The following is a 72,089-nucleotide window of genomic DNA, read 5'->3' on the forward strand; positions in this document are numbered from 1 at the left end:
AATGTGAAATCTATTTCATTTGTCCAAAAAATAAAATGGAAAAAAACCCTATATAATTTAATATGTAACGCTGTAATTGGATAAAACATTTACTTCATATCGTATAAAATGGGTTGCCTACGTTCAATGACTTGCGTCAAAAACGTAAATCCGCCTGAGTTACATTCAAATTTTGTACAAATTGAAGTCATTTTATTAGAACAATTATCGTTACAGCGAATGAATGAAAATTAAATTATAAGCAATGAAATTAATAGCTACCCATTTTATACGGTATAAAGTGGGTTGGAACAGTTTACGCTTTTTTATAAACACTTCGACGTATAAAATGGGTATCTATTAAATTCATTCCTTAAATATATGAAAATTGAAAATTTCTGGGGAAATGTACGCTTCAACAAACCCGTTCATTTAAATCACACTAACAGACGACGATAATGCATATTCTTTCTTTTGTATAAATAAAAAAAAAGATAACCATATCAATTCAAATACTATACATAAAGTGATTCAATGGTCAATAATACTTTAATTTTGTTAAAATATCGGACTACCTCCCAGGTAATATGCCTCATCTGTCTGCATGAAAAAACAGACAGGTCTCCACTCAAAAGGATCTAAAACTGATTTATAATCAGTATTCTCATATTTAGACATTATTTCCTTTACTTACAACAGCATATATGTTTTGATTTCTGTTTTAATAATCGATACTTTAAGTTGCTCTTATTTTGTGATAAACAATCGTAATAAACTTTTCAATTCGATAAAAAATGAATTACATGTACCTTATTTATTTTTTGAATGCAAGCTATTTTTTGTGAAGTTCTTTTTTTTTTTAAATATATATATTTATGACTATTTTGTTTTTTGGAGAACAGATACATGTACATTCGATTTATGATCAAACACCGTAATCTTGGTCAAATAAAGATTCTTTCAAACACTTTTTAAATAATTATATAAAAAGGAACTTCAAACTGTTCATCAAATTATTACAGACAATCTTGCTGAAAAGAGACAAAACATCATCATGCAAATGCTATATTTTTTTTTTATTATTAATATTGAAAGAACATCACTCACAAAGATTTTGAACTGTGCTACTTTAAATCGTAAATCAAAATCATAAGAACGTTTGATCCACTTTTTTCTTTCGTATTTGTTGATGATTGTCACGTGATCCATTTCACCATTTTGTCGAATCAAACAATAACAGAAATGAAAATGAATGTGTGCAGACAGCAGGTCTTTAATCTTTACAGACTTAAATTAATGCTTTGGTTTAGATCACAGGTCCCGATTTTAATTAACTTTTCACTTTTTAGTGAAGTTAATTAACATAATGACAGCGCTGGCTTGCTTCGAGTACTCGAGTACTCGGCTGATGAAGCGATCCGTACTGCAATGACACTGATGTGTGTGAACTCTTTTCGCATTTACAAGATATTCTGCTCATGCACAAAAAAGGAACTCTGTAATCAGCGTTTTTAAGAAGTAAGATTTTGCATTACCATATATACATCAATGACGGAAAAAACTAAACTCGTATAATGATTATAAAATAATTTATCTTTTTTGAAGCCTTTCAAGGAAACAAGTACTTTGTATTCATGGAAATTATAAAGTCCGCATTTTTATTTTTATTTTATTTTAATAAATCATTATGTGTCTATCATATCATTCACTTCACAAATACATCAAAGTCAGTACTGTTACCTTATAAATGACAATCTTGGTCTGTTTCAATTTGTTTTAAGACAGAGAGAAGTTCGTAACGATGACATTCGCCGACAGGTTTTACCTGCACTAGATGTCAATGCGTGTCAGTAAATATCTAAATAAAGTGTCTCAGATTTCATTAATTAAATCAATAACACAATTTAAAATCAAAATTACATCCCATAGCTGATTTGTGTTTCGATTTTTGATGTGTATTGGTTCATTATATACAACTAACATCAGTCAATGCAACCACAGACTTTTACCTTATTGATCTGAAGAAAAAAGTGACCAAAGAGCTGAAGTTCAAAGTCATCAAACAAGTATACATTGTATAGTTGTGTTATTTATGGAAAAAGAAGGAACAAAAGATTGAAGGATCATACAAATACATGATGTAACATTTATAGATGGTGGCTAAATATGGATATATAAATCTCAAAATAATTTTTGGTGCACAATAAATCTTAATTTTTTGAGTGTACACAGCTTTAACTCACGTCGTTCAACCCAAGTACAATTCTCTGTTATCCTTGGACTTTCAGTAAGGCGTGGCATTCGTCAAGACGTAAACATGTATTAAGAATTACGTAGAAAAATTAGCTTTTAAAAATTTACACAGCCTTTCATTCACTGTTGAGATATACATGTTGTTTTTTTTTTCAAAATAAAAATTCAAAAAAATTGAATATCAATAAATTCGGCGAACGTCAATGAGTGTATCAAAGATGACAATTAAAAATAATTTTTATACCAGCGTCTTGTACCGTAAAGAGGTGGGGCTTAAGTCATCTCATCGTTGTCAAAGTTTAAAGTTGCTTATGTTATTAATTTCTTAACCAAAGAGAATTTGAGAGACGTTAATATTATCATGTTGCTTCGAGAATGCCACGCTTCACTGAAAGTCCAAGGATGACAGAGAATTGTACTAAGAAAAAGTAGTTTCCAGACAGAGAGAAAAACAGATAGGGAATCACACCATATGACCATATTTTGACTTTGCAAGAGGTTGTTGTATCATTAAAGTTTAAAAATTGAACAGTTACGGTGAACAAGTTTGGAATTAGCTTTGCCAAACAAAAGATCGAAGAAAGAAAACAGAAGATGCGATTTTAATTTCTGAACGCGCTTATCTGTTACGTATGATAAGAAAAAATTAAATGTTCTTATGATTGGCAACAGACCTCAATATCTACATTGATGAAAGTCAGAGATAACCTCTCAGCACCGGAAGTCATTATAAGTTTTCTTGCAACTGGAGAAACTTTTTTCCCGGAGCACATTACGTTTGATTGAATAAAAATCCTGGCTGAAATTGTTACACTTGATGACAGGAATGTGAAAACAAGGCATTATTACACTGGGCGGACAGAATAACAGCCAGATTCCTATTAGCAGACATAAATGTTTAGCTTTAACAATGAAAATCACAAGTAATATTTTCTGATGCATCCCAACCTGTGATATATCAGATATACTATCACTTCGATTAGGCATCTTGTTTTACAATTAAATTTTTTCAACAAAGGTTTAAGTGCTTGAAGAACATTTTTAAAGGACAAAATAGGCTAAAACCCGTTTTTGGGCCCTGATTTTTAGTGTCTTTTAGAATGATGCAACAGTTTATTAATAAAATCCTGTTGTCATCACTGCCACAAAATGAGTATTGGTTCTATGTTTTGGAATACACAGAGGTCACAAAGAGGTCAGAAAATAGATCAATTTTCTCATTTTTTCATTTTTATGCAAATTTTCATCGATTTTACACCACATTTTCTTTCGGAGAACATGGAGCACAAGCGTGCAAGCATCATTTTAAGTTCTTAACTACTACAAACTATTATCAGTGTTCCATGTAGTTTTAAATCCAATTAAAGTGCTTGTTTTATAGCAAGCATCATTTTTACATCAAATAAGGTTCTGATTTTTACATCAAATAAGGGGTCAGATTCGGCCGTTACCCAACCATGCCCTTTGTTAATAGAACAAAGTACTAGTATTTAATCAATATAAAATAAAAATATTCAAGCACCATATTGTGCAAGTATTTGTTTCAAAATAGTGCGTTTTGAAAATTATTTTTTGCAAACTTACAAATATAGGCTACCAGTACATGCTTTTGCATTTTTTTAAAAAATCAAAAATCGTGATTCGTATTTAGGACAATTCTCAGGTAAGCTTGAACTTTCAGTAAGGCGTGGCATTCTCGACATTACATAAATAGCATTTACACAGCTTTCATACGCTGTTGAAATGCTAGTTTACATGGGATAGAAATTCGGGCAAATGCCAGTTAGTGTATCGAATAACCAATAACATTGTCTCGTCCGGCAAAGAGGTGGGGCTTAAGTCGTCTCATCGTTGTCAACAACAATGTCAAGTTCCTGATGTTTCTTAGCCAGTAAGAATCTATTCGCCATTTGACAGACGCCGAGAATGCCGCGCCTAACTGAAAGTTCAAGTTTACCAGAGAATTGATCTCAATAAAAATTGTGAAAAAAAAACGACCAGGGACAGCTCTTGTTAACAATAAATGTGCATTTTAATTGTGGAAGACCTAGAGCATTTGTTCAAAAGTTATGATCGAGATAAATGTTTGGTAACTGTTTGCAAAAAAAGGCAATGTCAAAATGTGAAATATGTTGGTACCAAAAATTCTTTTGTCACAAGAATTACACATGCGAAATTAGAAAGACTTAGCTTCAACTCATCAAGTTATGAACAAAGCTAACGTTTTTGCACATAAAAAAAATTTAATGAAAAGTTCAACACACAATCAGCTAGACAGACGAACGGACAGGACAAAAAAAATTGAACCCTTGCATCTTTGATTCAGGGGACATAAAAGGTAAAGATAATGAACAGTGACCGATCTAAAGAAAATTACGAACGATACGAATCTGTAGAAAGGGCATCGATCACTTGTGATTCCTTGGAAATTCGAGAGGTAGGATCAGGTACCAAGGAGCAGTAAGCATCCGCTGTTGACCAATCAAGACCACCGAGAGACCTACAGTGTATATATTGATGAGGTATATAGAAAAAAAATAGTTTAAAAATTTACAAAGGACCTTTTAAAATCTTCAGCCCAAAGATAGGTTACATTTGTGAGTTTGTAACGGCCATAAACTTTTTGAAATGTTGACTTTATTAATTGAGGTTGTCGAAATCCCTGTGACAAAATCAGAGAACTTATGTGTTCACTAAGTATATAGAAAAAAATTCTGCCAAAGATAGGTTACGGTTTTAAAAATTGTTTGTACTCATGATAAGAACATGCTCTTGAGTATCGAATAAGTTTGAAGACGTAAACGGCACAAAAATAGTTTACTTCTATTTATAACAAAGAATATGTCACAATATTTCCATCACCTCGTGTTTTGATTGCCCTACATTTGGGAAACTTCTTTAAATCAAGATTTTTATACTGTCAACAAGTGTATCCCTTGGGCAACAGTCCAGTGCAGTTTCTTGTTTTACAATTATAATTCAATAAATCTCCCGGTCATTGGCCGATCCAGTTCTAATGATGTCTACGATTAACTCACTACCGTCAATGTATGATATCGGTCTCACTGTACGATACATTCTTTCTGACGTTTATGCGTTTTCCGAACTTTTCGCATTCATCCAGAATGATTCTATTTTTAACAACAGCCTTCTGTTTGGATATATATATTTTTGAATAACGCCTAATGTCTTAATTGGGCGAAATATTTATATGTCTCATCCTTGACGACTTTAGAAGGAAGACATACAAACCGAGATCGAATATAGTGAGATGTTGTACAGTTAATGTCTCCGCGTTTTCAATCAAACATTTTCCGTTTAATTGTTTTATTCTCGTAATTCTTTGTACTGTATCTTCAAGGTGTCTGTATGAAAAATAATTCAATACCCTATTGAAATTATTTCCACGGAACACCGAACAGTTAAAGATTATTTATAAATTCAAACAGATTCTCATATTTATTCAGCATTACCCGTTTATACATAAAAAACATTAAAATGTTTAACACTACATTCTATATGATGTTTTATATATTTGCTTTTTAAAATAAAATGTGAAAACATAAAAACCGCCTTTTGAAAAATTCAGGATTCCAATCTCCTTCAGAGTTTACGTCATTTGAAGTTTTCTGGGTGAGTGCATGCAGCTAAGAATGACACCATTAATTCCACTTTCTGTCCTAAGCCGGGGGAACCGACATGATTTGTTTAAAGATTTCAACCCGAATAGCAGATCTTTGATCGTTTTATCTCATAGACAAAAATAATCCGTATATTGATCTTTTAATTACATTGACGGATCGGCGACTTCCGTTCGGGTATTTACGTCGAACACGATCCTGCCGAGCTGTGTAGATATGTTGTTGTGAATTTGCGGGGTACCTAATTACACCGTGTGAAATTCCCAAGAAGTGAATACTATAAACTCACGAGCTGTTAAAATATATTACTTGAAGTAATGAAGACGAATTGTTTTCACCGAATATCAAGGTCGAGGACAATTCAAATACAAAGCACTTTGCATGTATACAGAATAGAGAATTTTTTGTTCAAGGCTTCCAAAACTATATGTATCACAATTGATTTTAAAAAAAAAAGTATTTTATACTAAATAAAAACTACTCAATTTTTTGTATTATACACCATAATAAGACTTTCGGTTCATATAATTGTGAAACTGTTCAGAAAGTGCAAAATTCTACTCCATAATGATAAATGAAACTTAACCACAAATTCTTTTAAATGAAAATTTAATCTAACAATTACGCATGAAAAATGCTATAACTGGATAATAAGTGATATTGCTTTGATAAAGTAAAATGCAAGCATTCAGATATAGGTCACGTGATATCTGAGAAAAAAAAATTGTTTTGAAGAAATCACTGAATATATGATAATTATTGTTATCCTTTATCTCTTCTCTTAACATGTGTAGTGCCATTTTAAAATCATTTTATGTTTCGAATTATTAATGGTTAATTATTTTACTTTTTCCAGGTTTGACAGTGACATTTATGACTTGCTCTCTGTGTTTCCTTTATTTATAGAATATCTAGTTTTGTCATATTCTAAATTCTGCCATTGATTCTTTTGAAGTTTAATTTAATGCAGTGCTATTTTTGCCCCACGTAAACAGATTCTAATTTCGTCCATTTGACAAGCGGTCCTAATGCACACGTGCTTACGACTCCATTTGTATCTGTCTGCACTGGTACCCCGACATCTGTACTGGTTCCCTGTCAATCATACCGAGTTACACTCCGTGAGTCAGGATTTACTCAGCAATATAGTGCAACGAAAGTGTGACATCAACTAAATCCTTGCTTTGTAATCATTATTTAATAATTAGTTACTGAAAATATCTAATAATTAATTACTGAAATGACTGAATCCCTTGCAATATGTTTTTTTTTCATAAATTTATTATATACTTTGCAATAAATGTACAGGGATTACATAGCAATTTTATAGTGTTATCTTCCTGTCACGGCTAGGATAGATCTAACAGGATTGCTAAACCGAAATGGACTTACATCAGAACCCCTCTAGATTACACATTTAAAAACGGTACTTTTGATACTTTTTTTCTTCGCTTTTTCTTAATTTTAAATTATTTACCAAGTGTTCTTTAATCTCGGCTAGTGCTTTTTTTTTTTTGTTGTTGTTGTTGTTGTTTTTTATACATGTATTTGCTTATGTAGTTGTTTACTTCATTTTATAATTAAGTATATAATAAACATTATAAAACAAACCATAAAAATTTATGGTAATTCTACGAAATGTTCCTTTGAAGAAACGAAAATTAGCCTTTGATTAATTCCGTATTTCAAAACGGAAGTTTAGTTTTTATTATAAAGCGGAACTTGCAAGTAATATTATCAAAAAACTAAAGTTGAAAAACAGGATGTCTTTTTGTCAAAATTATCCTTTATAAACCACTTTCTCATAAATCAGCATTTCGCGCCTTATTTCCCCCACAAATCCTGGTTCCACTTCTTTATTTCTATCCATTCCACTCCTTTTCCACAATGTAGAAGACACAATGACATATCTATGGGAAATAAGGTGTCATCAAATCTTGCCTTTTAAGGAGATCATGTTCCTGCGACAATACACACACATTTCCATGCTCGCCACACGCCATTGCTCGAGTAAACATGTTAAACACTACATTAAGATTGAAAATCTCGTTTTTTATAATTGAAGTGTTGACTTCATTTACCCCAGTTGGCCTCTTAGTGTGTGTTTTGTAATTTGATCGCAATAAAATATGTAAAAATTCATACTTAATAAAAGAATCCACTCATGTACCTCACTGGCTTGAATGAAAGTAATTTTGTGCTTAGGGGGTATACATTAAATGGATATTGTTGACGGTAGAAAAGTAAATCGACTCCAACACACCCGGCAAGGGCCAAATTCTAGGTAGGGGGAAATAAAAATCTTTACAATATATGTGTTAAGTGGTTGTTTACATTCCTGAAATACGAAACTTGCAGTGTATTTTAAATGGCCAGCTTTACATGAGTATTGTCTCTTATAATGAGCGTGGAGCGACCTCTTGGGGATTTTACACGCAATGCACGCAGTCACCATCCTTAACAAAGGCATTCCATTCTCAGTCGACATCAGAAGCTATTACAAGTGATACGTTTGTGGGGTATATATGTAGTGTCTTGTTTCAGAGGAGGTAATCTTACGGTGCGACAAAAATTTACAATATTTTTTCCCGTGTTTATTAAACTGCACACACATTTTTGAAAGTTTCAATATGACGGTATAAAATGTCCCTTTGTTGCAGCTGAAAATTAAAATATTTCAAAAATGAATTTGATTTTTTTGTATATCAATGTCCAGTGCAACAAGTCGTCGTTATTCTAAATGCAAATTATTCACGTGTTCGAAATACATGAGCACATGCACACATGTATAGAAATAAACTTTATAACCTCAATTAAATTAACGGAGGAGAGAAAGCTGAAATAAGATTAAAGGAATTATTTTCAATAGAAACAAGGGGTTATGAAATTCAAAGAAAGAAATAGATAAGATACTAGTAATCAAACTGAAAAATGTATTTTGAGACCTAAAAAGAACAATAGTTTTATAAAAAATTGAAAGCTTTACAGATTTTTTCAAATGAAATTTTATAAATATATGTCCGTCCGATATTAACTATCGTACATTATCGGCATTGAATCGGACATATGACGTCGCAATGACGTCATGGTGCAATAACGCCACGGTGCAATGGCGATGACGTGCATGTGCGACGACGATGGTGCAAAAACTCGATGTATCGATAACGAGCATCGCTTCTTCGTCATCGTACCAATCCCGCTGCATCTTCATGACACCATCGCCTTTGTGTTATCGATCTGTTACGTTACCGCACCATCATTAGCGCGTCATTGCATCATCATCATCATAATCGCCATCGTACCAACGTTGCACCATATCGACCTGTACCTCGATGGAGCATTGTTGCACTGTAGTGATCTACAGCCCTGTCCGCAAAAGAAAGAATTTACACACTTCATTCTTTGGTTGCTTTGAAATAGATAAGGAATTGTATTAAGCTAGGGATGACTTGCAAAACTATAACCAAACATGTGCACCCTTGCCATTCATTTTTAGGGGGTTGTCAAACTAAATCACAAACAATAGTGGGTCACCAGATGTTACAAAGACAAAACAACACTCCAACGGACAGATGGTAGTAAGGATTCCGCGCACTCAATCACACGTCACGGAACAGGATAACGCGGCCATTGGGGGTATAATTCATTGTTTGCATTGAAGGTTAAATGGCTCTCCATAGAACAAGGTCAAAGATCGATATATTGTGCGGTTTGTTTCATTTTGCCTAATCATTAGATGACTTTTGTGATACGATTGGATTAATTGATAGTTTTTAAAGTATATACTACAAGGTCTTACAACAGAAAACTTGAACCAAATTGACCTATCTTTATTACTTGTATATGATGCTTTGAATTTTCATAAAAAGAACACTCTTCTAATTGTGACCGCAATATTTTTCATATATTCTTTTATAGTGATAATGCATTTATATAAAGAATTCCATTTCACCATACATATATACGAGTAGTAATTCCTCTGAAATATAGAAAATGTCTTAATTCAATGTAAGAAATTACTACATATTCCTTGTACTATATGCCTGACAGGCACTTCTTTGTATAAGAAAAGATGTAGGAAAATGGATTTTGAAGTGTTTTTTACCGCCTAGAAGTACAATACTAGCATTTTGGAAGTAAGATTATAAAAATTCACTGATAAACTGAACAAGTACTTATATTAAAAGAGAAAAACGCAACGTCTGTAAAATGACGAGGTATTTGGACTTTGTGTTGTGACGGGCACCTTAATGTTTTGTCCTCATTTGAGAATGGACTATCGTCAATTGACGTCATCACCCTCCGATTGAGTTCCTCATTCTGAAATTTAAATCTACCGACATCTTACAAATCATTCAATCAAATGGTTACCATTTCGGTTGAAATTTTAGGTCAAAGATAGATGAATGCACGATTTTGAAATCTCTCAAATTCTTAATGTACCAGCTGCAAAGTCAAACCTTTAAATTTAATATATTCCATAACTTTGTATTGTTTGGAACAGTACCAAAATAGATTTAAAGTAATGGTTCAGAAGCCGAATTCTTGGCTATTGAAATTAGGGACTTTCAACTTTATAATGCATCAGAAATACATACATTTCTAGGGTTAAGTTGATCCAGGACTAGTCTTGAACTTGGAGTTCAATGCCGAGTCTTTAGAATCAGACTAGGACAGTTACATGTAAACATCACATACTGCCGGGACATTTGAGTTGGAAAAGAGTGTTAGCAATCACTACTTGCAAAGATTTTGCACATTAGTGGATTCAACTGTTTTTTTTTTTTTACAAGGCAGGCCAATGATTTTGTCGCCCGCATCGTGCAGTGGTAAGAACGTTTGCTCTAGAGTTGCGGAGTAAGGAGTCAATCCACAGCGGGACGCGGAGACCGGTCCTTCGGATAAGAACGTATAGACCGTGGTCCCATGTCGCAATAGGTGTTGGCATGAGAAAGATCCCTCACAGAGTGCCTAATATAGGACAAAATTTGCAGCTCTGTTCGTGACACTGGACACTGCACAAAGCTCTAGATCTTTGGTTTTGCTTAGAACTGATCAGATCATAGCAAGTTGTCAAAAAAGGACTTTAAATAGAACTTCCAAGTCTTGTACTAAAATACTGTGTTTAGACGAGCGTTTTTTGTTTTTTTTTGTATCCATTGAGGAAACAAAAAATTCCTTATATCACAAAAAAGGTTCAGCAGTTCTAGAGAAGAAACTGAAATAAAAAGTTCAATTGTTCACGCACGACGCACGGCGACAGACAAAATAAGAAGAGAGCAATCGGTCAATTAAACTTGTGACCTTATTCACCTTAAATACATTTTTTTATTAATCACACTTCACGTGAAAAATAATGAAATAAATATAAACATTACTTACATCTTTTTTGTCAAATTTTGATTTTTTTCTACAAACGAATTTTTTAGTATTATTTTTTTTTTTTTGAAAACATTACAAGTTGATTCCGTTCAGCTTCATCAGTGGAAGTTGGTTTTGGTCTTGTCGGCGTTTGGCAGTCTAGACTGTTTACAGTCCGGAGAGCTGACCGGTGAGGGCGTTAACTTATCGATTACCCATCATATTCAATCAGTAACCACAGATCTCTAAAAACGGTAGCACCGTCAAGGAAACTCCAGTCGGATTCGGAATTATAACACATTTATTGATTTAATATCGAGAGAATTCCATTCTAAGATCCTTACTTCCTCAACTATGAAAAGACCAAAGTTATTTCGATCATCGTGGTTTCGTGTTGAGAAAAAAATTGTAATGTGCATCTTTTTAGGGATTTATTTACAAAAGAAATATGAATGAAAATCTGAATTTTTTGGTTTCGTGATTAAAAAAAACTCCATCGTATTTAAATTGCTAATTAAGAAATCGATACGATTTTTATGTATATATATAAGTTTATAAAGTGCATACGTTAGGTATAAATCACTACGACCTCTCAGGTGAATCAGACCTGTATTGTGAGCGATCATACATGGGAATTAATTTCTACGATAAGATTGCACTAAAGGTAAGCAATTTTAAAAACTTTTCGTGATTAATATAAAATATTTAATAGAAATGTTTCAGTCTGATTGATTCTTTCTGCAATAATTTTTAACAGAAAAAAAACTTTCAATGCAATATTTTTATTATGTAGTACAGTGTAAAAAAAAATCATAATTCTTATATCCATTTAACCGAATTTTAACATAAATAGGACATTTAAAATGGGTCTAATTTTTCTTATTACGTAATGGATCTGTAAATTGTCTTCGGAGTAATCTATATTCATATAATCATATTACACATTACATGCACTGCACATGGTCTGAAACCCAAAAGTCGAGATAATTTAGTAAGCAGATAACTTCTTTACACCACAAAAACCAGGTAAAGGTGTTGGGGGTTTTGTTTTTATGCTGATATAACTAACCAGGATTATGAACTAAAACAAATGTACAAGCTTTTTTAATTCGCTTTTCTTAGAATCAACACTGGTGACCCCTCAGTTGCACGTCTTCTCTGTTTATAGAGTTAATAATTCCCTAGATTACCAGTTTATCATAATTTGATCCATAAGAAGTCCCTATTCTGTCTTTAGTTATAACTTCTGTGGCAGAAAGAATTATTTCAGACAAGGGAATGGGGAATTTTCAGACAGAATAAATCTTTTTCTGTCTATATCCTATAAAGTCATTTCTTACTGTCCAAATGTTCAGTTACTTTCGGAAATATTTTTTTCCTTTGTTGCAGTCTGTAGAATTAAACCCTTATGGGAGTCTTGAACACTATTCCTCGATGTGTCTATAGCACTATTCCTCTATGTGTCTATGGCACTATTCATCTATGTGTCTACAGCACTATTCCTCTTTGTATCTATAAATGTAGCACTATTCCTCTAACTGTTTATAGCACCATTCATTTATGTCTATAGCACCATTCCTCTATGTGTCTAAAGCACCATTCCTCTATGTGTCTATAGCACCATTCCTCTATGTGTCTCTAGCACTATTCCTCTAAGAGTCTATAGCACTATTCCTCCAAGAGTCTATAGCACTATTCCTCTAAGAGTCTATAGCACTATTCCTCTAAGAGTCTACAGCACTATTCCTCTAAGAGTCTATAGCACTATTCCTCTAAGTGTCTACAGCACTATTCCTCTAAGAGACTACAGCACTTTTCCTCTATGAGACTACAGCACTATTCCTCATTGAGTCTATAGCACTATTCCTCTATGAGACTACAGCACTATTCCTCATTGAGTCTATAGCACTATTCCTTTATGAGACTACAGCACTATTCCTCTTAGAGTCTTTAGCAATATTCCTCTAAGAGTCTATAGCACTATTCCTCTATGAGACTACAGCACTTTTCCTCTAAGAGTCTATAACACTATTCCTTTATGAGACTACAGCACTATTCCTCATTGAGTCTATAGCCTAGGAATAGACTACAGCACTATTAGAGGAATAGTGCTTTAGCACTATTCCTTTATGAGAACAGCACTATTCCTATAAGAGTCTATAGCACTATTCCTTTGTGTCTATAGCACAATATTACTCCATGAGACTATAGCACTATACCTCTATGAGACTATAGCACTATTCCTCTATGAGACTATAGCACTATTCCTCTATGAGACTATAGCACTATTCCTCTATGAGACTATAGCACTATTCCTCTATGAGACTATAGCACTATTCCTCTATGTGTCCCTGTGTGTCTGATGAGTAGACAACAGTACATGTATAAACTTCATAGAGTATATCAATCTTTCATTATTATGATTTGTACAAGAAAATTGTCTAACTGTTAAAACAAGCAAATCTGCAATTTCTTTCTAAATAAATAGTTTGGTTGATCTATTGTTTTAGTTTCTAATTAAACAGACTCTAAGCTGCAGTGAAAGTGATCATCTGAGAAGTGTGGATTTCATATTACCTTTGAATGATGATACGCCCCCACCCCCCCCCCCCCAGTACCCTGACTATTTTTTCTGTCGCTTCATTGTGGTCCCACGATCAATTCTTTTAAATGTAAAAGATGTGAAAAAACGTAAAAGTACTATCATGTGCATGTAAACAAACTCACGAGTTGCGATACAAATTATGGCCACGATAAAAAAATAAAAATAATACATCAAAAATACGTAAAAATTCAAACACCTGTCAGGCCCATTGATCAAACACTTAATACGACAGAAGTCCCGCAAATAAAGTCACTTGTTATGTAAAACTACAAGGCTTCACAAGTTTTAAAGCACCTGCTAAAAAATTAACTAACAAATTATTTCATAAATTTTAAATAGGTGAAGCATTGATCTAAAGATTCGGTCGCTTTTGATTTCGATTGTAGAAAGGTTATCCATTATTCATGCAAAGAAATAGCAAACTAGCTATGTTATGACTTTAAAACTTCAAGGAATATTTTGAGGTGAGAAACGTTCCCTAAATCATTATTCATAGTGCGTTATATGATATTTTTTCTGAGGCCTCCTATTGACAGATGCTGTACAGTTCTGTAAAATACAGCATGTTCCTAAATTATGTGCACTTGTATCCATTTGCAATTAATACGATCAAAGACAATGGTTTAAATAGAGTTGTTGCCCTTGGCTTGTTCCATTTCCACCTGTTTAAAGAAAACGCAACAGGTTACCTAAATGAGTAATGCAAGTGTCAACGCTTTAAAGCCAAAAGACAAAAAACTAGCATCTTAATTTAGTCAAAACAGTCTATTTCTGCATCTTGGTTTGATCTGATAACACGGTATTGCCGTGTACTAAACGGCCATTTGATTGATTTAAAGAGAGTTCGCTCGAAACACGTGTAAAGTCGTCGCACTAAGTTACAGGTAAAATCTTATTTATTGCACACATTTAATGCATGTATTAATGTGAAAATAAATCTAATAGCTGCAGACTTTAATCCCTTTTTACGAAATTTTGATGGCATCACGGATTTAAACCAGTTAACATACACATTTCCGTAAGTTTTATTGCCTTCCATTCAAATGTAGGGGATAAACTTTAAAAGAATGAAATGACCTAGAGCATTTTTTTTCAAGGATGAGAGAAAGCAAGCAAAATCTCATTGATACAGGAATATCAGAGAGATCCATTAGTCTAATTCCATCTTTAACGAAGAATTATGCGTAGATTATCTAATTCGACCTTGTGGTTCAAGCAATATCACCGAATTTACTCCCTTCATGTAAAAGTCTATATATTTAATTAACGCGAGTGTCTGAAAACAACAGAAAACTCTGCATGATAAGGCATAACTATGGCCATTCACTTTTGACAAATAAATATTTTGACAGGAGTTCAAAAGAGCCTAATTGCTGGTAATGAAAATCTTACAGAGAAACTGAGAGCTCTGTGCCAAATAGTACAGACTTCTAAACAGGGTTAATTATTTCAAAACAATAAAATGATGCTGAAAGTGCAGAGAAACGGTAAACGTAATTAATGTGGATCTAATTGCTACCTGCTGCAGAGAAATGGCGGGCTTTCTTGGTTTTAATTTTTAGGGGAAAAAATATGTAAGAATTTAGTAAATTTTCAAAAAAAAAAAAGGCAATAAAATATCGCCGCTTCTGATTTTTCGGCTGTTGTTGAGGGAAAATACGGACAGGTGTATGCATTGAAATTAACTTAGAATAAACAATATTTTTACAGATAGTTCAGCTGAAAAATTCAACAAACAAAATGATCGAATATGTATTTCATTGACAGATTGTGCCATCATTTTTATTTTAAAGTACTGAATGGGTGGAACCAAAAATTATTGTAACAAGGTCAAACATTTGTTTGTATATTTATGAAATTAAAAACATAGGGCAACATGACATTTGCTTTTAAAATATCACAAGGGCCATGCAATTTTGGGCAGTGTCTCACTAACATTGAAAATTACATATATCCACAAAAATATGAATCTGTGCAAAAAAAAATGTTAAAAAGAAAAAACACATTTTTTTTTAGATTATTGCAAGTCTTCTAGGGACTTGGGTAATTTTTTTTTTCTTATGCAGTAAAAAGAACGACATCGATACTAGTATTTTGCCCTGTATAGTTACTCACTAAGACTTTATGCGAAACATCGGTCTTCGACAAATTAATAGAATAAATTAATTTAAAAAAACAAAACAACAACAACAACAACAATGAAAAAAGCTCCTTTAAAAAGCATTGAAATTTAGAATTTATTATATTGAGTTTAAGAATGAATAAAATTTATGAAAGGTTTATTACCTAAACCTTTCTTTTCAAGCGTTAAATTATAGCAGTTAAATCTTTTTTATGGAGCGGGGTACGCGCGCACTACATTGAGGAGAGAGAGAGAGAGAGAGAGAGAGAGTCTGGTTTCTATAAATCAGTTCTACTATCTGTCTGGTGCCCAGTGAACACACCCCAGTAAATACGACCTACCTTGGTGTGTTCAGCTAAGATTGATGTAATGGCGGCTAGGTAAACGTTAAACAGATCTACAGCAAAGCATCGGCATAACGAAGATGTATCCAGACAATTTATTACGTTAGAGGAAATCGACTACACTTATCTGTTATTGCTAAAATCAGATCTGTAACGGCTCGTCTTCATTGTTTCCGATATGCGACAAGACAAGGCAATGTTGGAGTTTTGTTCTTTATGTCTTTCTTTAGAGAAAGGGGGGCGTCACGGAGCGAAAGAGCAACACGTCAATGTTAAGCGGGTTTTGAACATCGTTAGGAAATGTTTCAAGGTGTGTGATCGACCACAGAGAACATTATTTTCATCGCCAAGATGTGTGTAGATTTCTCATCTCTTTCCATTGTCAAAACAAATCACCTCTTCTCGTAAAACAGGGGGGTAAAAACTCCTAGCTGTACTCTTGAGTAATGAATTGCTTGAACACCGTCATCCAAATGAAGCCCCTTTTTTGTCAAATAGGTATAAGTACTGAAACAAATAAAAATGTCGTATTAAATTAATAATGTTATCCATCAAAACCGGAAATGATGTCATATCGATGAAAAATGCGTGACGTGACGTCAACACCACATGACTTATAGCCTGGTTCCCAGTTCCTGTTTTCTTTCGTGTACTCTGCGTTAAGGATGAGCCAGGGGACCAGACTGTACATGACTTATAACTTGTCTTTACAGAGAAGCGATTTCATATCAAATTTGTGTTTGTATAGAATGAAAAACATCATAAACCATGGATTTTCTCTCTTTGTCTCTCAAAATTCATTCACACACATTACGGGTTAAAAAAAAACAGTACTTAAAGCTTACAGCCCCTCCAATCCACCCAAAGTAAAAGAGGTTCTGAACGGACAGCGTTTCATTTTATCCTTCAGTATTCTAAAATTATGAACTCTTAATTCAGAAACATTGCTTCAGTTGAAGAGAATGCTTTTAAAATAGCGCTGTCTTGGTGGATGCAACATCAGGAAAACAGATTGAGCAATATAACTGATCTATGATGATAACTAATAGATATTTTTAGAATTTATAATGTAATAAGCAAAACAATGGGTATAAAATTTTGATAGTGTATAATTATACTGCGTTCATAAAGGATAAAAATTTCATCAAACTCTTCTGACACAATTTCTATGAATTCTTTCACTGAAATTCAAGTCTTCACGTGACCACAAAAACACCATTTCCAGAATCCCCAACCCGAGGTCAATGTTTTCTTGAAACAATATTGGCAGCATGTTTGCACCATCTGAAACACATAAAATATAACCAAGAACATTCCTTCCGAATCCTATGCACGTGGAAATAGCCATGTTTCTTTATTTTCTTTTAACAAAATAAACAGATCCATCTTTCGAATACATAGGTTAATGTCAGTTGTGTTGAAATTTGCAATTCAACCACGCTGACGATTTTTGGCCCGCGGTTTAAAATTTTTAAATTGTTTGATCTTAATGTTGCAGTATTTTGATAGTAAATGCACCAATCGACCTTATTCGAACACCGCTAGACGGGGTCAGTAGGTCACAAAAGGTCACGTTTGTGTATTTTTTCTATTCAACATTCATATACATACATTACATCAATGAAGCATTCTCACTTTCGATACATGGTCTCGATTCAGTAAGACGTTTAATCCTCGGTGCCCAGTATTTGAAATATCAAGAACTAATTTTTTTTTATAAAGTTGTCAAACCTTAGGTAAACGTAAGATATTATTGAATGTAACAGGTGTGTGCTTTACGCAAGGTATTAAATCATGCTATTTTCCGCCATAAAAAATGTATAAAGTGTGTAATGCATACAATGAATGGCTTTTAAGAGCGATCTATCATATTTTATATTACAAATTTGATGCATTGTTCACATTCATTCATCACATGGACGGGGGGAACACATCTGAAGAATATTTCTTCCTCTATAAGATTGAGGTATTGTTTCTAGTGTGTATTGGGGTTGTTTTGGTTAGTTATAATGTTCCAGTGCCTGCTTACCCACTTTCTGCTCTTAGTATGGCGTGATATGAGAGTTTTTAAACAACATTTAAAGGATTATGGTAAAGAAGTTCAAAAAGTGTGAGATAGCGCAAAACGAATCCGGAATAATCGCAGTGATTAAGTTTTGAAGGAATTCTGCAAATTAATGCAAATTTTTGGCGAAAAAAAGAATAAAAATATAGCGATGCATCAGGAAAAAATTACATCCATCATAATACGTTGTACAAAGGCTATTTAAGCATGAAAAGTGTGCATGTTCTGAATGCATTGTAGTGCATATCTGTCTGGAATACATATTCTTTGGATGACAAGATTATCGCTAATCCGTGGATTACCTGGGAGGGTGAACTTTGAGTCGGTATTGATGGCACTATCTTATTCGCAGACAATAGCTGTTGAACGCGAGACGAAGTAGCTGGCATCTGTCCACGACGAAGGAACTACATCACGAGAGATTAACACTTTAATATATATATCTTATATGTTGATTCTTTTAAAAACTATTATCCCTTGAGTGAAATGTTTAATTCTTAAGATGTCGTAGTGAATCTTGACACATTTTATTGGAGGGGCTCATTAATGAAAAACAAATTGTCGTGGATGATATATCTCAATTTCAGCCCTGTATACACTTCGATTATAACTGTGGATTGCAATACCAGTGATTTAGTAGAAAAGGCTTTTGAGATTTTGTAATGAAAGTATTTAAAACTGTGAGCGGGGCTACGGATTTAGCTGATGCATTGACTGTAAGGTAGGTAAAAAGCAAAATGATTAACCAAGACGTGTTTGCTTATCGCGCCGTACAGCGGAGGCCCTTCATTGTTCGAAGACAGAATCGGCCGAGTTTTTTATGTTTAGTCTGTCGAAATCTCTCTTAGGAGTGCGAATGTACAATTGTCTTGGAATTCAACAAATTGCAGAATGTTTCAAAAGAGACTTCACCAGCGCAAGGAATTGCAATGCAATACGTATTTAGTTAATTGGAGGGTGATTTGCAATTTCAAGTTTTTTTTTTATTTGATATAGAATAATATAAGTATTGTATACATTTGCAGACAATGTAGTAAAACTGAATCTTTGGAGTTTAAAGATTTTTTACATTTTATTGATTGAAATGAAATATTACGTAAATAAAAATCAGGTAAATCACATGTCACGGCCGCGGGTATCAATAAATGTAGCTCAAGCTCACTTTTATAGTTTGTTTTGGATTTATGTATTTTTCTGGATTTTTTTTTAAATGTAAGCTGATTTTTTTTTTTCAAATTTCTGATTATTCTAGATCTGCTCTATTCTGATACATAATCACCTGTACGTGTATATATACCCGCTGTACGTATTAAGTGCCCCGGCATATTTATGAATGAGTTACTTGAGCAAATGGTTTTAAATCGTGTAGGTGAATTTTAACTTTATCAAGCAGATTTTTTTATTTACATTACCGAGATGAATGGTATAAAAAGAGAATCTTTTACGAAATAACAGATTAAATATGCGCATCTTATGTTGTAAAATAAAGATTAAAACGTAAATATTTTCCCCTTTTTTCAGGTTTTTATTATTTTTATATTTAAGTAGTTTCAGCTTAAAAGTTAATTCTTTCACGAAGCGCTGCAGATTTTTGTTGAATTAATCATATATTTAAAGTTAGTTCCTAGTTGTCACAAACACTTTGAAACTTTTTCCCAACAAATTAATCTCGGCACCGCCATATGACCAAAACAACTCTCAATTAAAAATGTTTACGACATGTGGTAACTTTTACGACAACCAGAGATGGTTCGAGTGTTATAATATGCGCAATTTGTCTAATTTTCGCGAAGTGCCCATTGCACTAAGAATATGTGAATACCAGGCATATTTGGTCAAGAGAAGGAGACAAGCATTTGGCGTGATTTGTTAATTAGCTACAGATTGTTAGTTTTGTTGATCTGTAGACGGCGTGGCTATTCCACGTAAGAGTAGCTACTCCATGTGAGAGTAACATGTTTCAGTTAATTGGAAAATATGAAAAACTCGATCTGAATGTATGTTTTCTATAACATTTTCTATAAATTCTTTTGCAAAGCATTCAAACTTGCAAAATCAGTATATAACGCCCTCGGCTTAACTTGTTTTAAACAAAAACATATATATATATTTTAAATTATTTTTTATTTAAACAGAGGTATTGTTTTTTTCCCCAAATTATTACGGTATGAATAATGCCTAAATTTTCTATAAAAATACGATATAATTGAGACTTAACAGAGATGTTCACGAAGTTGACTAAGCGTAGACGATAAGACATTTATATAAACAATCTTTGATTTGAGGTCAGGACCCATATTATATGGGGACTAGTACGAGCACTCCAAAATGCTTTGAAGAGCGTAAAATGTGTGATAGAATTCCGGCACCGCCCACACCCGCTAAATAGACTCTCTTCACTATCTCCCAGGTCAGATATAGATTTTATTTGACAAATGATAGTTTAGTAGTGTTAAGGGTTGAACTTTTATAAGGTGATAATTTTAAATGCGTCATATTGTCAATATTTTAGGCATCGTTTCACCTGCTATGTCAATGTTGGAGATGCTTGTATCCAGGGAAACGATAGATGGCGCTAAAGAAGCAGGGGCCAAGAACCATAACTTAGTGTTTCCGGTAAGTGATTATTTTTCTTTTGTCTGTTGATTTCTAATTTTCTTCGTGTTTTACTCATCAATCTAGGTAAAGGTAGAATAAATAATTTTCTTTGATGACTAATAAAGTAAGTATTAGATTTTAATGAGATGGGGGACACACTGATGGGAAGTGTCCACCGTACAAGTAATCGTGATAGCGGACCCAGGTACCACTTATCAACTAAATCTCCTTAAGGCGTGATTCTATTCTTTTGTATATAAAAAACAGGATTCTTAATTTCACTCCTTAAATGTAATCGCCACGGTTACTGGACGTAAAATCGACGGACATTGTCCAGTGAATTACACGCTTCTTTACGCGGATTATCTACTCGTTAAATACAACTTTTCCGAAAACGTATAAATACACACTAAAACTTTTTTCCATTCATAAGAAATAGACAACTCCTCGGGTTCGCCTCGGTTAAAACCATTGGCTTCCAAAAGGTATGACATTGTCAAATTAACTACCGTCTGTCGCAATTAATGAAACGTTATACTTTATATAGTTAATTTTGATATATTTTATCAATTTGTACAATGGTTCGTGTTTGTTTCAGATTCCTGTAATTTAATATTAAGGTAATTAATCATGTCTTTAATTACGTCTCTTGAGGTTAACGAAGTAAACTTTTTGAACGCGATTTAAAAACATCAGACAACAATTTGCATGTCATAAGAAATAAAATTTTAGCATGAAAAATAAATCAAAAATAACTATCTCAAAGATCTGTGAAAATATTATTAAAGTAATTTTATTTGATACCGTTATCAAAGACAAATCGAAGCTACGTGGTCCCAATACGATAAACACGATTCCAAGCGGTCCAAATTGTTTACATATTTTGTCCACAATCTTTAAAACACTGAACTTATATCCAGAAATAATGTTTAAACACAGGGGACCCAAAACGAATGAAATTTAAGTTATCGGGGAGGTTCTATCGCCTTGCGACGAAAGCAGGCACGTGGAAGTCAGCCAGGCACTGCCTGTCAGTCATTTCAAGACCTCCCTATTAAAATCATCCGAAACGATAATCTTATCAATATTTCTGCCCCCTTTTATACGTGTAACGCTAGGCTATGTTTGAATTTTGCTTATAACGATTTTATTCTTGTTGACCCGTAGCGTGAAACTCGATCTAGCGTTTTGGTTGTGGGAAAATATAAGAGAGAGAATAAAAAAGAGAGAAATAGAAGGGGGGTTACAAACAATAGTATAAGCACGCGCCATTATTGACATGTGTGTCTTAATCAGAGACGTGTTTTAGGATCAGAAGACGTGGCCAGGCTATTGTACTGAAGACAAGCATCTTTATTTAATATCTTTATGAGCCGTTACATACGCCCAGTAGCACTCTGATTAAAAATTTCCGTTCTGTATTAAAGGGAAGTGATTGTCGCAATAGTCATGACAGGTCTCTATGATTTCAGGAGATGACAGAGCAAGGGATTCTCAGATTTTGAATTTTGGATTATACTTTGGTGATGTGAAAAGAATATTTTACTGGACCTATGATTAATATTTTCTCGAGGAAGTATTTTGATCTTGGAAAGTTACAAAAGATGAAGGACTGTTTAATTAATAACTTATTATATAATAGGTGACAAAAAAGTGTTCCTTTCACAAATGAAAAAGAAAACTGGCTTCTCTCATCATTAGCAGAATATGGCCAAACTGACACTGCAAATTTTATCAGTGATGCAGATACTGTTATTTCTACCTCCGGTGCCTGGAGAGCGATTTTTCCAATTTCGAGATCATTCGGATCAAAATAAATACAACCGTGAACAACATAGGACATTAATTCACAATAGGAAAGAGGCGGAGGTAAGATTTTATTACATATTTATTGTCAAATTATTTTTTTCTGTCTATGATAAAAATTATACCTTTTACCTATTTTACTCAATATATTGATGTAATATAAGTGTTAACCTGGTGATATTTGAAATTTAAAATCAAAATACATATTCCAAAGTGATAGTTGAACTTGTAGACAGTATTTGTGACAGGTTTATAGCTTAAAAAAGAGTGAATATTTGATTTCACAAGAATAAAGTCAACATTCTTGGGCGAACATATATACCTTATTCGTGGTAAGGGTTAGCAGCTACTTCATTTGAAGTGTGAAAAAACTGTAAAATATTCAATTTACAAAAGATTTTCGAGCCAGACATTCTTTTGAATTTAGACACCACAGAGTGAGAAATAACCCAATACCCTACTGTGGAGGTCGATCCGTCTAAATCATTACATAACAATACGTAGCTAGAGTGACAGGACCATTGCGTGCAAAACTTATTCTGATGCGGGTAGTATGCAATAGGAGATGGTTACAGACAGTGCATAACGTGATGCGGTCTACAGCGTAAAATGCCAACACAAAATATCAACTGCTGGACGCTACATACTAGCCTGTATCACCTTAAGAAAAAAACCACCCTCAGTTTGAAAATTTGGGATTTAAATAAATGTTTTGACATTTTTAAATATACAAAGGAAACTATAGCAGTGTAAGGTTGCAATACACGTAACAGAAATGGAGAAATTCATAACTGAAGACAATTTTAATTTACTTATACATGTAAAGATGCCATCGATTTAGTAAAAAAAAAATAGAGTTATCTCTCTTTGCTGATGACCCTTCCACCTTAAAGTTTTTAATTCCGTGTAACTCAAAGAATTTCAAAATTTTTAATGATGTAATCAAAATGCAACTTTCTAGATGAGATTTCCACTGATATATTTAATCCTTTCATGTCGCACCTGCCGGAGACAATGTACGTTTTATTTATAAATATTCTAATTTAAGGAACGTTTGTAGATAAATATTTGTTAAAATAAACTGGGCATTGTCCATAACATATAAAGATAGTCAAGATTTGATTCGTGTCCTGAAACAGCACGGAATTTATTGATATCGTCCGAGATCCAGTCTGAACCTATAAACAAAGAGGTGTAGGTAAAGGGCGTTTTTATGAGAAGGCAGGTTCATGACCGCCGGAAACCCAAACATTCTAATGAGCGACTACCACCTCGCCTAATGGAAGGGTTTCTCTTGTTTCCGTTTGTATCACTCGGTGGACGGGATGGAAGACGTCACGCCGGGAACTTTCATCGCCTGCTAAAAAGATGAGACGCACACACACAAAAAAGAAAGAGATGTGTATAGTCTTAAAAAACTTCTAAACGTATGACTCAAGCTTGCAACAATTACCCCTTCTAATCCCACGTTTCTCCCAGCGTGAATAAGGGAGGCAGGTACAATGTGTCCATTAAAAGCCCCATTGACGGTGACCGGGGTATTAATTTAAAACAGATAAATGTGAATGGGGGATGTTTTAGCCTCCCCGATTATCACCTATCCCAGTAAACATCATTACGTTACTATCTAGGTGAATAGGGGTCACGACCTTTAGTTTGTAGTCCCCAGGTCAATACCTTGTCCTAGAATACAACTGATCCCGAATTTATTTATGTTTTATTACAATTAAATGACTTGTAATTTATATACTTGTACATTTTTGGTAATATACAGTCAATTAAAAAAATATATTCAATGTGTTTCATACCATTTTCGGCAATTGCACTGTACAATTGATAACAATTGAGTCAAACTTCAGAATTTCTGCCTTTCAGATATTGTAAATTTATGTTAATCTGATCTGCGTGCTATTAGTGCGACTGTTATACAAATCTTTTATTATCTGCATAATAACTGTGCTTAGAAACTCAGTTTTATGTCATATTATTTTTGCAGATTCAGCTTGAAAAATATGGTTACTTAAAATGTCGAGTTTTAAGAAGGCGTCGGTCAGCGTTAATGGACGTGGTTATGGAGGGAATGCACCCTCTGTCGGATAAAGAGGTGGAGGAAGATCTTCCATTGTGTAGTGCTTCTCAAGTCAATACGGCCATCAGAGACTACCAAATCAAATACAAACTTCCGGTCACAGGAATTTTAGATGACGTCACAAGAAAATTCATGAGTACGTCACGCTGTGGTAACGCTGATAAAGATTCTCCGGAAGAGCATGCGTTTCCGGATGTTTTAGAAGAAAGTGACGATAACTTGTATGATTCCAATTCTCAAACTTCATTAACAGAGCCCGTCAACAGGCGGCGCTGGCGTCGACACGCTGCCCAGACGAGGCTAATGAATGTTCTTACTAGTGATTCCGTTCGAAATAAAAATATGTTACGACGGACGAAATATATTAAAGAATATGCTGAAAAATACAAAAATGATCTGTTGATACCATATACTGTAGAAGAACGACAAAAACGTTCAATTATAGCAACTATTAGAAATAATTCTTTAAACGGTGAACCCGTTTGGGATGGACAGAAATTCACGAAGAACTATATTCGGTGGCGGATGTTGAGGGATGGGTTCAGTACCCGGATTCCGGTGGAAGAGCAGAGAGCGAGCCTCCGTCTGGCATTTAGAATGTGGAGCGAAGTGATACCGATTATATTCGAGGAAGATGTTACAGGGGATATTAACAGTGTCGACATTGAGATTGCTTTTGGAAGAGGTAATTTATCAGTCAGTTTAACTCCTCTATACCTGTACACCCTCTCTCTCTCTATAAATATTAATCCATTGGATAATCTCCAAATACTTAACTGTTATGCTTTATTTGAACTCTGCATACTGAATTGTAACAATTATTAATTATGTTGTTTGGTGGTGGTCTACTTAAAGAACGCGGAAATTAAATGGGCCGCAGAGAATGTAAATGTAAACACACGGATAGCATCTGTCATACACGTTATGGGGACTAGATTTATACCATACCGTATAATATCTAGGTATGGAGCGAATAGATAAAACCCCATTAATTTAATTTTTTGTGTCGAAACGTACTTTAAGAAGAATGCGGTTAACAAAAATAAAATTGTTGAAATTTGGAATATTTCTTAAATCTGGGTCTTATTTTGTTGTCATCTGACATCACATGGTTGTTTTCATTTAACATTTTATAAAATTAAGATTGGTGATTAATTTATTTTTCTCAGTTTAATAATTGATAAAAACGCATGTATAATTTATATTAACATTTAATAGGACTTTCACCGAAGTTTCTCCGAAAAAATCCGACGTCTTATAAAAAAAAACCCTGAAAAGTAAAAGTCAAGGATAAGAGTTGTTGTATATTGGCGCTACCTGTCAATTCTTGGGTTTATTAGGTTCAAACTGGATCGTGATTTGTATCACAATTGAAATAATGCACTTTTGTGCAAACAAGAACAACGAATGTTTTGTTTCTGAAATGCATATGTTTGATTATCAAGAACCTGCATAGGCAGGATTCACAATCGTTTTGTTTCAAATAAATTATTTAAACTTCAGTAACAGACTTTAAACATTTCCGATCTTTTTGATTCCCAGACCGTCTCGCAGAATTATTCAATATTATTTAATTAGTTCGTAAACTCTGGAAGATTTTTGCAATATTGGATGCGTGAGGCTTATACATTAACTCAAACGTAAGTAAAGTGATAAAGCAATTTTCTAGAGTGCATAACATAAATTCGAATTAACAAGCATATTTGTTTGATACAAATCGATGCACTAGGGACCTTAATACCAACTTCCAGATTCTCCTGCCAATTAAGTGTCTCTGTGATCGAGATCGAGATGAGAACTCTTTGATGTGGAAACCACGTTCCGCCCTTAGCTCTACCACAAGATGGCGATACCCGCCCCATTGGAGCTATAATGTTATAATTGCGGTTTTGAGCGTAACATTTATCGTTTTACAGACAACATATAAAATTAGGCCAATGTTACGTTCTATACTATAAAAATCGTTTCAAAATAAAGATGTACAAATTTCTTGTAGTGTTTTCATGAGAAAATCTTCCAGGGTCTCAGAAGCGCCAAAATACACACATTCACAATTGTCAGATTTTTCATTCGCCTATTTGTATATCACATGGGAAAGTCAGTCTACTACCCGTGTAAACGTCAAATAAGAGCGCCCCAATAGTAATCATTACATAATATGTCGTTTGTAATATGTCGTCATTGACAGAAATCCGTTTGTCAGGTATAGAATATAAAAAAGATTTTTAAGGCATCCATCTATGTGTTTAAGAGATAATGGCCCTATTATATTTTTATTATCGAACGACTTAGATATCGGTCATAGTGCATGACAGATAAACGCCCTTTTACTTAGTATACGAAGGCAACAGACTACGCCTCTATTTTCATTAATTGCATGTGATGTAAATGTAACAAAAACATACATTAACTTAGATGTCGGGAGTAGAGAGACCATTCAGCTGCCGCTTTCATGTTTACACCTTTCTGATGCGGACAGTAATTGTACACAGATTGTTATTTTACCACTAGCAGACGTTTATTTTTAATTGCTCTACATGTACATTGTATAGTATTTGAATGGAAGCACTGTCAATTATTAGTTCAAACTTTCTTCAAAGGACGACAAGAATTATTCTTTTTTCCGGCATGTTATTTTCTGATGCACCCTCTAGAAATGTTTCGATCAGTGTTGTGGCGAATCTCCGTGTTTGGAATCAATTGATTTTATTTAATTAAATACAAGGTTTAAATTATTTTATATTCATAAAAATATAAAAATGATATCAAGGCTTTGGTTAAAACGGATTAGTCTGGATACTTAAATTCAATTATAAAAAATGAAAATGTCAGTTATATTTTTCACTGGCTTTGATTCTTTTGAAAGTGTCTTCAATCGTCTTCAGGACAAAGATCACTGCTGTGTTGTCTCTTAGACGCTTTATTGATAAATGTCTTTTGGTACGATCCGGAACGTTGCCATAATCCAGAACTTTTGTCGCAAATTCCCTTTTGCAAAAATAAATGTCATATCGTTTGATTTTATTTTTAGTGTCCTAATTGTCGGTTGTTTATGATCGTATTTCGTTTAATGATTCGTTGTGATAAGCTAGAATTGTTCTTAGGTCGATTTTTTCTTGGAGGTCCGGATACTGTGCAAATAGTTAATTGAATATAAAAATACTAAAAAAAGTGTTAAATTTATAAGACAAATTTTTTTTTTAATGGAGATTTTGTTTGTTCGCAGCGCTATTTTTCCGCCATGTACAGTATATTATGAGGGTCACTGCAGCTGCAGAACTGACCATATGGTCAAAGACGAAACTATCTACATGTACGTGTAACTATATAAAACCATAGCGCTACAGTTCTGCAGCTGAGAGTCAATACCTATCGTACAATGTCCTAACTAGGTCAGTGGGTTAGTATTCCTGTGGCAGAATACGTCAGACTAAAATTATTATTAGTATTGAATTCCATACAATCATATCAGCATATTTAACGAACGAATGCTTCAGTGTATCAAGGCCCTTCCACTCAGTTGCACCGTCTAAGCATTTAAATTTTGCTCCAATTTTTTTCTGCCCCAGAGACTGAACAATATTTATCTTGTGCCGTAGCATATTGTATCTTTTTATTTAGAGCACACCTTTTTTCAAAAAGTCTGGGTAAAATCTGTATTTAAGGCGAAGATATATTTAATTTTGCTTCTTCGAAAGTTTGATATTGAAAGGATAAAATCGGACGTGGACAGATTAAAGGTGTAGACGTCAACCAACTATACCTAAAACTTAAACTTGAAAACTTTTTCCTTATTGAGAACTCAAAATCAAAGACATGTAATTGATAAAATACTAAATAAATCAAATGAGAATATCAAAACAAAAGCAATTAAAAAAAACGATCATAAAGATTTTAACAAGAAATTTTATATTAAGAAAACGTAAATGAATAATAATTGACGATCTGATTTAATTTTTTTAAAACTTACAAATGTAATAAAAAGCCCCCCCCCCCCAAAAAAAAAAACAACAAACAAACAAAAATAAATAAATAAAAAAGATTAATTTCATGCTTATACATTTCACTTGCTCAGGTCCACATCAAAATTGCGGCCGGAAGTTTGACGGACATGGCGGTGAGATCGCCCATTCCTGGAGCGGAAGGAATGTCCATTTTGATGACGAGGAAGATTACAAGTCCATTGACACGATCTCTAAGGACGGGATCTACCTACTGCGCGTGGCGGTGCACGAGATCGGGCACGTGCTGGGACTGGCCCATACCGACAAAGGGTATTCCATTATGTACGCCATTTACCACCAAAACGTGGTGCCGTCAGCAGGATTCGAACTCGGATGGGAGGACCGGAAGTCTGTGCAGAAGATCTATGGTGAGTTAATTTTAAGTCCAATTAGAAGTTCCGGGTACAGTCCTTCCGGATACAGAATACAATAACTTTGTTCTGATGCCTTTTTTGTCAGAACTATAATATATTTACATGTATTTAAGACGATTATTTGAAGAATACAGTCTTACACTTAAGATAAATCTAAATTGTATTTATAGACTATATACCAGACAACCTTTGCAAAAGGCTAATTCTGCCCGTGCTGGATCATTCAATACCGGCTAAATTTCTAGACAGTCAAATAGAAAAATATACATACCTATACAAGAAACAAGTGGTTCTAATCGATAGACTGTATAAAATATGGACAAAGATAATTTAAAAAAAATATCTGAATTTAATTTGAGCTATACAACTGTTTCTAAATCATGTTATGTAATCTCATATAGACGTTGTTTTGATGTGTGTTGTGAACCTAGATCGCTACTCAAAGGGGAGTTATTGGGGAACAAAATAACCAAATTTCTTTAACAAAGTGTTAAACCCAGAAACAGGTGATATCTTCTTTTCTTTAAGAACCCTTTACTTCTAGTTCACTTAGAAGCTTAGCTTTTATCTATTGCTAAGCTTAATGTCGAAGAATTCCATTGACTAGTACCAAGATGCTATCGTTAAGCTGTAGTTCAGCATATCAATGAATGGAATTTACCCCTTTGGCAGATTGTGGTATCTTTCAAGTATATAGGCATGTCACAAGAATGCAGTTGTGATACCTCAATTGAAAACAATAGTTCACTAAAACTGTAACAAGGAACCAAAAAATAGGGGGAAAATAGCGCCACATGTGAGAGCAGATTCAACTTACCGAATTCATCCGCATCGACTTTTAATTCCTCGAATAACTTAAACCAAACTTAGCGGTATAAAAAGACACAGAATAATTAATTTTTTTCTAAATATTATGACAGACGTTTTGGAATGTTTAGATTTGATGAGGCATGTGCTTTTTACAGGTGTTTGTAAGGGACGATTTAATACAATCTTCGACTGGGTACGAAAGAAGCCAGATAGCACTTTTATCTACAATACGTACATCTTCCGAAAGAATCACTACTGGATGTACGAAAATCACGCCAATAGAACCAGATATGGCGACCCCTTATATGTGGCCCAAGAATGGAAAGGAGTTCCGAATTTTGTGGATGGTTATGCGCATGTCTGGTACTACTCCGGAAAACTCATCACCGATTCAGCGTATTTTTTTAAAGGTGTGCATTTCAAAAAGTCTTTACTTAACTATATATTAGCAGTAATCAACATTTTTCAATATTTATGTTCTTTGTAAACTGGGATTGTCTTATTTGAATACTATACGAACTACACTTAAGATATTCTTAACTTACATACTTTAAATTTCAGGCGAACATTATTACAAATACGATAGTGAGAACGACCAGGTATATGACGGATGGCCCCGACTAATTACGGAAGACTTCGGACCGAGGCCAGGAGAAACAGAGGGTATTCCCCCAAATATTGACACTGTGTACTTTGACATGCGAGACAGAAATCTTTACTTCTTCAAAGGCGACATGGTACGTTTGATGATTATAGTCAGTCTGAAAGCTGTGTTCGAACTGTTTTCTTTCTTTCTTGAAGGTTATATTTAACTGTTTATTGATTTATTTTTCTAAATAATTTTTTTGTTTAGGTTTATGTATATGACCCAAAAGGTGAAGATCAAACAAAAGGCTGCTGCGTGCGCAAGCGGAAAATATGGGAGGAATTTCCGCCTGCAGATAAAGAAGATCCGCTGCCCAGCGACTTGGACGCTGTTTACTTCTCATATAACGATAAAAAAGTTTATTTCCTAAAGGATGAGGTTGTTTGGGAAAATATTTTATTCAACCCGAGGCAAAAACAAATAAGAAACTCTGTGAAAAAAATTGGACCTTGGTACCAGAAATGGTATGACGTCTGTGACGTAAGGAAAATGGATGCCCCACCCGACGGAACTGAGAAAACGTAGGACTTAGCTCAAATCTACTCATCGTATGAGTGATTATTTATTTTTACCTACTTTTGCTTAGGAAAGACAAGTCTTGCTTTCTCCCCGTGCGATGAAAACTGAATCTTGCAATTGGATCGTGCTCCGTGTCAGCGCTGAAGTTACTATGCAATGATTTTTGTTCCACTTTATTGTAGGCAGTAATTAAACTTCCCGCAGTCTGATTGGCTAGTAGAGAATATTCCTCTCACTTTGATTGGTTGACGAGGTATATTCTTCGACATGTAACCCGATTATTGATTGGGTATATAGTCCTTAGCCTAACAAGTCCGAGCTCTGATTGGTTGGTAAGGGTATATCCATCAATTCAATATCTTCCCATTAACCATAACCTATAAAAAAGAAAATATTTGCAGGTTTATTTGTCAGCTTGTTTTTTTTAATTAGTATTTTGAAATTTCCTTTCCCCAGTTATATGTATTTCTCGCAAAAAAAAAAGTTGGGCGGGCATTAATTGTGAGATGCATTGGGCTAAATAATGATGAGAAACAACTGAAGCTTGTTTTTGCTCCTGTGGAATGAACTTAAATGCAAAAGACAAGTTTTTGTGAAAAGGACGTGTTCTGTGGTGAAGGAAGAGACGAGATTTTATTGTTCTTGCGCTCTGTTTAGTATCCATGATACTATTGTGATATATTTATTAAAAAGACTACTATTTATGTACAACACATTCCCAAGTTGTTTTAAAACCTCTTCTGTTGTAAATTACATGTAAAAAAAACTCGTTTAAGCAATCATCAGCTGTATATTGTTTAAGAAATCATAGCTTTTGAACTGTGTTTGTAATTATGTGTACTACGTCATCAGTTTTTAGCCCTGGCATCACAGGTCTAAGGACTAATGTACATCAATATAGCTTGCAAAGAGATTTAATGTCTTTACATACATTTTAGATGTATATTTGGAATTGCAATTTTATGCAATCTAAATGAAATCAAAGTTATTTTCAATCAATATTTATTATTTAAGAATATGACATAGGTGTTCCAAATAGGAATCTAACAGGAAGGGCATATGGGGGGTTTGTGATGAAGTTCACAATCATGTTTGATTAATATAGGAATGCAAAATCTTTATTTTTTTTTTATAACAACAGAATATACAACTTTGAGAAGAATAGATTTTAATGAAATTTTTAGAAAATCAAACAAATTTTATTGAAATTTTGTTTTTTAATCAGAAAGTGAACATACGAAGATTTGTAGCAAAACAAAACTCCGTTCTGTGGCTCTGCAATATACATTTCATGCTATATGGCGTCGTTAAAAATCATTACATATCAAATGACGTCATACACATAAATATATGACATCTGCATATGTTGCTTTGTACTATTTATAAAATTGTTTCTTGTAACCTTGACCCAGTTGTTAATTATTGTCCTCGTTGTCTCTTTTTGTTGCAAGATGACCTAATTGTTGTAACCTGTTACTTAACGCCGCCAGATGACGATGACGTCATCTTGGATATTTATGCATAATGTTATGTTTTGAGATTTTAATTTTGGTATATCTTATATTTCACGTGTTTTTAATTTATTATTTTTTGCCATCTTGATATGACTGTTTCCCAGGAGTATGTGCAAAATGTCGATTTACTGGGTTCTTTTGGAAGATATTCATCTTTTGATGGAATTCAGTAAACAGAATGAATGAGAGAAAATGAAAGATGAAAGAGTGTTGGTATTAATTTTGTTAAACACAGATCCTTTTTAAATCAGCTTGATGGATCATTGGTGATATAAAATTTAATACAACAATCTCTACTTGTCTTTTAATGAATTGAAAGTGAAAGTTGAAAGATGGAAATGAATTGAACCTATATAGTGAAAGAAAATACGGTTCTATGTTGTACTAGTAGTTAATTCTACAACTGAGGCGTCAATTCATATAAATGGTATCACAGAAATGTCTTGATTGTTCTGAAAAACAAGACAGCTTACTTAAAATGTAACAAGACAATTATGCGTTTCTCAAGTTTCTAAAATGCAAGTCAAACTCCAATGTCAAGGGATGAAGAAGTTGTTACTCGAAGAAAGGACTTATCTCAGTGAATGAACATGTCAAATATTAAAGCCGGAGCAGTAACCATTAGAGGGTAATTATCAAGGTTAAAGTCTTTTAAATGTGGGTAAAACTGCAAGGTCAAAGAGTCTAATTAAAGGTATCAAGGGGAAGGCCTTCACATAAAAAATACACATGTGAAATATTAAAGCCCTAATACCATGTGTTCGAAAGTTATGGTCAAGATAAAAGTTTTTCAAAACTAGGTCAAACTCTAAGGTCAAGGTCTAAATTGTTAGTATATAAAAGAAGACTATATCACATGGAATACAACTGTGAATAAGATGTGTTTGTGAAACATTTGACCTAATGGTGTGGGACGTAGACTGAAGTGGTACACATTTGTAAGATGTTTTAAGGGTAGCAAAAGTGAAAATACTGCATGAAGACCTTTTGTTTTAAAAAAAGCATTGTGTAATGATTAATTGCATATACACGGTGCAATAGTTATGGCCAATGTTAAAGTTTTTCAAATGTAGGTTGAAGGTCACAGTTGAGGTCACATGATCAAAAAATTTTGTACCAGTGGAAAGGTCTTGTCATAATGAACTCTCATGTCAAATATTAAAACCTTATACCCTTTATGGCAGCGTAGTCACAAATAAAAGTTCCAGAAATTCTTTGACAAGCAAAAAAAAAAAAAAAAAAAAATTAAAAGTGGGGGGGGGAAAATCCCGAAAAAAATTGACCAACAAAAAAAAAAAAAAAAAAAAAAAATTCCCCACTCGAAAATCCTACAGACTTTTTTTTCAAAGGCAAATTATTTCCAATTTCAATACACAATTTTATTATACAACTATGTTTTACTATTATTTCATATATTGTTTTATAAAAAGTTATGTTTAAGGTTAAAACTTTTTAAAGTGACAAAAGCAATACCCTAGTACTAATTGTTTTAAAGTTATGTTGAAGGTTAAAAATTTAAGTGGATCAAAAATATTATGGCCATGGAAAGACATTTTCACAAATAAATACACATGTGAAGTACGAAAGCCTTAGCACCAAGTGATAAATATTATGACATAGGTTTGAGCTTGGTAAATTCTTGCAAAATCCAAGAGTAAAAATTGCAAGGTCAATGTCAAATATGTAGAAACCCAAAGAAAGGTTTTTTACAAGGAATATAGAGAAATGAAATAATATAAGAGCCATAGGTCCAACCAATCAAACATTAATTACAAACAAACAGACAGACGGACGGACAGGGCAAAACCTATTAACCCTCGAATATTTGATTATGGGGGCATAAAAACAAAACTTCATAATACGCTTTAACGTCCCCTCTTGAAAGTGCATGATCCAGAGGCATTATACTTCCCAATCTTTTCTTGGTGATATTTTTAAACATTCCAAACATTAATGAAAAGGGGAAAAACCTATTTTCCACATAAAAAGACCATTTGGCTACTAGGTAAAGAATCAAAGGCAAGGACGAAAAAGATTAAAATGCTAAAGTTTTTCATACTTATTGTTAGGAAATCAAACACTGAATTGTCTACGGATTTTTCCGTTATTTCCCGATCATGACAAGGAGTAGACGGCGGGTATGACCGGTCGTCAGGGGATGCTAACTTTCCATGGCATCTAATCCGGTCTTTGATGTTTTAGTGGTCTGTGTTTACACTGCTCCTACATTGTGTTGGGTACCAACATATTTGATTTGCTTTTGAGAAAATTTAACCTTAGCTATGTTGCCAAACGGGGACACCAGTGTTTTAAAAACACATCTTGTTTATTAATAAAAATGGTACTCGTTAATTTACTTGCCTTGCCATTGGTCAGTTGCAAAATTAATTTATTTTGTCATAAAACACTCATATTGTAGATACAAGTACTCTGAAGAGATATTTTAATAGAAAAAATTGTTTGTGCTTCTGATTGACATTATCTTTGTAATATTTTAGACCAAATATGTCAAAATTCCAATGGGTACCAACTGTGCACCGTCATAAGCAAATCTTTTGCATGTAAAACATAATTTATTTAAAATCATGTTCATGAGAAGAAAAAAAGACTTGCTTTATACGAATTTGTTTCGCATTCTCTCATTGGTCCTTGAAAACCAACAAAAAAGATCGACAGCATCACAAAAGGATCGAAACTAAAACATATTGAATCTCCTCTTTGGCTAACAGGACTCGAAACTAGGAAGAAATTCAATGAAATTAAAAACATAAAAGATATGAAGGCATTGAATACTCAGTTTATTTAGACATAGTTCCCATTTATTACTGTAAGTATGTTTAGTGGGATGTGTCCTAATTCATGACCTTGAATTTTGGTAAGAGTTATCTCCCCTTTTTTAATTAATAAAAAAAAAATCAATAAAAAAAATTTAGCTGGTAAAAAATTGTTTTCAATTATCATTCTATTTTTAATATTTCAATGCATCTTTTCACCACAGGATTTATTGATATTCAAGTTATTTGAATTTTTATTTTGAAAAAAACACTTTTCTCCATAGACTTCAATGCAATCTTTGTTAATTAATTACTCCTTAATTAATGAACTTTTTGAAAATTTCTCGTGGGCAATCCTTTTCCACTATAAAATGCTTTAATATAATATCAGAATATTGTGTACTTGACGGACATTTAAGGGTAGAGAATTTTGTCCCATTAGGGATTGAAATCCTTAAGACAACTAAAACATGGGTTTGCATGGGACATAATTTATTGCTATTGGAAATGTTTTACACACGTTGAAAATACTCTTTGAAGCGAAACACTTGTTAACAAGAGTTTGTTTTTGTTGCCCCCGCAAAGTTTTTTCTAGTTTTTGCCCTGTCCGTCCGTCTGTCTAGCTGTTTGTTTGTCTTTAACCTTGCCAATCAATAACTTTTGACGGGTGGGACTATGGCTTTCATATTTCACATGTGTTTTCCTTAAGACAACACCTTTCTTTTGGTAACACCAAATTTGACCTCTTGACCTTGACCTTGGGAGTTTTGACACACTTTTACACTAAAATTCCAAACTTTTACTTTGGCCATAACTTGAACAGTTGGTGCTAAGACTTTCATACTTCACATATATATTATGTGTGACAAAACCTTCCATTGGATTTCAACAATTTTGACCTTTTGACCTTGACCTTGGAGATTGACCTAAATTGTTGATAACTTTAACCTTCCCAATAACTTTTCACATGTTTTTAAACAACAGCTTTGTATATTAACTTTTAAAAATTTATGCCATAACTTTTGAAAGGTAAGGGGTAGGGCTTTCAAGCTTCATATATGTAATTCTTGTGACAAGACCTTCACTGGATACCAACAACTTTGACCCTTTGAGGTTATTTGATATGAAGGAATAAGGTCAACTTTTAAAAAAATTTTAAAGGAACAAAATAAATTCAATATCATTTGTATTTCCATTACAATGTTTGATTTAAAACGAAATAAAGGTTTTAATTTCAAACACAAGTAGTATTTTATATAAACATTTATTGACAATCTTTGAAACTTAACAAAAAATGAAAATGAAAGAAGCAAGGGCGAAGATTTGAAAAAGACAATTTTGTTGCAGAAGTCTGTGGTTATTGCAACAAATTTAAGGAAACAAAATAAACCCAAAACCTTCCATACAAATAAAAGGAAATAAAAGTCTGAGAAAGCTTTCTTTACTAAGAAAGAAGCAAGGGTGAAGATTTGAAAAAAAAATTGTTGCAGAAGTTGTTGATCAAATTTAAGGAAACTGGCAATTGAATTAAATTATTTGTAAATATGTCATAAAAATAGTCATGTATATATCAGATATATGATTTCAGAGGAACGACAGCACAGTCAAAAATATTTTTCATGTAATAGCAAACATAAGACAGAACCCAAGGTTAAAACAATTTCATGAACGACTTCACAGATCGCAAGAGGGTTGTAAAAACCACTTGTAGTGTGGACGGAAAAATGAAGAGGCCTAAAACGAAACCTGCAAGTAATTTATTTTGTTTATTGATAGCCGGGGGAATATCTGTTTTACAACCAAATCATGCTTCTGAATGAAAACCAAGCACGACTTGTGAATGTCCGCCTTATTTACAGAAAGTTATTCACGGTGCGTCAAATACGGAAGCAGACTGTTTTGACGAAGAAAAGATTTAGTGTTTAACCCTGAGGGTATATTTGATATGTAACACAGTACAAAACATAAAGGCGATTTTTTCACGCTAATTGTGTATCCTTTATAATTCCTCTTATCTGGTTTTTCGCCTCTAACACAAGCGTTCTAATATTACACATTGTCCATGTCATTTCGGATCATTACGGAGTCTGTTACCGATTCTGTTGTTTACTTTTGACCTTCATCTTCCGTTCAAATATGATCACCTTAATAATTGTGCTTAACACAAATTTAAAACGTAGAAATCAGCCCTTATGGTGTAAAATTACTTTCTTTTCCCCCTTTTTTCGTTACCTTCAAATTAAAGTAATTATTTAGGCAATAAAGCGGTCGCTTTATATGTTTCCTCCAAGACTACACATAAAGAATATGATTACTATAAAGTGGTATTTTCAAATTGATTTGCGTTGGTGGACTAGATTTACTGGTTTTGTAGGCAGTTTTCATAAATCATGACATAAGATTTTATTCACAAGGGTAAAATTGGTAACTTTTGCAAGGCACTGTATGAAATAGCAAATTTAGTTTGAAGCCGTTTTTTTTATTTATAATGAAAAATATTTTTATTTAAAATGATAGATGGAAAAAAGTAGGGTAAAATAACTGATATTTCCTGCATTTATATTATTGAAGTGTATGAATGAAATTGCAATAGACTATAATTTTGACTTTTCTAAAATAAAAAAAATTAAAACAAAAATAAAATCAACATCAGAATTAGAATGTATTTGTATGAAGTATTGTATTTAATGCAATATAAGGTGATAGTGATAGTATTGAACTACATGTAGTTTAAGGCCACTACAATGTTTGAGGCGAAAGACAGAATGGGGATTTATTTTTCAAAAGCTCCTGTCAAGGTTATTCGCAATTGATTTAGTTGTTTTAAATAGATACTTGTACAGAATTCATTATTTCATGATGAAAACGGAGAGAAATATTAGGCCATCTTTAAAATAATGTGTGTTTGCCCTCTCCCGATTCAAGGTAAAATTATTGGGTCAGTAGGTAGGTGGAAATCTTTTTTATCCTGAAAATTTCAACATATGTGTTGACGGGATAAGACGAATAAAAAGGGAAAAAAGAACGTGAAAAAAATATTGTCATTGGCTGAAGAGGACGTCACATTATAGATGCGTAAATAATCAAGATTAAGAAACTTTTTGTGATCAAGCAGCCACGGGCTGGAGAGAGATTTTAGCGGATTCCGGACCATGGCTTAAGACGATGGTCGGTATATTATAGGGCAACTGAACATTTTTCTAAAGATGGCTTTATTTCCGATGAAGTTATTTTAGGTAATAATAAAACTATTAATTTTACTAGTACTCTAAATGACTTCTAATGAAGAACTTAAGATTACTGAATTTGTTTGGTTTTATTTATTTGAGCTGTAGCAACAAATACCGCAAAATGGCGCAGTTATATTTGTCAGAATTCATATAGGAAATATATAACCGCGGTTACAATTTCTTACTATTTAAACTCGTTATTTGAATCATGTAACAAAAGTAAACTGATCTATACAAGTGCCGTGAAAGCAGCTTTCTCATGTTATAAATAGTATAATTCCCCAATTATTGTGTATTTTTACATTCAGTTCAGACGATACAGAACCGTACCATTAGGTATCTCGTACCCGAAAATGTCGAGTCGGACCCAAAGGTAAAAAATATATATTGATGTCTGCTTGCAAGTCAATCCTTGCTTTTTATCAAGAGGGGTGGTACATTCACCGTATTATCCCAAGATCGACTAATTGGGCAAAAAGTCGCCGTTTTATATCCCCGGATGAAATGACATACTACAGAAGCGTTGTGACGATATTATCAGCTGATATTTATGTTGTCGGCAATTCAGGTGATAAATGGAAATATGATGGCGATATCCGAAGTAGGAGGTTCGGGTGGCTGTCCGACTAGAATTTCCTCTAAACAGTTAACTGATGAAGTGTCATAATATATGCGAGATCCCTTTAAATCATAAATACTTTATTATTTCAAGTACTTATTTTGGGGGCGTTGTCGACTTTTTTAATTCGCTTAATACTTCATAAAATGAATCTGCTAGTTGATTATTTCGCAACATTTAACAATAAAATTAGCTAATCGCGAATTAAGCTATATATTTCCCCTAACTAGTTTTAAGTATATTATCTTAATGTATCAAATTTTTATTAAAACAAATGGATGGAAAACTAAGAATTTACATTTAAGTAATGCAGTGTAGCCTTGATATCTCGAATCTTCATATTTCGATGGAACTTCGTATTCTAGTCTTTATAAACTTCACTCTCAAGCCCCGGATATTTCGAATTTGAAAGGTATAGTCCTCTTAATATTTCTTTTTCAAAATCACTAAAAAAGATTGTTCCTTGTATTATATAAAAATTAAAAACGCCATTAAAGTTATGTCATGTATATATTGATTGATTGAGTGTATATTGTTTTTCTTCCTTCTCGAGAATTTTTCACTCATAAGGAGACGCCACCACTTGCAAGTGGAGAGTTGCAAATTTTGTCCCATACTCGGCACTCATTGCCAGCATTATATAAATTAATATACGGTCCTCATCCGAAAGCTATATAATATATATATATACTTATTTGTAACCACCGCGCATCGCGTACATGTGTATTATCATGTATAAAATTCCTCTTCTTTTTTTTAGTAGAAACATTCTTACATTGTATGTCTCTCGAATTAAGAAATTTTGCAATAAAAGTGACTCAACATTGAATAAAGAAATTTGACAATATAATTCAAATCCAGAATATTTATTCACACATTCTGAAAAAAGAATGACTGCATCAGAAGAAAGTTACAACTTTGTTGCTTTTTATGAATATAAAAAAATCTCATGCTTCTAGCGCCTCTGCGTAACAACTTTCATTATCGTAAAAGAGCACTACAACCAAAACGATTAACAGGCCACAAATTTGACAGCCCAGCCAGCATTCTAACAACCAAATGTGTCAGCCTCGCTGCAGTTTCCTCGGCAAATCCTGACCATGATATTTTATCAATATATGAATTCCGACAGGCCAGTCTACGAAAAATTGATTCTTTATTTCCGCGGGAAGAATTAATGTGTGAAATACACTCCAAAAGTAACTATAAAGGAGGAATTACATAACCGTGTTTGCCGCAGAATATTTATCATGTGAGACTGCTTTTAGGGTTTGGTCGTCTCTTGTGGCAACGGGAGACGCCAATAAACCTCAGTAGAGTAATAGACGAGAATAACCGAACAAATTCGGAAGCATTTAGCGTCATTCCAAGAATAACATTCAACACTAACTTTTGAATTACGGTAGAATGCTAATCTCTTTTATATATAATTAACTGATATATATTATACATAATAAATGAAATATTACATAAAAGAAAAGTTTGAAGAATATAGTGATAAAATTAACAGCTATTCAACTTTAAAAAAATAATATGTGGTTTGACCGCCATATATTTAAAGAAATACTGCGTTTTACAAAGCATTTGTCAAAGTGCCATCATCTAACTGAGATTGTCAGTAAAAGCTTCACCATTCCTTGTCTTATGTAAATTTAGTGGCGTGATCAAAACCACAGTTCTCATTCTAACGACCACGAATGGGCTTTACAGATTCAACAAAACTGATATTTCTGTCAAACAAACGTGTAACACTGTCTTTGAAATCGTCAGACGGTGCACTACAGTTGTTACTAATTCCAGAAAAAGGGCAACAGATTGCATGGTACGAGAAGAATCTAAATGACCACTTTATGAATGAAAACTAGTGGGTTAAACCCCAGTCATCAATAAGTTGTAAACCACCCATATGTAGGCAGGACTGGTAAACACTCAAACCGCTCTTGAGATTAATTTTAGCACCAAAAGTGGCATTTCCTGTCGAGAGACTTTATAGAAACCTGAGTGTTTGTCAATGGAATATTAAGGCGCTCTATTAAGTACTATTGATCATTTATGGACATGTTTAAGGGTGTTCTGTAATAGAAATAAAATCTATCAGTAGTTTGAGAAAATAAGCAATTTTCATGACAGTAAAATGAAAGTAAAAGTACAATACATTTACCGTTCTCTTTTCTTTTTGTAAACCTCTGTTTTATTCTGATTCTAAAAATAGTAACAACCCAATAAAGATTTCTATTCCATAAAGGTAACCTAATCTCTTTCGACACATTTTCATTCAGATATTTTGCTAAATACTTTTCAATAATTTCCGTTTGCTATTTATGAACTATGGGAAATCAATATGGCGGCAATGAGGGAAAATTTTCTCAATTAGCATTAGTAAGATCAAATTTAATCATGCAATTTATTAACATCTCCTTTGTGTAAAGTCACGCAAGATTAAGATTTTTTCATTCATGGTAAACATAAATTGACTCCGTCATTTGAAATGTAACATTTTTCAATAAATAATTGTACAGTAGCACGTTTTCGACATTTTTACGATGTCGAAAGTGGGAATAGTTATGTAATTAATCACGAAAATACACGGATTTGCCGGATGTGATAATCCGCCAGCTGTTCATTCAAAGTAAATTCGGAACACCTCGAACATTTAGAATATGCAACATAACCTATAGTTTTATGATTGATCAGTATCGCTTGTATCTTAATGAACTATTTCCTTTGTGAATTAGCAAAAAAGTTGAAATACTTCTATATCAAGTGGTTTATAATGGTACGCGCTTTCAGAATCTCGTTGCGCTTTTTAAAAACACAGGAGCGTTGTATCATATACTTTAGATTAAAATGCCTCTTGAAGTTTTTTCACAGAGGACTTGGTTTACTTTTTTCAGATCTTTTTTCATGACATTACAAAAAAATCTTTTTTATCGAGACAATTGCAATAAAAATTGAAAAGAAGTCAGTTTTGAATCTTTTTTATTTGTTTGTTTCAGTAGATCACAACTCAATTTACCTAATGTTACTGAAATTATTTTTTGCTTAATTAAACTAAAATTACATTAACTAAAACTTGTTTATTAGTTTTTTTTGCTTGCAAAATGTTCAAAACGAAAATAAACAAAATACAGCTCATATAATGCTAGCAGATTGTTCTTTTTCTACAAGCAACCACAAGGTTTAACAGCTAGAATGGTGGTAGCAGAAGTCATCAATTACGATACAAAAACTCTCCAGATTTTAATTTGAATGAAATAAAAAAAAAAGTGCCAGAAGTGGGTAAAAATTTTCATTTTCTTTAAAATGTTGGTCTGTTGCTATCAATAAATGTATGATGTTTGTATGAAGGTCTTACAGTAGTATTTAGATAGAGATATAACTTACATAGCTTAAGGTTGTGGGGTCTTTCTCCTATTCCGTGTTAGACATAACTACGTCCAAAAGAAGAAGTACATGGGTATATCAGTATAATGAGAAACAGTATTAGTCATGAGCTGTCTCTTACTAATATATATCTAAATATAATAGTACAAAACAGTACTATCAAACAAAAGCATTAGTCATAGTTTGACCTGTAGGTAACAACTGACTTATTTTGTTGTTTATGTGGCGGCTTTATGGTACTCCTTGTCTTCTTCAATTAAACCGGAAGTGAGGATGACGGGGTATGATGGGAAAATCTGCTGCTTTTGCCTTCTTCTGACCGGAGAGTTGACGGGACGACATGAGATGCAGTAGATTTCTTATGTTTACATCTTGTCTGAGAGTATGAATCACCCAGTCTCTTGTATTTTTGCTCCATTGATCGTACGATGTCGGTGACCTTCAGACGAGGTCACGTTTGTATACGCAAAGCTTTATTTCAGCCCTCTAACATGGCGTCATCGCTATTTATAAAATTAAGACAAATTACTTCCTTTTGTATGATCATATACATTTTATTAACATGTTTCTACCGGTATATCTGTTATTATTGAATGTTTTAGATCATCATATATACAGTTTGCTAACATGATTTTTAAAATGCTTTATTATTCTTTGGATGTGTTATTATATAAAATTGCATGTTTTTGATGATTTTTATACATTCTGCTAATATGATTTAATGCATTATACTTTGGATGTGTTATTATAATGAAATGTTATATAAAGGAAAATGTTGACTGTTGCTACGCTGGAGGGCGTGGCTTCATTATTCAGCGGGTAGTAGTGTTTTTTAGCAAATGTTTCTCGACCAATCAGATTCAACTAATTTACATGAAAGTATAATATAATGAAATGTTACATGTATATATATACAATGATATAAGGAAAAGCCATGCAAGTACCTAATGGATAAAAACAATTCAACAAATTGACAAAATTCGAACATTTTTATCAGCGGTTATCGGTTTTTAAAGAAAAGACCCTTGACCTGTTGACAACCAATTGTTTCTAATCTTTGTGTTGATACTTTCTAAATGTTTTGATGATACTGTCAATGAATTCAAAGAATCCCTAGTGAGACTGAGAAGTTTACAATTTTAGATGTCAGTGTTTTTGTTACTGGTTCCATTATATCTACAGTTTATGAAAATTAATCATATGGTTAATATACAAACTATGGCATATATAAACGCTTTATCGTAAACCTTCGCATGCGCTGCGATGTCTAAATGAGTGTTATTAGCCCAAAATTTCAAAGATATTCTGCAAAAGATTCTTTCGAATTCTTTAAAATTCTTTGGACTTTATATTGAAGAATTTTAGAAAGTTAAAATATCAAATTTAAACAAAAATCATTTAAAAAAATTAAACTTCCATATATTATTAGACTTTTACCAAAAATACTTTTTGGCGTAAATTGTCTGAGCACTATTTCACCTCGCGGAATGTAGGGTGGTAAAGCGGACATTCCGGTCACGCGACATACAAAGTGGTTAAAAGACTTAAACACTTGTCTTTATTGGATTGCCTTGTACAAATTAAACTAACGGGTTTGTACCCCATCACTGTCAAAAGGCTGGGGGAAATCTCACACAGATGTTCAGATTTGCATTTTTAAAATAAAACATAGAATTTGAAAGTTAAGAAATTCATCCAAAGGCACTACTTTTATGTATTTTTAAAGTCTGTTTTACATTAATGTTACATGTATATTGGATATAATTTTCAAATTATTTTAAAGGTTAATCAAATTTTTGTAATATTTATGAAATAAATTTGAACAAGTTCAATCGAAAGAATTACGTTAATTATAGGTCATGTGTTTCTAGAAGGCTAGAAACAACTTGTAAAAGGCTTTTCAAGTTTTGCTGCAAATTATGAAGTGTGTTAAAATCTAAATCTCCTGGAATAATATTACGCAATTTATTTTAAAATCACTTTACGGAAAATGCATTTTCATACCCAAAAGTCATATTTTATTTATTTTTATTTCAACTTTAAAACTTGTGAAAGTTATCATTAACACTTTCGTCATCTCACAAACCTGAAATCTTGGAATATTGCTGTTAGTATGAATAATTAAGCGAGAGAGACGTCTTTTTCTGTGAATGAGTCAGCGGGCTGAGATAACTCGATGTGACAGTTACTAGTGCTCACCCCATCCAACAGAGATCAACTCTAACTGTACTCACACTTGTCCTATATAGGTCAGGGCTACGCTTCAAGTCCTATTTAATTTTGTAGCAAATCTCATTTAGCTCTTCTCCGTCATTTCTTTGAAAATCGTTCAACAAATACACACCCAGAAAGTGATATTTTGCGCATCTGGCTAAAACGACTAAGGAATTGTATCATTGTTTCGTCAGGTTCTGTCTTGATACCCATTTTGTAGTATCCGTTTAATGATGTGGCCAGTATCAATAAGAATTCTTATTATTTGAACCCTATCACCGAAGTTTCGAATGTAATGACTATCTCAAAGAGGATTAACAACATTAAGACTTGTCAAAGACAGACAATTTGAGACTTAAATCATTAGTCATTTGTTGATATTGGACAGTTAAAATTTAAGGAAATGGAACAAAACGGGTACTGATTTTCAAAACCATGATTTACTTTGGGCAAGACTGAGGTCCCATGTCGCAGCAGGTGATGTCAGAAAAAATATTTCTTAAAATATATAATTTAAAATATGATACTTTAAAACATTTCTGTGTAGAAACATTGGTTAAAAACCACTATTATGTACATATAACAATCACGCCCTCCATCGTCGACATTGCTTGACGACGGGTGATATTCCAAAAATAAAACAAAATTTACTACAAAATTGTAACTTTAATTGATATTATCATGATGTCATTTCTTCTCCAGTCGTCGCCCGCGTGGTGCAGTGGTGTTGTTTAACGTCCCTTTCGAGGTTAGAGCGTCTGCTCTAGAGTCCCGAAGTAAGGAGTTGATCCTTACGTCGCGGGTTCGAATCACACTGTGGGCCGTGGAGACCGGTCCTTCGGATGAGACCGTACAAACCAAGGCCCCATGTCGCAGCAGGTGCTGGCACGAAAAAGATCCCTCCATGCTCAATGGCCCTAAGTGCCGAGTACAGGACAAAATTTGTAGCTCTCCACCAGCAAGTGGTGGCGTCTCCATATGAGTGAAACATTTTCGAAAGGGACGTTAAACAACATACAATCAATTAACAATCAACCTTCTCTAGTCTTTGATAGTCAGAGTGAAAGTTCAGTCTCTTTTATTTTATATTCAAGGTTTAATTCGCAGATTGCATTCGGTAAGGTTTAGCATTAGTTACAAATAAGTTATATGTTTTTCAATATTTGTAAAATGGGGGTCGTCAGGGCACTTTTGTAATTTTCGAGGGTATTTTGTCAAGGCTGAGAAATCGTTTGAAGAATTTTTTTTTTACATCTACTAACAGAATTCATAAGAAAAGGGTTTAGATAATATTTTTTAAGAGCTATCTTAGTTTCGGTGTTAGATAACTACATTCAAGATTCATCGCACTGGGACTTGAACTTAACGATTAAAATCACGTTAATTTTCAAATTTGCTAAATGTTTTCTGCTTTCTATTGATTATACACTAATCATAATATTAATTATAATATTTTAAATAATTAAATTATAGACAAATTTTATAATTTAATAAATGCAAAAAGCATTAAAAAGATATTGACTGACCTCGTTTAATTTTTCTTAATAGCACTAAACTAGCTTCACTCTAAATTTTGTTTTTTGTCTGTTAATTTTCAGAGCAATAAGTGTAATTTCACTGATGGTTTGATCAAATAAATAAAAATGTCTGAAGTGTGCACGCGCGGAGAGGTATAAATGTTACGCATCTCTCTTGTCTTCAGACATTAAATATTCTACAACCAGCGTACTTTAGCAGACGATATTGTAGCTCCGCGGGACGTTTGATTACCCTAATCTTTTTTATTGTTTTTTATTGCTGAAATAATTGATAACTGGCATATATCGATAACATTGAAGTTTGTGTAGATAATCACGTTCGTCTAGCCAAACTACGCTCAGATTGTGCAATAGCCCCCATGAGTCCTAACACGAATCGTCCTCGTTTTTCACGGTGCTACAATCAAAAGAAAAACCATTTTACCTTCGAAAATTTGATTTATAAAACCCATGTAGATCAACTTATGTTGGTAACTGGGTTAACAGAGCGTTTTATCGATAATGGTCGCATAATATACTCATCAAGCGTCTCATACATCAGACTTCGTATAATCCAGATGGGGAAATCCTTGTCAAAAGGAACTTGGGACAAACAAGTATTAGTCGGACCAATGCCTTATCAATGATCCGGGATAGATTGGTTTGTTTTTTGTTTTCATCTTGTTATTATAATCTGTAATTGGTAAATAAACATGACAATTCTAGATCAATTGGTTGTGAGTACTCGACCTTTGTGTTGATTTCTATAGGACGACGAGTTCATTGAATTTTGAAAACAGTTTAAAAAAACAGGGATAACATCACAATGAAATACAAATCCCGATTTTTAAAGAAGATGACACAAAAACGATACAAGCCACAGACAGAGAAAGAGTAAATGGCATGAATCTCTCTCTCTCTCTCTCTCTCTCTCTCTCTCTCTGAATTTCTTCCCATATTAAATAATGACTTAACTTGTCAAAGTCTGTTGCATGACATACTTTTTCCTGTTTTTCAACGACTTGACCTATTGCTAAACGACACATCTATAGAATACTATACGCTCCCACGATCTACCATAGTTTTTAATGGCCTTTTTAATTACTAAACCTGAGTCCTCTGAAATGAGAATAGTATATAATTAAATTACCTAGATTCCATGCAGTGAATTCCATTCATTTTATCCAGTAAAATATCTTAAATGTAAAATAGCAGTTATATTATAATAGAAAAATATTTTTATTTATATGTTATTTCTCTCATTCTCAATTATACATTCAATTAACAGTTTTGATTGGATTTTTTATGAAAAGAACTATGAAAAATCCCTTGCCTTTCAAGCAAATTTTCTTTACAAACAATATTTGAAAAATTTTAGTTAATAGTTTCTTTGAAGATTTTTCTTCCTGCATGCGTTATTGAAATTCTTGATTAAGTTTTGTTTGTAAAAACATTGAAGATGCTTCGACTATTTGTTTGATTTCTGAAAGCATTTGGAGTACTGCGTACCACTTGACTCGGAGATTATGTTTTAAAGAGAGTTTTGCAATTTGTATGAAAAATATTATTATTGGGAGAGAAAATCTTTTAGGATATTGGCACTGAAATACTTTTACATGTATTTTAGGTGTGTACAAGAGACGTAAACAAATCTGTACATAGACCGGAAGGAGTTGATGAAAAATATGATTCGATTACTTCCGGTGTCATTGACTCTCATAGAGTTTAAAGAAACACTTTAGTGGTTTGGAAAACCTGGAAAAATATTACATTATAATTGTCTAATCAATTAAAAAATAATTATTTTTTTTAACAAACTAGGTCTATATGTGTTGTTTAGATATGTAGACATCAGTACGCAATTTTTTTGACAGAATTTCTATAATAATTATGTTTTCTTTATGTAGTGATATAATTACAATGTACCGAATTTAATTCGTACTTGCATATTTATCAAGATTACAGAAGTAAAAATGAATTATTTAACACTAATACGTAAATCCTGAGCGAAAAAATGCGATGATCGAGAGCAATGCCACCCATAGAGGCACTGGCTTTTAAAAAACAGACTGATTCGTTTAATTTTGTTAGATATTGTCTCAACGATTTGTCAAAATCTTTCAGCATGCAACACTTTGCTTTCTGGTAGTAACATTTTACAACACTGAAGTTGGCGTCCCTGACACAAGGCGAATTTCGCACACCTCGCCGGGGGAGCGGTCTATACTTTTCGTCGTAATTACATCGCTCCATCAGACGGTTAACAGGTTTCAGATTCCTACGTCACAGACAGATCATCTTGTTTACAGGGACGTCTGCCGCAATCACTCTGGAAAAATAGGCGGGGATTTCAAGTAGCAGCGAATTACGCTTTATAATTCTACAAGTAATAACTACACTGTTGATTTGATTATGCTGAAGTTTTTTTGGCGTATTATTTCCGCGTTGTAATCTAAGATCCTTGATTTAATTAAATATATACTCAAGTATTATATTTTCTCCCACACACTACTCACATTACATGTATTAAATTGAACTGCGCTTCAGAGGCAGCTCAAAAGATGTAAAACTGTGTTTTCCTTTTCATTATTTCTTGAAAATAATCATAGTCTTTTTCAGGAAATCTATCTCAACATTTGGAAATACATAACCCATTTTTTTTAATCTTCCAAACAGAAGATTTACTTTGTTAATTTTTAAATTACATGTAAATTTAATTAGGCCTAGAAAGTTTTATTCGTGTAAAACCGTAAAGATAGACTCTTGAAAATATTCCCAAAAATTTTACAGCAACAAAACATCGGATTTTTCTAGAACTTTTCTAAAATGTCGTGAACTATAAAGTAAGCTTTTCTTTTTTTTCACCAAAATATATGGTTTGGTCAAACATCAAATTGTTTTACTAAAATATCACTTTTCATATAAGAGATACACCCATTTAATCAAAGATAATTGAATTTTGGAGAAGAAAATGTTCCTGTATTTATTCCTAAATTATCAAGGTCTAAAATTATTCAGCCAAATTGCATTTCTTCCGTGTAATGACATAACAGGTTTTTGCAGTAGCAGTAAAATGTCGGTAGGAAAAAATCGTACATGTAGCCAGTAGAAACAGCAGTACGTATAGTACTTCTTCAAATTTTCTGCTTAACTTAAAAAAGCTGGGTTTCATCTGTATTTTTAACATCTATTTTACCTTTAGCATATTTTTTAACATCTGGTTAAAATATTTTTTTTCATTTTGCAAAGTCAAATCAGTGTAATAAAAATTTTATCGATACATTTTTTAAATCAATTTTTATCATCATGGAGGTATAATCTTGAACACACTTGGGGAAGAATTTCACCAGAAAGTGAAGTACTTTAGAAACAAATATTTTCTGAAATGTCTCTAGTACTCTGATGCCTGCAAGACAATAAATTTAACACGCTTCTGGGCTTGAGTGGCTATTTAGTTTATTGTTATTGCCCTCGCTATTACAAGGGCGAGGAATTCCGAATATTTTCCCGCCTTTTTATCGTACATATGGGAAGGTAAGTGCGAAAAGGAATGTCTTTGATAAAAAAAAATATGCTTGTTATGAAAGAAAGGATATTATTTATTTCTGTATATTTTAGTAAAGAGCACATAAGAAATAATCAAATAAAAAAAAAAGTACGCAAGGTACGTCAAATTTGCAATGCAACCATGAATTTACGTTAAAATTGCTTCGTTATTATCCAGTGTGCTGTGTCCAGTGTACAGGATGATGTTAAATTATAATCTGAATTATCCTTTTTCCCATTGCGTGGGGTATATATTACGCTGTAATGAATCCAGAACAATATGCATGAATGGTGTTCTTGACTTTTAGAAACCCCCTGAAGTTGATCATGAATATCCAGATAAGTAAGAAAAAAGTCTCCTGACTCTTGTGAAGTTCAATGCTTAAACATTTGATCACAGATGGTAAAGGAAGCATGCAAATTTGGAGAGAAAAAAACCACCTTGAAAAGAAGCGTGGAAAAACGATTCTATTTTCAAACTGTTAATGATAATCAAACGAAAGACTTTATTTATGCTCTTCGTGAAGCACATAAAATAATTGATTAGTCCTTACAATTTCCCGATCATAAAAGACCATGACGCGATTATTCATCCACCAGCGGAACTCTTCAGGAGATAAAGGTACCGTCTGTTCTTGCAATGGACGATGATCACGGGTACGAGACTATATATTAATGACGTCATAGGAAGAAATTGGAATTTAATGATATAATTAATTTTTTCCCCAGATCAATTATGGAATTGGTTTAATTGGTTTTTCCCAAGTTTTAGATATATCATACTTGTAACTCTACAACCATCTCGATCTCGGTATAAGAGGGAGAGAAAGACAAAGAGAGAGATTCTCCCTTCTTAATTTTCAGTGAACCACTGCGTTATGCTGACTGATATCTACAGTGTACCTTACCTGACAGGATGTATTTTTGGGGTGACAATTAGTCTTTTTCAGATATCACTCAAAGGTGAAATTTACTGGAGACGATGATAATTCATCAATTGCAATCTGGGGTCATAGGACATTGGCCCTAGCAAAACAATGAAAAGAGGATAAACACAAAATGTTTATTTACAGAACATTTCTATTTGGGATTTTAATTATAATGGCAATTAAAATAGATGGGTAAAAGTTGTTGGCGTAGATGTTAGTTAGAAATGCGTGGACTTTTTTTCCAAAGCTCAAATCTTTTTTAACCGAATAAACCTTAAGATTTATTGCGATTTCCAAAAGCTGCAAGTAAAAATCAAGGATTACAGAGTCAAGACCTTGTGCATTTTATACTCCTAATTATATTTTATGATACATAAATCCTCTGCTGGCATATTTGGGATTAAAACCCAGAAAAAAAGAGTACAAAAAGACCCCAAGCCTTCTTACAAGTGCACTGTTTCATACAGATGACAAAAATGAAGATGTTTGCCTGGAGTTGGAAATAAAATCGAATTGACAAATATAACTCAAAAACTGTCGGTTTATGAGAAAATGACGATCTTTTAATGTATTTAACCGTTACGCCACATTAAGGTAGCCGTATAAACAAAAGAAAAATCCACATGGAATGTATTTAATGTTATATATTAATACTAAAGATAAATTCTTTGTTTTGTACGAAAATACCTTGTCATGGTTCGATAAACAAATGATACTTAAATTTAAAGAGGAAAAACATTTAGGTTACTCTTCGTTCCACTTACATTTTGATGTATCATAAGAATTAAAAAAAGAGAGATCTACCAGAATTTACAGCATACTCTCACTACAGAATTAATTCCTAATGGGAATATAAGAATTTCAGAAATTGGAATTAAGGATTTTTTCGACAGCATCTTCAATGTCCCCTTAACTAACAGTAAATCAATTGTGGAATTGGTTTATTCGGTTTTCCCTAAGATTTTGATGTATCATACTTGGAACTCGTTAACTATCTCGATCTCGGTATAAGAGAGAAAGAATGAGAAAGAGAGAGATTATCCCTTAATTCTTAAATTTCAGTGAACCACTGCGTTATGCTAACTGATGTCTAATGTGTACCTTACCTGACAGGATGTATTTTTGGGTGACAGTCTTTTTCTGATATCACTCATACGTGAGATCTTCTCGAGACAATGATATTTCATCAATTGCAATCTAGGGTACAAGACAAGTTCATCTTTTTCTAAAGCTTTGCCGTCTTTTACCAACAACCTCAAGCAGAAATCTGTCAAACACCTATTAAGACGATTTTTTTTGCAGACATTGTCCCTAACATACATGTATAAAAGACAGTGCAAAACAATGAAAAGAGGATAAAACAAACTGTTTATTTGCATGTAATAAAGAACATTTCTATTTACCATGAAAAGTAGAAAAAACTTTAGTGCAACTGCTATAAGAATTTCAAGCGTACTTAGATTCAATCATTACTATTTTTTTTCTCTTTTCGTTTTGTCTAATTTTTTTAAGATTGGAAAATCTTGAAAAATTGTTAAGTCGTACGAAAATAATATCACAAAAGAAGTGCATCCCTTGCCTAAACCAACATTTAAACCAGTGAACTGTAGTGGACAAAATTTGACAATAACATCAACCGCTAAGAAAAATCCAGTTTTATTGAAAAGATATTGGATGACCATGTTTCAGTTTTTACCAAGCAGCTTCAACATTCTTTAAACCCTACCCCCTTAGATATTCATCTACCACAATTTTTCTCAACTGCACAGGCCGGATATTATAGATGTATAAATTAAATCAATGACTGGAAATTTAATATCATGCAATGTACAATTTAACTTTTTTAAAATTGTGACGTGGCTTTTTAAAAACCTTATGGTCCGCTGAATAACAGCATCTGCTTTTGTCATTTGCTCGAGTCATTTCGCTATCATTGCGTCCTTGAAAAATACAATATCCAGCAGTTCATGGTCTACATGTATTTGTCAATATATAAACAATAGTGGTCGTACATTGTCATTATTATCATTGTAGTGTGTGGCTCAGAAAATTTCCTTAAATGTACTTAGGAATACCGATATTCAGAGTTAACTGGTTTAGTAAGTCCTCAATCCAATACTGCAACTGAACGCAAGGACTTTGACGTCCGCCAGTCAGTATGTTATCTTTACTCAGTAAAATCTCCTAATTGTCGTTCAAAAATCCATTTTAATCCTTATCAGTTCGTTTCTTCATTTCTTTTCTGATAAACTTACTGTTGGTATATTATAATAGTGAATGCAGAGTGATCTTATTCGATGCGATGCTGATATGACCTTGACACCCATTTAGTCGAGAACACAAAGCTACCCTTTAGCAAAATGTGTGCGCATTTATAATGCAGAATTATCACTTCTTATTTGCAATTCAAAATTATCCGATTACTGGAATTTTTTCCTTTATTTTTTTTCAAACGTTTTGTAGACTATACGGAAGGGTGGACGATTCCGGTATTAAGATAAGCGTCCCATCCGCTCTATTTGCACCGCCTTGTTAGCAAATTAATTAGCAGCCGCAGATTTGTGTCAATGTTTTGACTTATCTGATAGTCCGAGTTCATTGGGTGTCGTAGTATTAGAAGACGATCTTGTCACATATCTCAATGCCAGAAACAGGTCTAATTGTCGTAATAGGTGCTAAAAAGTTGATAAGGATATTTTAAAGAAATATTTTTTCATCCCATTTAATTTTGATTAAAAAATCAATCAGAGGATTCACATTTTAATTCCAAGGGCGAATGATACTTCTTTAACCCTTTCTCCTTAAACAAAGAAAAACGCCTACATGTACATGCATGGGTAATATTTGAAGAGAAATGCCCAAAGCTCTTAAATGATTTTTCAAAGATTTTGTAAAATATCGTTAAGTTTTCGCGATCAAGGCCACAGAATGAACGTAAGTTTAATAGCGATGTATCATCAATTTCATAACATATCTTCTTCAAAATGACAGAATTATTCATACATAAATGGTATATAACATTTTTTAAATAGGCTTTCTGCCCTTGGGAACAAGTTTTGAATACATTTTGTGTAGTGTTAGAAAATAAAACAAATGCTAAAAATTAACCCAGAAAAAGGAGTTTTACTGTTACATATGAAAATTGGACCATTTCCTTGCGAGCTTGTGAAAGACGACCAATTAGATTATTCTTTTGGGTCAGTATATTAGATGGCCAATTGTTTCTGCTAGTCTTTTAAGTATCATCAGGGATGCTATAATTGTATGGAATAGTACTATTATATTTATTTTTTTAGAAGATCTATTACTGAAATTGATGCCATAAACAACATATCTTAATTGGGTCAATGATTGTTATCAGAAGAAAAACCACTGGCTTCTGAAAAAGTCTGTTAAATCAACAAAGATTTGAAGTATCCACTCGTCTCCAAAGAAAAAAAAACAACAGGAAATATCAATAAAGCGTCTGGACAGTAGAGATTGATTGACCTTCGCATATCACCATGGCAACGGACCCAACAACACAATCGTACAGTTACCGATGAAGAGTAAACAAGGACAAACTCTTGTCCTGCGATGAATGTGAAATATAATAATTATGTCGAAGTGGTCTTCAAATGTTATGATCAACACTTACCGCAGGGTTATACATGTATGAATCACTGAAAGTTATCATTACGTCTTCATAAAACTCTGATACTCTTAATCAATATATTAGGGCATTAAGCATGGCCGATATGATTTATATGTATAACCGAAATTCTAGGAATTTTGCTCTTACAGTGTATAGGTCCCACAGAACGTAGACACAAAGTTCTGTCCAAATTAGGCTAAATTATGGATTCAAGCATATACTAGTATCATATTTAAGTGATCATTTCTTTTCGAATATCAATCAACATGTTAAGTTCGTCTGTAAATGCATGTTTTTATATAGGTGTGCATTAAAACATCTTGCAACTGTGTACATTATAGGTTAATACGTGAATACATCGTGCTATGTGTTTACATTATGTATGTACATTAGGTTTACATTAAGTCAACTTGCTATGTGTGTACAGTAGATTTCCATAAAGACACATTGCTATTTTTGTACATTAGGTTTACATTAAGACATCTTGCTACATGTATGTGTGTACATTAGATTTACATTTAGACATCTTGCTATGTGTGAACATTTGGTTTACATTAAGACATCTTGCTATGTGTGTGCATTTGGTTTACAATAAGACATCTTGCTATGTGTGTACATTAGGTTTACATTAAGACGCCTTGCTATGTGTGTACATTTGGTTTACATTAAGACATCTTGCTATGTGTGTACATTAGGTTTACATTAAGACACCTTGCTATGTGTGTACATTCGGTTTACATTTTGACATCTTGTTATTTGTGTACATTAGGTTTACATTAAGACATCTTGCTATGTGTATACATTAGGTTTACATTAAGACATCTTGCTATGTGTTTACATTAAGTTTACATTAAGGTATCTTGCTACTAGTATGTGTGTACATTAGGTTTACATTAAGACATCTTGCTATGTTTGTACATTAGGTCTACATTAAGACATCTTGCTATGTGTATACATTAGGTTTACATTAAGACATCTTGCTATGTGTTTACATTAGGTTTACATTAAGACATCTTGCTATGTGTGTACATTAGGTTTACATTAAGACACCTTGCTATGTGTGTACATTAGGTTTACATTAAGACATCTTGCTATGTGTTTACATTAAATTTACATTAAGATATCTTGCTACTTGTGTACATTAGGTTTACATAAAAACATCTTGCTAGCTAGGGTTTACATTAGGTTTACATTAAGATATCTTGTGTATGCATTAGGTTTACACTAAGACATCATGCTATGTGTTTACATTAGGTTTACATTAAGACACCTTGCTATGTGTGTACAATAAGTTTACATTATGACACCTTGTTATGTGTACATTAAGTTTACATTAAGACACCTTGCTATGTGCGTACATTAGGCTTACGTTATGACAACTTGCTATGTGCGTACATTAGGTTTACATTAAGACATCTAGCTATGTGTGAATATTAGGTTTGCATTAAGACATCTTGCTATGTGCGTACATTAGGTTTACATTAAGACACCTTGCTATGTACGTACATTAGGTTTACATTATGACAACTTGCTATGTGCGTACATTAGGTTTACATTAAGACATCTAGCTATGTGTGAATATTAGGTTTATATGAAGACATCTTGTTTTTTGTGTACATTAGGTTTATATTAAGATATCTTGCTAAATTTGTACATAAGACACCTTGCAATGCGTGTACACTTTGCTATGTGTGAGACACTTTGCTGTGTGTGTTTATTAGGTTTACATTAAGACACATTTCTATGTGTTTACATTTGGTTTAAAGGAACTTCAGAATCTATAATGGTCATTCACTCTTATTTACGATATATATATTAGATTAATTAATACAAGCTACATTGTAAGTCTAAAATATACAATTTACAGGATTTGCATTAAGAATTTTTTGTATTGGCTTAGTACTTTTGTCCTGTGCAGATTTAACACATTTTAAAGATATTTTTAAATGTATGTGTACATTTCGGAAGGCATGGTTTAAAAAACTTGTCAAAAAACCCTTAAATCTGAGAACCTCCGCAGGCTTTGTTCCTTGTGTCATCCTCCAGGTCTCAAATGCCTTTCAAGAATCCTGTCTTAGATCCGCCACTGGTTGAAAAAGTAAAGATCTCCACAGAGGTGATCAACAGCCGGGCTAAGTTCGATAACTCCAAAAAAACTGTTGCCAAAATCCTATTTTAATTTAGTAGATAATTCGGAAAAATATTTGAAACAAAATGTTTAATCTTAAAAAATGTAAATTTAAAATAAAGTGAGTATAAAGTTATTGTAAATGATATATACATGGTTTTAAATGGCACAATGTTCAATTAACTAATTATTCTGCACTTTAGAATCACGTCCTTTGCCTTTAGATACAATTTGGTTTAAAGTTATGGGGTAGTTCACCGGTGCGTTTTACTGAATAGTATTACATACGGTAATCCGATGGCTGTTTTGTGTCCAAGTAGTCTAAGTTTTAATCTATTGGTATGTGCGATTTTATTAATCTTTTTAAACTTTCTACGTTAAATTTTCTACAGTCGAGTGTAAAGGGAGTTTTCAGAAATATTAAACATTTTCTTTTTGTACATTTGAATCAACAAAACGTAAAACTGATAATTGCAATTTTGAGAAAAAAAAAATTGAAAATACGATGCACATTTTGAATCTGAAAAGCACGCGTTAAGGTATTGTTTATTAAATGAGAGTCCTTCAAGGAGCCCCTTTTGGATTAGTGAATTGAACAGAAACATTTTAAAGGATTTTAATCTTGTGTATTGAAGACTTCGTTACACAGTCAAAATATATGAACTTCGTAAACAAAAAAATTGGAACAGAAACGAAAAATATGCGTCACTGTGGAAAAAGCAAGCGACTGCACAAGAACTTAATTAGATTTGCACCAGGAAAGCATCCGTACCCCAAATGTTAAAACCAGGTAAACTCAACATGCTCCATACCTCGCTAGAGGTTCTAGCGAAACAAAATAAACTCAGGCCTCGGACCCAGCAGTCCCAGAGACACGAAGGAATTCCTATACTTCGGAAACGAGAACCCTTAAAAGCAGTCAGGACTCCCTTCACGAGTGAGGCATTTAACCCGTGGCCAGAAGAGGAGGAAAATCGACCAGAAACACCTTTTGTGAAAACTAGGCTTCAGAGGCAATTGCTGGGTAGCGGTGGCAGCCGGAGCAATGTCCCAAGTGAGACGGCGGATTTGTTCGGGAATAATGGCATGTACAGGAGACAGATTGGGCTGGAGTCGCCCACCCTGATATTGAGGTCCTCGGGGCGAACAAGCAGCCGAGGAAAGAATAGATGTGGTACTCCTGTTCCATTTGGTCAACCGTTAACAAAACTGTGCTGGAATAATGCAATTGGTAAAATATTACTATTCTATTATATAGCTAATAAATTGTCTATAATAAAATACAACCAATAAATCTAGAGAATTTTAGCATTCAATATCTTGACGTTTTATTGAAAAAGTTTTTTTACGTATACTTATTTTCTTGTATGCCCGAAACATTCCGAATACGAGCGTTTAACTTTATGTAACAGAATTAGAACTTGCTAGTAATTATAAAAACTTGATAAAAAAAATAATTTTATTTTCGTTATTTTTTCCCGCAATCATTAATAATATCAATAGCTTATAATTAATTCTACAATTGTGCAAAGAAACCATATTGTTCACCTATATTGTATAGAAATAAGGAAACAAAAATTACAGAAACTATGACGAAATCTTGAAAGTTGGGTGTTATTGCAAACGTATTACATTTGGGGATGTATACTATTTAGCAATTTTGGCGGAAAGCAGAGTCCGCTAACTCAAGTACATCGCTAAATTGTCTTGTATATCATACATTTATATTTATTTAGCACATTCAGATGGCGCTAATTCAAATCAACGCTAAATTGTGGAAAAATAAATTTCCGCCAAATAACGTACGCGCCAAACATAATACATTTACAGTATTTGGAATAATTGTTTGAAACTTTAATTCTAAGTAGCATCATGAACAAATATGTCTTTTATTGCTATTGCTATATGTATAACAATTAAAATTTGACGTGTAACAATTTGTAGAAGACGAATTTAGTGATCTCAGCGATCTGGACGACGCACCACCAGTTCGACAAACCAACACACCCAGACGGTCGACCCCGAGCCGAAAAAGACCGGATGTGAATGATATTACTCTATCTGACCTAGAAATGGACAGTGCTTTCCCGCCAAAAACACCAGAGGTGGTCAATCTTACTCAAAAGGTCCTACATCATTATTTTCATAAGAAAATGAGCAGCACACAACGGATTTTCAAGTGGTTAGCTGACTGCGAGGAAAAATCATCGGGCTCGACATTACCAGCGCATTTACCGGATATCACAGTTACATGCAGGCCACACTTACAATCACCTTTATTAAACTGATATAGAGTGTACCTGTTCTTCTGAAAGAGCAACCATCGGAATTATGCATCTGAATTCAAGTTTGATGATTATTGATTCCAAACCAAAATGTCATTAACGTCATATTTTCCAGCATTGTAGAAAGCTTGTCATCCTTTTGCGTAAGAGTATGATTCAGCAAGAAGAGAGAATGACTGAGGCATACCTTCTGAGGTTTAATTCTTGGTCCATGTTTTATTTCAGTAGAGACTGAAGACTTAGAGTCTATTTATCATTTAGTTCAGATCAACAGAACTTCAGCGTATCAAATAGGCGTCGGAACCAGGCCGGGGACTAAGCACCGCCACTTTTTGCAAAAATGGACATAATATGGGTATTACAAATTTTGGCATTGCCCCCATACACGTTTTTTTTTAAATTGAATCTTTAGGCTTGCTTCCGACGTCTATATGTTGGTAGATTTTCTATCGTTATATTTTCGACAATATAGGTAAACGCGCAATAAGAGATTGAAATTGACGACAAGATATGAAGAAAAGTTAAGATAATGCTAGAAAAAAAAAGATTTTCTAGTGCGAGTAAATAATCTTTTTATTCAAAAATTTTCGGATGAAGCTTGGTTAGAAAGGTGAATTACGAAGTGTATTCCAAACCTTTTGCACTTTCGCCCTAATTTAAATGGCCAGATCGATTACTTCTTAAAGTAAGTTTAAATGGCCAGCTTAATTACTTAAAAGGTCAATGGTGCACGTAAATATCACTGCTTATATGCAAGTGATTAATTATATCCATAATTTACATGAAATGTTTTCATGTATTTTTTTTTTACTGTGAAGATTAACAGAATAAAGAATGGTGTAGATAGTTAGACAACATTTGATTCCTTGCATTCGTTAGTTTAAATATATAATACTTTTTTTTTCGAAGATAAAACTTTTCGATTTCGGTTATTTCATTTTTATTTTATATTAAACTTTTGAAATCAGTTAAGCGGTTACCACGAAAAAAGGTAGTTTGCAAGGAATAGGGGAAAGTCTTTAAATTCCTGGGTTTGTTTTTGTTTGTTACAGTGTATTTGTTAAATTGTTTTCAATATGTTGTTATTTTTATGCAAGGTTTGTTTGCCAATGTTCTTCCTTTTTTGTTGTTGTTATAATCAAGAACACAAAGCATCTGTGAAATTTTAAAAAGAAAACATTATAACATTTAACATTATCAAAGGTCATACAAATAGACTAGTCAAAGAAGGCATTTTGGTGTGTGTCAATGTTTTTATTAAGGTCAGCTAAGAGTCTGTATACAGAATCTCTTATATAATTGTTCATATTCTGGATATCTGATGCATCAAACTGTAATTTTGTATTTACATATTATATATACTGTTACTAGTATATAGATGTACATGTATATAGGTGTTTAAACTAATTTGTTCAGGTATCTGTAATGAAATAGCACTTGTTTTTTAAGGCGTTATTCAGTAATAAATTGCTTTATATTGTTTTATAGCTAAAAACGAATTTATTCGGTTATGTATTTCATGCCTACATATCAGACAATTTGAAAAATAAATCATGTCAACAACCCACCAAGATGAAATCAAGTCTTTGTTTGCTTACTTTGACTTTACGTCAGGCATTTAACTTTTTGAAATCGAAGTTAAATCTCATTTTCAGGCCTTATAATCAAGGAAACTAGTATAACAGTAGAATGCAAGCTTTCCAACAGTGCATTTTGAAGAACAATTGCGCATTGAGACAAAACAAAAGATTTTTATTTCATGTTAAACATTTACAAGAATTGATATATTGATTTCAATGTTACAATGTTACATGTTCTAGTTAATGGGATACATTCTAAACAGATTTGTTATCCCACAATGGGAAACCATCAGCAAACAAATCATTGTAAACATTTGGTCATCGGATGACACCTTACCTGGCCTGTATAGACAACTAACTACTATCGAAATAACATGATATAATCGAATTTGGGCAGCAAATATGCTTCTTGAAGCTCCGGTTCTTGACAGTACAAATTTACTGAGCGATCATACTTGAATCAGAACAGAGTTAAAAGCTAGCATACTGTTACCAGTCCTTGTCATTGAGACGTTTTCTGGGTGGGAAACTTCACATGTTGGGATAGCAGCATGTTGTAATTTGTGACCCTCTTGAGGGGTCCAGAGCATCTTCGTTATTGAGTCGCTCGTATAAAACGGACCCCACTGAGCAAAGCAACTTAAAATGATGGAGGGTCTTTCTGATAGTGACCTGTCCTGGTTAGAGAATTACATAAAGTCACAACAAAATGACAGTTTGTCTACCAAAAATAAAGAAAGGAAGCTTGATATTCCGTTTGGACTAAATTTTCAGGAGTTTCACAATACTGAAATATCTCTGCCGATCTATGGGTACGTTACACCTGTGTTATGTGTGATTGTGTTAATAACCAATATTCTTTTTGTGACCGTCTTTGCCAAACTGAAAATGAACTCCCCGACTCACTTCGTGCTTCGCTGTATGGCTGTTGTTGATACCCTGACTATTGTTTTGCCTACACCAACATATATCTATGTATACACCATGAAGAACTATCAAGAATTCATTCCCTTTGAGGTTTGCTATGTTTGGGAGTATATGACCGTTTATCTTCCGACGATCACGCATACAGCCTCGATTTGGTTGACAACACTTCTGGCGGTACAAAGATACATCTGTGTATCGTACCCTCTCAATGTCAGATTATGGTGCGGCATCAAGAGAACTTATTTCTTTGTTATCTTTATTTTCATACTGGCTACTGGCTGCCACCTGAGCAGATTTTTTGAATACCAATTTATCAAAACCAAGGTCCCATCTCTTTTGGATCCCAATAAAGAAGTAACCACATGTTTTCGGTCACCCTCGGACTTTGTCCATGGTGTGTATGTCGTTGCCTATTCGTGGGTTAGAGCAGTTGCTGTGAACATTGTTCCATGTTTGGCAATGATTGTCTTCAGCACAATTATGTTAGTGAGGATTCGTGTGGCAGAGAAACGCAGACGCACGATTCGGCGCAGAAGCACTTTTGGTTCCGGTGAAAACGAACCACGTGACAGTCGGATCACCACATGGTTGGTTATTTTGATTGTAAACAGCGTATGTATTGTAGAGATGCCCATTGCAGCCTTTTACGTGATGGTGGCTACGAACCTAACCAGGGGAGAAAACCCGATCTCGGAGAATTCTCACACGATCGAGATTATTCTGAATTTGCTCGTACAAGTTTCCTATCCGATACATTTCGTGTTGTATTGTACCATGAGTGAAGGGTTCCGCTTTGCTCTTGTTGGAATGTTTGTCAAGACGTGGAGAAAGTTTCAGCAGATTATTGGTAACAGTGATGAAAACAATGGACGAACCTCTAGGTCAATATCTGTTGTGTCCTCTGACACTAGAAGTGTGATTTTTAATACAATCTGATTAAATGTACAAGTGCTGTCTGCACGTATAATATTGAAGATAAATGTCTCTAGTCATCTTGATAATGTTACAAAAATGTACATGTATAATCATTTAATCTGTTCATAATAAAATGTAATTGTTGATTTTTTTTTACCCTTTCTCTTTTTGATCTTATAAAATACAGTTTCATATATCAAAGATGGGGAAGTAATTATTATCATTTAAGGAATGTCTCCCAGATTGAGTTTTTCTGATGAGGAAATGACGTCAGAACAAAAAGTATCATGTTCTCCTTTATTGGTTCTCATGGACTGAAAAATAAATTGGACGTTTATTATGAATAATTAATTTTAAAGATAATTATATTCTTTTTAGGCAAACGAGTAAAATAGGAAATTAATTTCGTTATTGTATATTCAAAAAGATTAATTTAAATAAGCTTAAACAGATTTATAATTAATTAAAGGCTAATTTTAATGCAGCGATAGCACAAATCGTCTGCATTCTATTCACAGGTAAACAAACAAATTTACACTCTGGTGCTAAATGGAACAGCGTTATCGCAGCATGGTGACCTAATTCGTTTCTCTATAGAGAAACGATCAGTCGTATTTTAGAGCGGCTACCACACATAGTAGAATAGAAAAAGGTCCTTGTTGTCGTGAATGTTACAGAATAACCTCCGAATTCTTTTCTCTATAGAGAAACGATCAGTCGTATTTTAGAGCTGCTACCACATGTAGTAGAGTAGAAGAAAGTCCTTGCTGTCGTGAATGTTGCAGAATAACCTCCAAGGTGGAGAAATTTTGTTTGAAATATACCGCTAACGCCTTTGCTTTTATCTTTCAAACAACATTTCTCCACCTCGGAGGTTATTTTGCAACATTTACGGAAACGCGGACTTTATTGCTTAAATATTCATGATATTGCCATTTACATCCTCAGAAAACATATTTTTATATATATTCGTACAATGTATATTGGGGGTATATAGTTTTTGTCGTGTCTTTCAGTCTCTCTTGCTATCTGTTTTGTCTGTTTGTCCGCAAAAACTTTAACTTTGCCCATTACCTTTGATATAGTGGAGCTATGACTTTCATATTTCACATTTGTATTCATTGTGACAATAGCTTTCTTCGGGTACCACCATATTTGACCTTTTGACCTTGGAGTTTGACTTACTTTTACACAAAAATTCCAAACTTTTATTTTGGCTATATCTTTTGAACAGTAGATACCAGGACATTTATACTTCACATATGTATTTTTGTCGAAAGACCTTTCATTGAATACCAACAACTTTGACCTTTTGACCTTGACCTTGAAGATTTCCTTACTTATGAAAAAATCTTAAACCTTGGTCATAACTTTGATTGGTAAGGGCCAGTGCTTCCATACTTCACATGTGCAATTCTTGTGAGAAGACCCTTTATTGAATACCAAGAACTTTGACCCTTTGTCCTTGACCTTGGAGTTTGACATACTTTTAACATGCAAACATTGACCATAACTTCTAAAGGGTTAAGGCTAGTGCTTTCATACATTACATATCTAATTGTTGTGACAAGAACTTTCATTTGATATCAAGAACTTTGACCTTGACGTTTGATCTACTTTTTAAAATTTTAACCTTGGCCATAACTTTTGAAGAGTAATGGCTAGGGCTACCATACTTCACATATATATTCTTTGTGGCAAGACCTTTCGTTGGATACCAATTACCATGGCCTTAACCTTGGAGATTTCAGTACTTATAAAAAACTTTAACGTTAGCTAAGGGATAGTGCTCTTATACTTCATTTATGTAATCCTTGTGAGAATTCCCTTTACTGGATACCAAGAACTTTGACCCTGGAGTTTGACTTACTAGTACTTTAATAAAACCTTGACCTTAACTTTTCAAGGGTTGGGGCTAGTGCTTTCATTCTTTTCATGTTTTAATCTTAGTAACAAGACCTCTAATTGGATATCAAGAATGTTGACCCCTTAACTATGGAGTTTGACCTACTTTTTAAAAATCTTTTGAAGGGTAAGAGCTAGGGCTTCCATACTTCACATATGTATTCTTTGTGGCAAGAACTTTCATTAAATACTAATTACCATGACATTTTGACCTTGACCTCGGAGATTTCAGTAAAGGTAGTGACTGTTCCTTCGCCAAGCGCTCGGCACTAGAAGTGAAAGTCACGGGTCTTTCGGATATGACCTTAAAAACGTAGGTCCCGTGTCACGGTAGGCGCTGGCACGATAAAGAACCCTCACTGCTCAATGGCCCTGAGTGCCGAGTATAGGTCTAAATTTGCAGCCCTTCACCGGCATACGGTGACGTCTCCATATGAGTGAAAAATTCTCAAGAGGGACGTAAAACAATATACAATCAATCAATCTTACAATTTATTGAATTCAGCACATTTCAGGAAGTTTTCAAAATTTGACTTTTGTGGGGGCAAATATATGCAATATACCTGGCACATATAGTTCTTTGCATCTAAGAAAAGTTTAATCTTCAGTATGCTGCCATACGGGGGCATGAGTGTTTCACAAACACATCTTGTTTTTAATAGTATTTGACTATAATTCCAATCTTAATTTTATTTATTGATTCCCTGTTTTTTGATTGGACGAGAACAAATTCAAGAAAAAGTTTACACATCGATGAATTTTTCAATTAGAAGTACTTTCTTGACCTAGCTTCTAGCTAGGCTGTTGTAAAAACAATTAAAACAGATACTTCTAGTCCGTTTAGCTTAATTATAATTGCAAGAAACTTGAAATAAAATAAATTCAAAACAGGAGATAAACAGGACTGATAGACGGGAATAATTATGTTTATGTCACTGTCGGATCACGAGTGTGAATTAAAAAAAAAAATTGCTGATCATGCTGTCATTTTCTCGATGTTCCATATCAGCTCAGTTGGTACCGTATTGTTGTGATAGGGAAAAGAAACGTACCTCAGACTCCTGCCTTATCAGCATCAAATTCATATATTTACATATCCTACAGATCCCATATTCTCCCTAAATCTTTGAACAAACCAGAGCAAATCGAGGACGTCGTCGGTCTGCAACTTTCGCTGTGACGTTGTCGTTAGATCTATAATGTCAACATTGCCATGGTCAAGGACGAATTATTCTGGAGAATACGCGTATTTACGATATTTGTTGACTTAAACAACATTCAATGAGTTTTTATAAGTTTATTTATTGATTGTTTTGACAATTTAAGTTGGATTTTATCGATATTCATCTTGAAAATGTGTCAAATTTGCGGCATAAGTATTCCTACGCCGTACAAAATAACGGATTGTATGGCGGCCTCAAAGAGAAATAATTTTGATAATTCAAAAAATTAGAAATTGGAATTATAAGAATTAAACGTTCTTTTTTCAGAATTTATCGATGTGTAAACTCTGCCTTTTTACTCACAAACTTTACATAAAAGTGCTTCGCACTTTTATTCAGTTTGTGAGTAAAAAGGCAGAGTTTACACATCGATAAATTCTGAAAAAAGAACGTTTAATCCTATAAAGGAAGAAAAAATAAACCCATACCTAATAATACATTTATAGACACTTGACGTTACTTTTTTTTCTTACATGTATAGAAAAATTATAACCCTAAACTAATAATACAATAACTACACTACATATTATGAGGTACGGGTTATTTTATATATATAAGAAAAATAAGAAACGTCAAGTGTCTGTGTACGAAATGATTCCTTTTTCAATATTCATAGGGCTCATGGTGGGTGTGACCGATAGGCACCTGAATGTATCTAACCATCTGTTTTTGTATCAAACGGGAAAAACCCACTTCCCTGAATGTTCATGATAAATTTTAAAAAGTACAATAACAAGAATATGTTCGCTCAAAGTGTAATGTAAATGGAGTTTACTAAGTTTGAATTTGGCGCCATTAGTTGGCAGGTCATGTGACGTCCGCTCTTAGGGTATATAAACGTCACAACGTTGGCGTCAGACATTCAGTATTGGTTTGGCTTCAGAAGCAAAAGGTTGTGTAAGGTAAGGAATTATAGGTAAGTCAACAGTTTCCCATAAGAGAACGTGGATCAAGCATCCTTACTCTCGCGGGAAAAGCTCGACTAGTCCTCAGTGGACAAACATTTAAAAAGAATAAGTTTCTTTAAGTGTTAAGTGTTGAGTAGCCGAGTACTCATTTGTTGAGCACTCGTGAGAGCGGAAGGTTTTACTCATTAGTTGAGTAGTATTCTGAGTATTGTAAGTTTGTATATAGTTAGCATATCTTAGGTAGTATATTTTTTATAGTGATTTTTAACAGTGATTTGTTTTGTTAGGTAATTTAGGGTAATCATTTTATTTTATATGAGAGGAACTCGTATCGCCTTATTTGTATATTTTGGCAGGCGATTATTTTTAAGTATTATATTTGAGTCTCGGTCTCAGTTTAGTGACTGAGGAATCCAATTCAGAAGAAAACACGTTACATAATTTTTGGTGGCAGTGGTGGGATCTTCAAGACTCGGTTTTGTTTTCTAAAGATGGATAAGAGTTTGGAAGAAATACAAAACGAAATCACTGCTCTTGAAGGACAAATTGAGCAGATAAGGATTGAGAACTCATTTATGAGAGAAACTGGTAGAATTGGCCATTCGACCCCTAAGACGACTCATGCAGTGAGTAATCCAGTAGATGGGCCTGATTCTGGACTAGCTTCGGGGCGTCCTTCCGAGTATGCAGATTTCTCGGGAAGTGAGACTAGTGATCAAGAAGAGTACAGTGGGACCAGGCCTAAAGTTAGATTCTCAACAGCAACAGCGGAGCTGAGAGAAGAAGGAAATTTGGAGTCTAGAGTGAGAAACTCAGAAGAAAGGAGAAGAACAAGTAGTTTGGAGGAGTTCCCAAAGCTGGAAGAAAATGAGAGTCGCCCATATGTACCGAGAAGAGAAAACGGCATAACGATGAGGCAAAATCGATCACGTGAGAAGAACAGAACAAGTGATAAACAAGGACCGAAATCCGACTCAACAGATAAAGCACCGGTTAGTTCGTTTATAAAATCAGCTACATTCGATGGAAGCGGATCATGGCTAGATTACAAATCTCATTTCGAGGCTTGCTCAGAACTAAAACGATGTACTAACAAACAGAAAGGTCTATACCTTGCGGTTTCGTTAAGAGGTCAAGCACAAGGGATACTAGGTAATTTGAGCACCGGTGCTACTCACGATTACTCAATCTTAGTGAAAGCACTAGAGGAAAGATTTCTTCCTGCAAATCAAATGGAATTGTACAGTCTATGCTTCGCGAGCTTACTCAGCTAAAGAAACACAGTGTTGTAACTCATGAGCAGAGAAAAAGTTATGAGAAGAATTCAACAACCCAGAAGCCCAAAGGTCCTATGTCTCAACGGACTTGTTATAGGTGTGGAAAACGTGGCCACATAAGTCTTTATTGTAAGAAACCAAAACCCAGCCAAGACAACAGAGGAAACAAAGGGACGGACCATTACTCAAAAGATAGACCTAAGGATTCGGAAAAAGGTAACAGCAAATTCTCATCTTTGAGTACAGAAGAAGAGAAATCCGTTCAGAATAAGGTGGGAATTAGTCGTGACAAGAACGAAGCAGGAATGTTTATTAAGGCGGTAGTAAACCATCGTCCAGTTAACTTACTGGTGGATACTGGAGCAACAATTAGCATCCTTGCGTCCTATGTTTATGAAGAGTTGAAATCGTCTCTCGATTTAACAGAACACACAAATGACATATTGTGTGCAAGTGGGTCAAAACTTAAAGTAGAAGGAAAACAACTGTCTCGGTTACATTCGACAATGATGAGGTCTACTCACAGCAAATGACAGTAGCTGATCTACAAGTGGATGGTGTCATAGGATTAGACTTCATGAGGACCCATTCCTGTGTAATTGACGTACACAACAGTAAACTAAGAATTAGTGAGAAGTCCTACACGCTATTCTTCGAAGGAAAAATTGGTTGTTATCGAATAGCAGTTACTGAACATCTGAACTTACCCCCAAGAAGTGAAACAGTCGCAATTGGTCGCGTGTGCATCACCGGCAATGAATGTTTACCTGAAAAGACTCACATAATTGAGCCGTCCGAAAAGTTTAAGGGTGAAGATCAAATGTTGCTTGGACGAACACTTACTCATGGAACTAAAGACGTACCTATACGAGTACTCAATTTATCCGATGATGTAAAGCACATATATCCTGGAACAATAATTGGAATGATGACTCCAATAGACAAAGTCATGAGTACTCAGACAATTGTGAGACAACATGAGAAATTGCCTTTATTCTTGAAAGATTTGTTTGACAGAACAGTGAAAAACTTGACTAGTGAACAAGCAGTGCAGGTTAAAGAATTTTTACTCAAACACGCGAGCGTTTTTGCATCTTCAGAAAAAAAGATCTCGGACGAACTAATATCGTAAAGCACAAGATCGATACTGGAAATGCAGTCCCAATAAAGCAGCCTTTGAGAAGAGTACCTGTACATTGGCAAGAAGAGGTCGACAGACAGATTAACGACATGTTAGAGAGAAATGTGATTCATCCAAGTTCTAGTCCCTGGTCTTCGGGAATAGTGTTAGCAAAGAAGAAAGATGGCACAATGAGGTTCTGTGTCGACTATCGACAACTCAATGCTGTGACAGTTAAGGATGCATATCCACTGCCACGCATTGATGAGTCGTTAGACTACTTAGCTAATTCTCTTTGGTTCAGTACCCTGGATTTGAGCTCTGGGTACTGGCAAGTTGAGTTGGACCCTAAAGACAAACCAAAAACAGCCTTTTCAACGAAGAAAGGACTTTATGAATTCCAAGTCATGCCGTTTGGTCTCAGTAACGCACCAGCAACGTTTGAGAGACTAATGGAGACAGTACTAGCAGGCCTACAATGGCAGATATGCTTGATTTATTTAGACGACATAATTGTCATCGGTAGATCATTTGAGAACATGCTAGAAAATTTGAGCAAAATATTTGAGAAGTTGGAAGGGGCAGGTTTAAAACTCAAGGCCAAGAAATGTTCGTTATTTGCAAGAGAAGTAGAATATCTTGGACATGTCATCTCAAGCAAAGGTGTATCCACAGATCCACTAAAGGTAAAAGCAATTAAGGATTGGCCTGTACCTACCACAGCAACTGAGGTTAGGTCGTTCCTTGGTCTTTGTGGTTACTATCGAAGATTCATCGAGAGGTATGCAGAGAAGGCAAAGCCACTTACTCATCTGACTGAGAAACACAAAAACTTTGTTTGGAATGAAGACTGCCAGGAAGCGTTTGAGAAACTGAAAAAGTCTTTGATGAATGCACCCATTTTGATCTATCCAGATTTCTCAAAGCCTTTCATTCTCGATACCGATGCGAGTAACAATGCTATCGGAGCGGTTTTATCTCAGAAGAATGAGAATGGAGAGCAAGTTATCGCTTATGCAAGTAGAACTTTGTCTAAACCGGAAAGAAAATACTGTGTCACTCGTAAAGAGTCAATTGCAGTTGTTTACTTCGTGAAGTATTTTAGGCATTATCTGCTTGGAAGAAAGTTTACAATTAGGACCGACCACAGCTCACTGAAATGGCTGATGCGGTTTAAAAATCCAGAAGGCCAGTTAGCTCGATGGATCGATGTCTTATCAGCTTATGATATGGATATTGAGCACAGACCTGGAAAACTTCACCTGAATGCAGACGCAATGAGTCGCATACCATGTCACCAGTGTGGATACCGAGAAACTGAAGAAGATTATGCAGTTGTGATGAAAGCCACAGAAGTGAAAGACAAAGAGCAAAATTTGTCAAACTCCGAGCTTCAAAGACTGCAAGATGAAGATCCTGATATTGTTAAGGTTAAACATTGGTTGACTAAAGGTGTTAAACCCAAGCACAAAGAGATAGCGGGTGACAGTCTGTTTGTTAAATCATTACTCACACAGTACGACAGGTTAGCCTACAAAGACAATATCCTATTCAGGAAGTGGGAAGACTTTGAACTGAAAACTACAAAACTCCAAGCTATTATTCCGATGAGTTTGCGACGAACAGTACTCAAGTTCTGTCATGATAATCGTTCTTCAGCACACTTAGGAGTAAGAAAAACCATTTGTAAGATACGTCAGTCTTACTATTGGCCCGGCTTACAACGAGATACAAGGTTATACATAGCTGGGTGTGAGCAATGCTGCAAGAGAAAAGGACCAAATAGAACTAAACGAGCTCCAATGCAGTTACTTGAAACCGGTTGACCAATGGAGAGAATAGCCACTGATATCTTAGGTGAGCTGCCAGAGACAACGAACGGAAATAGATATATTCTAGTTATATCAGATTACTACACAAAATGGACCGATAGTTATCCAATGCCCAATATGGAAGCTCGTACCGTTGCAAAGATTATGGTGGAAGAATTCATAGCAAGATTTGGCGTACCATACTCGATCCACTCTGACCAGGGTCGACAATTCGAGAGTTTGTTATTTCAAGAGATGTGTAGCTTACTACAAATTGAGAAAACTCTCACAACGCCATATCACCCTCAGTCTGATGGCATGGTTGAGCGTTTCAACCGAACGTTGTTAAACATGCTAAGTGCATATGTGAATGAGAGACATACAGACTAGGATGAGCAGCTTCCTTATGTAATGATGGCGTATCGTTCATCAGAACATGAGACGACAGGATATTCCCCAAATTTCCTGATGCTAGGAAGAGAGACAGCAACTCCTCTCGATATCATGTACCAAAAGCCATCTACTATAGATAAAATACCACAGTCAAGATGGGCCTGGGAACTCAAAGAACGTTTAGAAGAAGCACATAATGTTGTTCGTGAGCACACAAATGCTGAAATGCTTAGACAGAAACGGTATCACGACAGAAGATTACAAAAACGGTGACCTTGTTAATGTGTACTTCCCTAGACATAAAAGTGGTCTATCGCCAAAACTAACGAGCTATTGGCATGGTCCATTTAAAGTTATATCCAAATGCTCCGACATAAATTACAAAGTGAATTGCGGACCAAGAGGAATACCTCAAGTAATTCATGTTGATCGTATGAGACCAGTACGATCGCAATTAATTTCAGGCGAAATAGAGAATTTACCAGAAGTTTACACAGATTCAAATGTACAAAATGAGTCAGAGAGTATTGAACAAAATGAGTCGGATAACTCATCTAAAGTTGATCATAGTATACGGCCAAAACGAACAAAGCAGTTACCAACATGGTTAGCTGATTATGACACAAAATGGTACTAAAGCATTTTTAGTCAATGATTTTTTTCTATTTGTAGAAATCAATCATAGTTAACACCAAAACGACGCCTTGGAAAGAGTCTGAAAATTGTCCTATGTGTACATTTTCATCGACGAGTCAAGACCTTGCTTAATCATGTTTTAGAGTGTGGGAAGAAACAGCAAGAAAAGCAGTTCAAGTGTGATAAGTGTCCATATGTTTCACTGAGAAAAGCCAATCTGAACAGACACAAGAAGTGCAAACACCCAAGTGAGAAAACGGAGCACAATGAGAAGAGACCGGAAGGTATTGATAGTATTCGTAATGAATTAGAGATCTCAAGTGACAGTGATACCGAAGAACAGAATTTAGGAAGCGTTGTTTCTGAAGATAGTGTGATGTGTGGTGATGAGGAACCTGATGAAT

At 33.9% G+C, this 72,089-nt stretch overlaps 3 protein-coding genes across 6 annotated transcripts; all 3 read left to right on the plus strand.

Annotated features, from left to right (window-relative positions):
* Positions 1-11,762: 11,762 nt before the first annotated feature.
* On the plus strand, positions 11,763-33,020 carry LOC134237184 (matrix metallopeptidase-21-like). 4 transcript variants are annotated; one of them, XM_062719288.1, is made up of 8 exons: positions 11,763-11,898; positions 20,883-20,986; positions 22,441-22,837; positions 24,771-25,548; positions 28,939-29,235; positions 30,207-30,461; positions 30,613-30,788; positions 30,905-33,020. In XM_062719288.1, exons 3-8 carry the CDS (start codon positions 22,676-22,678, stop codon positions 31,220-31,222), a joined length of 1,986 nt encoding a protein of 661 aa, XP_062575272.1. In that variant the 5' UTR covers positions 11,763-11,898; positions 20,883-20,986; positions 22,441-22,675; the 3' UTR covers positions 31,223-33,020. The 4 variants fall into 4 exon arrangements, with proteins under 4 accessions (XP_062575272.1, XP_062575269.1, XP_062575271.1 ...); XM_062719285.1 differs by lacking the exon at positions 11,763-11,898 and adding an exon at positions 18,414-19,091; XM_062719287.1 differs by lacking the exon at positions 11,763-11,898 and adding an exon at positions 20,764-20,780.
* Positions 33,021-57,404: 24,384 nt separating this feature from the next.
* Positions 57,405-59,205, plus strand: LOC134237205 (uncharacterized). The gene is made up of 2 exons (XM_062719308.1): positions 57,405-57,936; positions 58,650-59,205. Exons 1-2 carry the CDS (start codon positions 57,483-57,485, stop codon positions 58,991-58,993), a joined length of 798 nt encoding a protein of 265 aa, XP_062575292.1. The 5' UTR covers positions 57,405-57,482; the 3' UTR covers positions 58,994-59,205.
* Positions 59,206-61,215: 2,010 nt separating this feature from the next.
* LOC134237206 (sex peptide receptor-like) lies at positions 61,216-62,433 on the plus strand. Its single transcript, XM_062719309.1, has one exon. It carries the CDS (start codon positions 61,216-61,218, stop codon positions 62,431-62,433), a length of 1,218 nt encoding a protein of 405 aa, XP_062575293.1.
* The last annotated feature ends 9,656 nt before the right edge of the window (positions 62,434-72,089 follow it).

This window comes from Saccostrea cucullata, unplaced genomic scaffold, assembly GCF_032062105.1.
Source record: "Saccostrea cucullata isolate Sc308-1 unplaced genomic scaffold, CSIRO_AGI_Scuc_v1 ctg1558, whole genome shotgun sequence".
In the NCBI taxonomy this organism is placed as follows: Eukaryota; Metazoa; Mollusca; class Bivalvia; order Ostreida; family Ostreidae; genus Saccostrea; species Saccostrea cuccullata.

Bases quoted from the DNA above. Each gene is read 5' to 3' on its own strand.
- LOC134237206 (XM_062719309.1), top strand. From the start codon at position 61,216: ATGATGGAGGGTCTTTCTGATAGTGACCTGTCCTGGTTAGAGAATTAC.
- LOC134237184 (XM_062719288.1), top strand. From the start codon at position 22,676: ATGGCCAAACTGACACTGCAAATTTTATCAGTGATGCAGATACTGTTA. The intron at 29,236-30,206 runs GTGAGTTAATTT...TGCTTTTTACAG, and splicing joins GTCTGTGCAGAAGATCTATG to GTGTTTGTAAGGGACGATTT. The intron at 30,789-30,904 runs GTACGTTTGATG...TTTTTTGTTTAG, and splicing joins ACTTCTTCAAAGGCGACATG to GTTTATGTATATGACCCAAA.
- LOC134237205 (XM_062719308.1), top strand. From the start codon at position 57,483: ATGTTAAAACCAGGTAAACTCAACATGCTCCATACCTCGCTAGAGGTT. The intron at 57,937-58,649 runs GTAAAATATTAC...AACAATTTGTAG, and splicing joins GTGCTGGAATAATGCAATTG to AAGACGAATTTAGTGATCTC.